Here is a 72,089-nt window from a genome sequence, read left to right on the forward strand (position 1 = left end):
TAATGTTGCTAGAGGGATAATTATTGGCCAGGACACTGGGAAGAACTCCCCTGCTCTTCTTTGAAATAGTGCCATGGGATCTTTTACGTCCACCTGAGAGAGCTGACGTGGCCTCGGTTTAATGTGTCATCCAAAAGATGGCACCTCCAACAGTGTAGCACTCCCTCAGTACTGCACTGGAGTGTCAGCCTTAACAAAATTCATAAACAGCAATGAGATGAACAATCAGTTAATCTGTCTTTGATTGACGGAGTAACATTAACGAGCATGCTGGGAGTGCTGTCTGATCTTTGAACAGTGTCATGGGATCTTTAACCTCCACCTGCAGATGGGACCTCAGTTTAACATCTCAGTTGAAGTTGTGCATGTGGGACTATGCAACACTCCCTCAATACTGCAGTGGGATTATGAACTGAGACTGTCACCTTGGCTCAGTGGTAACACTCTTGAATCAGAAGTTTAGAGCTGGATTTGAGTAATTAATCTATGCTGCAGTATTGAGGGAGTGATGCATTGTCAGAGGTGCTGCCTTTCAGATAAGAACATAAGAAATAGGAGCAGCAGTAGGTCATTCGGCCCCTCGAGCCTGCTCCGCCATTCAATAAGATCATGGCTGATCTGATCTTGGCCTCAACTCCATTTTCCTGCCTGCTTCCCATATTCCTTGATTCCCTTAAAAACCAAAACTCTATTGATCTATGATGAAGCATTAAACCTGTTCCAATGGCTCTGATGAATGTTAAAGACCGCATTGCACTATTCAAAGAGCAAAGGGGTTTCCTGGTTGCCCAGCCAACATTCCCTCCTCAACTAACAACTCCAAAAAACAGATTAACTACTGCTTGTGCGACCTTGCTTGGTGCAAACTGGCTTTCTTATGTGATTGCTGTTATATATGCATACTATAGATATACTCTCTGTGTAGTCACTGTGTAGTTGCATTAAGAGGGAGACTTGTTTACTGGTGGTACCATCAACAAGGTTCACACTGTATACACTATGCTGGCACCACCAGAGGGCGCAACTGGTGGAGGCCCAGGGGTCACCTGTACACCACAGGTACCCAGGTATAAAAGGGAGTCCATCATGTGGTATCCTCACTCTGGAGTTATATTAAACGGACTAAGGTCACTACAGTTCAAGGGCAGTACTTTACGTCATGGAGTCATTATCAGAGCATCTAAAGACATAACAATTGCAAAGCTTTAGGTCAAAAAGTAAATCACATAAAGTGTTTTGAACCATTCTGAGCTGTGGCTCAGTTGCTAGCACTCTTACCTCTGAGCCAAAAGGTTGTGGGTGCAAGTATCACTCCAAGAGACTTGAGCACAAAAATCTAGGCACAAGTGCTGACTTTCGGACGAGATGTTAAACCAAGACCCCGTCTGCTCTCTCACATGGTTGTAAAATATTTATTGGTTGAAGGATAAACATTGCCCAGGATACTGGGAACAATACCCCTGATCTTCTTCGAAATTATGCTATGGAATCTTTTACATCCACCTGAGAGGGCAGAAGGGGCCTCGGTAAACATCTCGTCTCTCAGGTGAACATAAAAAATCCCATTGAAGAAGAGCAGGGGAGTTCTCCCTGCTGTCCTGGCCAATTTTATCCCTCAACCAACATTACTAAGAAAAGAGAAAGACTTGCATTTATATAGAGCCTTTCATGACCACCGGACATCTCAAAGTGTTTGCAGCCAATGAAGTACATTTGGAGTGGAGTCAGTTGTAATGTGGGAAACGTGGCATCCAATTTGTGCACAGCAAGCTCCCACAAACAGCAATGTGATAATGACCTGATAATCTGTTTTGTAATGGTGATTGAGGACTATTGGCCAGGACAACAGGGATAACTCCCCTGCTCTTCTTCGAAATAATGCCATGGGATCTTTTACGTCCACCTGAGAGAGCAGACGGGGCCTCGGTTGCATATGGTAGACTTCAAAGAAACCCTAAAGCATCGGAAGGGAAGAACAGAAGCTGAAAGACTGCATCTCCGACACTGCAGCACTGCCTCAGCGCTGCACCGGAGTGTCAGCCTAGATTTATGTGCTCAATCCCCAGACTGATTCCCGGGATGGCATGACTGACATATGAAGAATGACTGGATCGACTAGGCTTGTATTCACTGGAATTTAGAAGAATGAGAGGGGATCTCATAGAAACATATACAATTCTGATGGGATTGGACAGGTTAGATGCAGGAAGAATGTTCCCGATGTTGGGAAAGTCCAGAACCAGGGGTCACAGTCTAAGGACAAGGGGTAAGCCATTTAGGACTGAGATGAGGAGAAACTTCTTCACTCAGAGAGTTGTTAACCTGTGGAATTCTCAACACAGAAATTTGTTGATGCCAGTTTGTTAGATATATTCAAAAGGGAGCTAGATGTGGGCCTTACGGCTAAAGGGATCAAGGGGTATGGAAAGCAAGAATGGGGTAGTGAAGTTGCATGATCAGATTGAATGGTGGTGCAGGCTCAAAGGGCCGAATAGCCTGCTCCTGCACCTATTTTCTATGTTTCTATGATTCTCTGGAATGGGACCTGAACCCACATGCTTCTGACTCAAGAGACGAGTGTGCTACCCACTGAGCCAGGGCTGACACTAAAAAAAGACTAGAGGATTGCATTGTTGTTTGTGGGAGCTTGCTGTATTCAATTGGCTGGAAAGCGTTTCGGGGCGTCATGAGAGGCGCTATATAAATGCAAGTCTTTCTTTCTATATAAATGCAAGTTTGTTCTTTCTGAGATGATGTGCTCAAGAGGTGCAGCTGGGCGGGGAATCAAGTTTCCCTTGCACAGAGACCCTGTTACCCCCCCAACCCCTGTACACTGGCACTGGGTGAACTGGGTGCACTGGCACTGGGTACACTGGCACTGGGGGCATTGGCATTGGGTGAACCGGCACTGGGGGAACTGGGTGCACTGGCACTGGGGGTACTTGGTACACTGGCACTGGGTGCACTGGCACTGAGGGCACTGGGTACACTGGCACGGGGTGAACTGGCACCGGGGGCACTGGCACTGGGTGAACTGGCACTGGGACTGGGTGAACTGGCACTGGGGGCACTGGCACTGGGGGGGGGGCACTGGGACTGGGTGAACTGGCACTGGGTGAACTGGCACCGGGTGAACTGGCACCGGGGGGCACTGGGTGAACTGGCACCAGGGGCACTGGCACCGGGGGGCACTGGGTGAACTGGCACCGGGGGGCACTGGGTCTGGGTGAACTGGGACTGGGTGAACTGGCACCGGGGGGGGGCACTGGGACTGGGTGAACTGGCACCGGGTGAACTGGCACCGGGGGGCACTGGGTGAACTGGGTCTGGGTGAACTGGGACTGGGTGAACTGGCACCGGGGGGGGCACTGGGACTGGGTGAACTGGCACCGGGTGAACTGGCACCAGGTGAACTGGCACCGGGGGGCACTGGGTGAACTGGGACTGGGGGCACTGGCACTGGGTGAACTGGCACCGGGGGGGGGCACTGGGACTGGGTGAACTGGCACTGGGTGAACTGGCACCGGGTGAACTAGCACCGGGGGACACTGGGTGAACTGGCACCGGGGGCACTGGGTGAACTGGGACTGGGTGAACTGGCACTGGGTGAACTGGCACCGGGTGAACTAGCACCGGGGGACACTGGGTGAACTGGCACCGGGGGCACTGGGTGAACTGGGACTGGGTGAACTGGCACTGGGTGAACTGGCACCGGGTGAACTAGCACCGGGGGACACTGGGTGAACTGGCACCGGGGGCACTGGGTGAACTGGGACTGGGTGAACTGGCACTGGGTGAACTAGCACCGGGGGACACTGGGTGAACTGGCACCGGGGGCACTGGGTGAACTGGGACTGGGTGAACTGGCACTGGGTGAACTGGCACCAGGTGAACTGGCACCGGGGGGCACTGGGTGAACTGGGACTGGGTGAACTGGCACTGGGTGAACTAGCACCGGGGGACACTGGGTGAACTGGCACCGGGGGACACTGGGTGAACTAGCACCGGGGGACACTGGGTGAACTAGCACCGGGGGACACTGGGTGAACTAGCACCGGGGGACACTGGGTGAACTGGCACCGGGGGCACTGGGTGAACTGGGACTGGGTGAACTGGCACTGGGTGAACTGGCACCAGGTGAACTGGCACCGGGGGGCACTGGGTGAACTGGGACTGGGGGCACTGGCACTGGGTGAACACATGGTCAGGGACTGGCCATCACTGGGCTGCACCCACACCAGGCAATTGGCCCCGCCCAGTGAGGCCACATGCGGGGTGGGCGGGGCCCGGTCCGGCCCGGCTCCCCCCCCCCCCGCCCCGCCCCCCCCGAAGACGTCATCCGCACCTTTACGTGCCCGTGACGTCGAGTCACCGCGGGCGTGAGGCCGAACGTGAAGTGCGCGGTGGCTCGGCCGGAGCGCGGGGGGTGTGTGTGTGTGAGAGAGAGAAGCGAGCCCGAGCCCCGAGCCCGCAGCGCCCGGCACAGCCAGCGGCCTGTCTCCGCGGCCCGTCGATTGTTTTGCCGTGGGTCAGTCGGTCCGGCGCTCACTCGCTCCCCTCCCCCTCCCTCCCCCTCCCTCCCCCCCCAGTCACCATGGCTGCTCGCTTCGTTCGTCCGGTTTTGGGTCCGTGTGGCAGTGAGTGCCTGACATTCGGTTCCGGCTGTCTGTGTTACATACATTACTTGTCATTTATTCTGCCGTTCTAGTCTACCGCATGTACTGCAATTTATAATGTGCAACACAATGCAATCTGCGATGCAATCTATATTGCATGTATTGCTAGTAATTTATTCTGATGCTATAGGGTTTCTTTGAAGTCTACATATACAGTGCACTCTCTAATCTGCAATACAATGCAATGTATATCACATATATTTCTTGTATCGAACCTTTGTCAGCCCACACTTGGAGTACTTGCAGAACTAGTCGCCTTATTATAAAAAAGGATATAGAGGCACTGGAGAGGGCGCAGAGAAGATTTACAAGAATGATTGATAACAAGAACTGTGAGGGTATACTTATTAGGAAAGGATGAACAGGCTGGGTCTCTTTTTTTTCTTTTGAAAAGAGCAGGCTGAGGGGGAGACTGAATAGAGGTCTTTAAAATTATGAAAGATTTTGACAGAGTAGACACCGAGCGAGTGTTTCCACTTGTGGGGAAAGAGCATAACTAGAGGCCATCACTATAAAGATAGTCACCAAGAAACCCAATGGGGAATTCAGAAGAAATGTCTTTACCACCAGAGAGTGGTGAGAATGTGGAACTCACTACCACAGGGAGTGGTTGAAGTGAATAGTTAAGGGGAGGTTAGACAAGCATATGAGGGAGAAGGGAATCGAGGGTTATGCTGATAGTTAGATGAGGAAAGACGGGAGGAGGCTCGAGTGGAGCATAAACACCACATGGACTGGTTGGGCTGAATGGCCTGTTTCTGTGCCATATATCCTATGTAATCTTGTGCAATATAATGCTATTTATAATACAACCTAGTATATACAATTAAAATAATTTAAAATACAACCTGGACTCAAAGGGTTAAATTACCAAAGGAGATTACAAAAACCTAGGGTTGTATTCCCTCAGATTTAAAATATTAAAAGGGTGATCTGATGAAGTTTTCAGGATATTAAAGGGAACAGATAGGGCAGATAGAGAAACTATTTCTGCTGGTTGGGGATTCTAGGACCATGGAGCATAGTCTAAAAATTAGAGCCAGACCTTTCAGGAGTGAAATTTGGAAACACTTACACACAAAGGGTGGTAGCAGTTTAGAACTCTCTTCTAGCATCAAATAGCTGCTTGCAGATCAATTGTTAATTTTAAATCTGAGATTGAAAGATTTTTGTTAACCAAAAGTATTAAGGAATATGGGCCAAAGGTGGGTATATTGAGTTAGGTCGCAGATCAGCCAAGATCTCATTAAATGGTAGATCAGGCTCGGTGCTAAATGGTGTACACCCCTTAAATAGATATTTTTATCATACAATATCATCTATAATATTGACTATAGTCTATAATATACAAGGCAACACAATCCTAGAATATCTCAGCACAGAAAGAGGCCATTTGGCCCATTGTGCCTAAGCCAGCTCTTGAAAGAGTGATCCAATTTTGTCCCACTCTCCAGCTTTTTCCTCATAACCCTGAAAATTAACTGTCTTCAAGTACATGTCCAATTGCCTTTTGAAAATTCCTCTGGAATCCGATTCCATCATCCTTCAGGTAGCGCGCTCCAGATATTAACAACACTCTGTGAAAAAGATTCTGGAGGAAACTTGCCAAAGGAAACTGTTTCTCCCTACTTACTCTATTAAAACCCCATATAATTTTGAATACCTCTATTAGGTCTTAACCTTCTCTGCTTTCAGGAGAACACTCCCAGCTTCTGCAATCTCTCCACAGAACTGAACCCCCTCATCCATTGTATCATCCTAGTAAACCTCCGCTGCACTCTCTCCAGGGTCTTGACATCCTTCCTAAAGTGTGGCGCCCAGCATTATACACAATACTCCAGCTGAGGCATAACCAGAGATCTGTAAAGGTTTAGCATGACTTCCTTGGTTTTATATTCAATGCCCCTATTTACAAAGCCACGAATTCCAGATGCTTTCTTAACCACCTTGTCAAATTGCCCGACCACCTTTAAAGGTTTGTTAATCTGCACTGACAGATCCCTCTGCTCTTGGACCCCCCCTCAAAATAGATGTTGATTATCCCTATCTTCATAACCTCCTCCAGCCCTACAACTCTCCCAGATCTCTGCCCTCCTCCATTTCTGGTCTCTTGAGCATCCCCGATTTTAATCACTCCACCATTGGCGGCCGTACCTTCAGCTGCTAAGCTCTGGAATTCCCTCTAAAACCTCTCTGCATCTCACTCCTTTTTAAGACGCTCCTTAAAACCTACTCTTGTCCTAATATCTCCTTACGTGACTAGGTGCTCCTGCGAAGCGTCGTGGGGCGTTCTACATTAAAGGCGCTATACAAGTGCAAATTGTTGCCATACATCCTCTCCCTGTTGTTTCCTCCCAAAGTGCATCACTTCACACTTACTTGGATTAAATTGCACCTGCCATGTGTCTGTCCATTTTACCACTCTGCCTCTACCCCTTCTGGGCTTCGATAAGCAGCCTCTTGTGTTGTTTCCTCTCAGGATTTCTTTCGACGTCTGCAGACTCGTGCCTGGCGAGCACGGAGCTGCTTCAGAAGCGCAGCGAGCTGTTTGATGAGGAGAAAGCCAGGCAGCGAACCTTGGTCCCGCGGATTGAGAAAATCGAAGTTAAAAACATAGGAAAGCCCACTTCTGGTGCGGTGTTCATCATGAACAAGGACCTGTCAACTCCCTATAACTGTGCCAAGCGTAAGTAGGTGGTCGTAATGTCTGCACACTTACAGGTTTGTAGAGCTGTTGCCCAGAGGAGCTGGCATGGCTCCTATCCTGGGCTGACGTCTGACACGTGGCCAATGCCAGCGAGTTGCTAAAAACAGCACTGGGCCCTGACTCCGTTCGGTGTGTCGAGGAGGCTCGAGTACGTGGGGCGATCCTGTCCAAACTGACCCCTGTCTGGACGGAATTCCTCATCGGCGCCAAGCCTCGAAACCTCCCTCGGGTGTCGGCGCCTCACTGCTTGAGCTTCCTCCGGGAAATCCCCTCCGTGCCTTTCAGTTTTACACGGAGAGGGTTCCTGTACAGGCTGCTCTTGCACACTCCACTTTGCCATCCTTGTCTGCCGTCCGGACACACCATCTTGCCATCCGGGGGAGGCGGGGGACCCCAATGGAGTGCCCTCTACGCGGGAGTCCTCCCTTTATTGGGGACTTGGCCTGGAGGGTGTTGCACGGGGCAGTCCCGTGCGAGGAGTATTCGGAATAAGGTGGACGAATTAACTGCGCAGACAGCAGTTAACGGATATGATGTAATTGGCATCAAGGAGACATGGCTCCAGGGTGACCAAGGCTGGGAACTCAACATCCAGGGGTATTCAACATTTAGTAAGGATAGGCAGAGAGGAAAAGGAGGTGGGGTGGCGTTGCTGGTTAAAGAGGAAATTAATGCAATAGTAAGGAGGGACATTAGCTTGGATGATGTGGAATCGGTATGGGTGGAGCTGCGGAATACCAACGGGCAGAAAACGCTGGTGGGAGTTGTGTACAGACCACCAAACAGTAGTAGTGAGGTTGGGGACAGCATCAAACAAGAAATAAGGGATGCGTGCAATAAATGTACAGAAGTTATCATGGGCGACTTTAATCTACATATTGATTGGGCTAACCAAACTAGTAGCAATGCGGTGGAGGAGGATTTCCTGGAGTGTATTCGGGATGGTTTTCTCGACCAATATGTCGAGGAACCAACGAGAGAGCTGGCCATCCTAGACTGAGTGATGTGTAATGAGAAGGGACTAATTAGCAATCTTGTGTGCGAGGCCCCTTGGGGAAGAGTGACCATAATATGGTAGAATTCTTTATTAAGATGGAGAGTGACACAGTTAATTCGGAAACTAGGGTCCTGAACTTAAGGAAAGGTAACTTCGATGGTATGAGACGTGAATTGGCTAGAATAGACTGGCAAAGGATACTTAAAGGTTTGATGGTGGATAAGCAATAGCAAACATTCAAAGATCACATGGATGAACTTCAGCAATTGTACATCCCTGTCTGGAGTAAAAATAAAACGGGGGAGGTGGCTCAACTGTGGCTAACAAGAGAAATTAAGGATCGTGTTAAAACCAAGGAAGAGGCAAAAAATTGGCTAGAAAAAGCAACAAACCTGAGAACTGGGAGAAATTTAGAATTCAACAGAGGAGGACTAAGGGTTTAATTAAGAGGGGGAAAATTGAGTACGAGAGGAAGCTTGCAGGGAACATAAAAACTGACTGCAAAAGCTTCTATAAATATGTGGAGAAAAAGATTAGTGAAGACAAATGTAGGTCACTTGCAGTCGGATTCAGTGAATTTATAATGGGGAACAAAAAAATGGCAGACCAATTGAACAAATACTTCAGTTCTGTCTTCACGAAGGAAGACACGAATAACCTTCCGAATGTACTAGGGGACAGTGGGTCTAGTGAGAAGGAGGAACTGAAGGATATCCTTATTAGGTGGGAAATTATGTTAGGGAAATTGATGGGATTGAAGGCTGATAAATCCCCCGGGCCTGATAGTCTACATTCCAGAGTACTTAAGGAAGTGGCCCTAGAAATAGTGAATGCATTGGTGATCATTTTCCAACAGTCTATCGACTCTGGATCATAGAAACATAGAAAATAGGTGCAGGAGTAGGCCATTCGGCCCTTCGAGCCTGCACCACCATTCAATAAGATCATGGCTGATCATTCACCTCAGTACCCCTTTCCTGCTTTCTCTCCAAACCCCTTGATCCCTTTAGCCGTAAGCACCACATCTAACTCCCTTTTGAATATATCTAACGAACTGGCCTCAACAACTTTCTGTGGTAGAGAATTCCACAGGTTCACAATTCTCTGAGTGAAGAAATTTCTCCTCATCTCAGTCCTAAATGGCTTACTCCTTATCCTTAGACTGTGACCCCTGGTTCTGGACTTCCCCAACATCGGGAACATTCTTCCTGCATCTAACCTGTTCAATCCTGTCAGAATTTTATATGTTTCTATGAGATCCCCTCTCATTCTTCTAAATTCCAGTGAATATAAGCCTAGTTGATCCAGTCTTTCTTCATATGTCAGTCCTGCCATCCCAGGAATCAGTCTGGTGAACCTTCGCTGCACTCCCTCAATAGAAAGAATGTCCTTCCTCAGATTAGTTCCTATGTACTAGAGGATAGCTAATGTAACACCACTTTTTAAAAAAGGAGGGAGAGAAAAAACAGGTCATTATAGACCGGTTAGCCTGACATCAGTAGTGGAAAAAATGTTGGAATCAATCATTAAGGATGAAATAGCAGTGCATTTGGAAAGCAGTGATAGGATCGGTCGGTCCAAGTCAGCATGGCTTTATGAAGGGGAAATCATGCTTGACAAATCTTCTGGAATTTTTTGAGGATGTAACTAGTAGAGTGGACAAGGGAGAACCAGTGGATGTGGTGTATTTGGATTTTCAAAAGGCTTTTGACAAGGTCCCGCACAAGAGATTGGTGTGCAAAATTAAAGCGCATGGTATTGGGGGTAATGTACTGACGTGGACAGAGAACTGGTTGACAGACAGGAAGCAGAGAGTCGGGATAAACGGGTCCTTTTCAGAATGGCAGGCAGTTACCAGTGGGGTGCCGCAGGGCTCAGTGCTGGGATCCCAGCTCTTTACAATATACATTAACGATTTAGATGAAGGAATTGAGTGTAATATCTCCAAGTTTGCAGATGACACTAAGCTGGCTGGCGGTGTGAGCTATGAGGAGGACGCTAAGAGCCTGCAGGGTGACTTGGACAGGTTAGGTGAGTGGGCAAATGCATGGCAGATGCAGTATAATGTGGATAAATGTGAGGTTATCCATTGTGGGGGCAAAAACACGAAGGCAGAATATTATCTGAATGGCGGCAGATTAGGAAAAGGGGAGGTGCAACGAGACCTGGGTGTCATGGTTCACCAGTCATTGAAAGTTGACATGCTGGTACAACAGGCAGTGAAGAAGGCAAATGGTATGTTGGTCTTCATAGCTAGGGGATTTGAGTATAGGAGCAGGGAGGTCTTACTGCAGTTGTACAGGGCCTTAGTGTGGCCTCACCTGGAATATTGTGTTCAGTTTTGGTCTCCTAATCTGAGGAAGGATGTTCTTGCTATTGAGGGAGTGCAGCAAAGGTTCACCAGACTAATTCCAGGGATGGCTGGACCTGTCATATGAGGAGAGACTATATCAACTGGGCCTTTATTCACTGGAGTTTAGAAGGATGAGGGGGGATCTCATAGAAACCCAGTATAAGATTCTGACGGGACTGGACAGATTAGATGTGGGAAGAATGTTCTCGATGTTGTGGAGGTCTGGAAGCAGGGGACATAGTCTTAGGATAAGGGGTATGCCATTTAGAACTGAGATGAGGAGAAACTTCTTCACTCAGAGAGTTGTTAACCTGTGGAATTCCTACCGCAGAGAGTTGTCGATGTCAGTTCATTGGATATATTCAAGAGGGAGTTAGATATGGCCCTTACGGCTAAAGGGATCAAGGGGTATGGAGAGAAAGCAGGAAAGGGGTACTGAGGGAGTGATCAACCATGATCTTATTGAATGGCGGTGCAGGCTCGAAGTGCCGAATGGCCTACTCCTGCATCTATTTTCTATGTATGTCCCATGCAATCGGTTTTTAAGTCAGTTCATGGACTCCCAGGCCGCTTGCAATTTCTGCGGTCTGGAAGAGTCCGTGCTCCATGTTGAATGTGTGAGGTTGCAGCCCCTGTTCCAATATTTGAAGGGGCGGTTCCTCAAATTCTGTTTGCATTTCAGTCCCACGCTCCTGATCTTTGGGCATCCTGTGCGGAAGGGAGCGGGGTCGGAAGGCCTCCTCGTCGGACTGCTCCTGGGCACGGCCAAGGGGCTATCAACCGGTCCAGGCAGCGAGGGTCGTTCAGCCCGACTGCCTGCCTCTCTTCCGCGGCTACATTCGAACCAGGGTGTCCCTGGAGATGGAGCATGCAGTGTCCACCGGTACGCTCGCGGCCTTCGCGAGAGGTGGGCGCTGGAGGGACTGGAGTGCGTCATCACCCCTGGCAACCACATTTTAATTTGATTAAAGGTTTTCGTTACAGTTTTAAATTGTTAATTTGTAGGTTCTAGTGCCCTTGTCACTAGGGGGCATCAACAAAATAGTTGTAGAGCTCTTGAGTTGGGAGTGGGTTAGCCAGTCACGTGATGTTCACAGGACTCAATAAAACCCCAGCCAGTTGGGTTCAGGGGATCCACGATGGGGCAGGTGGTTGTGAGCCTGGTAATGTGTAGTGTGATTGTTCAACCTATCCTAATAAGTCAACTAGTTCTTAACAGCAATGTGTTGCTATGAATTCTTAAGCAAAGAACCTATGAAGCAAATACATTACAGCGGTTTTTAAATCCGTAAGCAGTTCAAGTTTTGGGGGTGCCCGTCTCACTCTGGAGCGTCTAAATTATTAAATAGAAAAGTCACTCGGTCATTCCAGGTTGCAGATTGGGCAGAGCAAGGCCATGAAAGGATAAGAATTTTAAATTGGAGGCATTGGGGGACTAAGAGTCATCGTAGGTCAGCGAGGAGAGGTGTGATGGGTGAGCTGGACTTGGCGTGGGATAGAGTATGAGCAGGAGAGGTTTGGATGAACTGAAGTATAGAGAGGATGAAGGACGAGAGGCCGGGAGAGAGCATTGGAATAGTCGAGTCTGAAGACGATGAAGGCACGGGTGAGAGTTTTAGCAGCAGATGGGCCGAGGTGGAAGGAGGCGGTCTTTATGATGGAGTGGATCTGTGGTCATAAGCTCATCTCGCTGTCAAAATAGGACAGCGAGGTTGCAAACTGTCTGGTTGAACCTGAGACATTGGCTGAGGAGGGGGATAGAATCAGTGGCAAGAGAATGAGGATTGTGGTGGGGGCTGAAGACAAAGGCTTCGGTCTTAATGTTTGATTGGAGTCAATTGTGGCTCATCTCAAACTGGATAACTAGTCTGACAGTACAGAGGCAGTGGAGGGGTTCAGAGAAGTGATGGAGAAGTAGGGCTGAGTGTTGTCAGCGACCATGTTGAAAGAATGAAAGATTTTCTTTTATAGAACGCCTTTCACGATCACAGAATGTCCCAAATTGCTTTACTTTTTGACGGGTAGTCACTGTTGTAATGTAGGGAATGTTGAAGCTCGCCCCATGTCTACTGATGGTGTCGCCACGGGGCAGTATCTAGATGAGGAAGTGGAGGGGACCAAGTATAGATTCTTGAGAGACACCAGAGGTCACAGTGTGGGGGGAGTGGGTAGAAAGCCGTTGTCGGAAAGTCCGGCTTTGATGAGGGAGAGCGGATCCAAGCACGAGCAGTCCCACCGCGCTGGGCAATGGGGGAGAGGTGTTGGAGGAGGAGGATATTGACCGTGTCAAAGGCTGCAGAGAGATGGGAGGTAAAATGTACCATTTGTCAGATTCACAGAGGCTGTCATTTGTGACTTTGATTAGGGCGGTTTCAGTGCTATGGCAGGGGGTGGAAACTTGATTGGAAAGATTCCAATAAAGGATGGACACAGTTTTGGAGGTGATGACACATTCAAGGACTCTGGAGAGGAAAGGAAGGTTGGCGATAGGGTGATAGTTTGCAAGGATAGAGGTGACTGTAAGTTTATGCTTGCGGTTTGTTGCGGGGGAGGGGGGAGGGCGTGGGGCGTGGACGGTCAGCTGTTTTGCTCTGTCTGCGCCCTTTCCGGCTTCGCTGTATTCATGGAGGGGGTTGAAGCTGAGAACAGATTGTGCAGCATCTGAAATGGGAAGGTCAGAGGACAGGGGTCAGAGTGAAAACCTGGCAAAAAAGAGGAGGAGGGGAGGGTGGGGGGTCACTCCCATAGTATTAACCTGTCTCCATTTCAGATGCTGGCAGACCCCTTCCCCGCTCCTGTCCATTTCTTTTCCTGATTTTGTTTGAAACCAGAGCTATATGTGCTTTCTGCATAGAGATTGATGCATTGCCTCTCCTTAGTTGTCTGCTGTATGTCCGGTCCTTGAACTTGCTTTGAAGCAGTGATGCTTAGAATAACGGGCTGCCCATTTAAAACTGAGATGAGGAGAAATTTCTCCTCGGGGGCGGGGGGGGGGGGGTTGTGAATCTATGGATTTCGCTGCCTCAGAGAGCTGTGGAAGCTGGACATTGAATAAATTTGACAGAAATACAGTTTTTTAAACAATAAGGGATTATGGGGAGTGGGCGGGGAAGTAGAGCTGAGTCCATGATCAGATCAGCCATGACCTTATTGAATGGCGGAGCAGGCTCGAGGGGTCCGTATGGCCTACTCCTCCTATTTATTATGTTCTTATGCTTACAGTGCTCCCGCCCCCCCACCCCCCCCCTCCCACCTCCACCTATGCTGTGCTCGCTGACTTACATTGGCTCCCATTCCGGGAACACCTTGATTTTAAAGTTCTCATCCCTTGTGTTCAAATTCCTCCACGGCCTTGCCCTTTCATAATCTCCTCCAGCCCTACAACCCTCCGAGATCTTTGCGCTCCTCCAATTCTGGCCTGTTGCGCATCTCTGATTTTCATTGTTCCATTGGTGGCCATTCCTTCAGCTGCCTGGGCCCTTAAAACCTAGCTTGTCACCTGTCCTGATATATCCTTGGGTGGATCGGTGCCAAATTTTGTCTGAGAGCGCTCCTGTGAAGCACCTTGGAATGTTTTACTATGTTACAGGAGCTGTATAAATGCAAGTTGTAGTTTGTGAAACTGATCTTCCATGCCTAGAAATGTGAGCTTCAGTCTGTCATCTGACTGCTTCTTGTCCCTGTGCACAGATATCAGTGAATGGTGTGTAAGGCGTTCCATACTTGCACTTGTGGATGGGGAAATCTGGGATATGTATAAACCCTTCAACAAATCCTGTGACATCCAGTTCCTCACTTTTAAGGATGAGGATCCAGAAGAAGTTAATAAGGTAAAGACTCTACTCTTCTGTTGCGTTGGGCAGTGAAGGGAAAGGGGAGAAGGAACAGAATTCTTCGCAACTTGAGTGATTTAGTTAAGTCTGAAACAAGGGTCTTAAAATCTGAACAAAGCAAACTACAAAGGTATGAGGGGCGAGTTGGCCAAGGTAGATTGGGAATCTAGATTAAAAGATATGACCGTAGATAAGCAATGGCAAACATTTAAAGAAATAATTCATAGTGTTTTGAGGATGTAACTAGCAGGGTAGATCAAGGGGAACCAGTGGATGTAGTATATTTGGATTTCCAAAAGGCATTCAATAAGGTGCCACTTAAAAAGTTGCTATGCAAGATAAGGGCTCTTAGGGTTGGGGGTAATATATTACCATTGACAGAGGATTGGTTAACGGACAGAAAACAGAGAGAGTAGGGATAAACGCTTGGTAGACTGTAACTAGTGGGGTGTCACAGGGATTGGTGCTGGGGCCTCAGCTATTTACAATCTATATTAATGACTTAGATGAAGAGACCGACTGCAATGTATCCAAGTTTACTGACGATACAAAACTAGTTGGGAAAGTAAGCTGTGAGGAGGACACACACAGCCTGCAAAAATATATAGACAGGTTAAGTGAGTGGGCAATAAGGTGACAGATGGAGTATAATGTGAGGAAATGTGAAGTTATTCACTTTGGTAGGAAAAATAGAAGAACAGAATATTTTTTAAATGGTGCGAAACTATTAAATGTTGGTGTTCTGAGAGGTTTAGGCGTCCCTGTACAGAAACCATAAAGTTAGCATGTAGGTACAGCAAGCAATTGGGAAGGCAAATGGCATATTGGCCTTTATTGCAAGAGGGTTGGAGTACAAGAGTAAGGAAGTCTATCTACATTTGGTGAGACCACATCTGAAATACTGTGCACAGTTTTGGTCTCCTTATCTGAGAAAGGACATACATGCCTTTGAGGCAGTGCAGCGAAGATTCACATGATTGATCCCTGGGATTAGAGGGTTGTCCTATGAGAAGAGATTGAGTAGATTGGGCTGATACTCTGAAGTGTAGAAGAATGAGAAATAAGATTCTGAGGGGGATTGAGAGGATAGATGCTGAGAGGTTGTTACCCCTGGTTGGAGAGTCTAGAACTAGGGGACATAGTCTCCGGATAAGGGGTTGGCCATTTAAGACTGAGATGAGGAGGAATTTCTTTACTCGGGGTTGTGAATCTTTGGAATCCTCTACTCCAGAGGGCTGTGGTTGCTGAATCGTTAAGTATACTTAAGGAAGGCTAAGATAGATAGATTTTGGACTCTAGGGGAATCAAGGGTTATGGGGATCGGGCGGGAATGCGTTGAGGTCGAAGATCAGCCATGGTCTTATTGAATGGCAGAACAGGCTCGAGGGGCCGTATGGCCTAATCCTGCTCCTAATTCTTATGTTCTTAAATTTACAACGAATATGCATTCCCTTAATGAATAAAAAAATTCACAGGAAAATGATTCAACCACGGCTAACGCAAAGTTAAAGATTGTATTAGTTTAAAAGAAGAGGTTTCTAATGTTGCCTAAAAGAGTAGTAAGCCTGAGGATTGGGAGAATTTTACCAAGTAAACTAGCAAGGGTCAAAAACATATTGTAAAAGCTTCTATAGGTATATAAGGCAGAAATTAGCGAAAGTAAGCGTGGGTCCCTTACAGGCAGAGACAGAAGAAATTATAATGGGGAATAAGGAAATGGCAGAGACATTAAACAAATACTTGTATCTGTCTTCATGGAAGAAGTAGCAGAAAACATTACAGAAATAGTGGGGAACCAAGGATCGAGTGAGAATGAGGAACTTAAAGAAATTAGAATAGGGTATTAGTAAAGAAGTAGTACTGAAGAAATTAATGGAACTAAAAGCTGACAAATCCCCTGGATCCGATGGACTACATCCTTGGGCTTTATAAGAGGTGGCTACAGAGATAGTGGATGCATTGGTTTTGATTTTCCAGAATTCCCTAGATTCTAGAATGGTTCCCGCAAATTGGAAGGTACAAACGCAACCCCGCTATTCAAGAAAGGAAAGAGAGAGAAAAGAGGGGACTAATGACCAGTGAGCTCGACGTCCGGAGTAGGAAAAATGCTAGAATCTATTATTAGGGACATGGTAACAAGGCATTTTTTACATAACACATCAGATATACGGCACAGAAACAGGCCATTCGACCCAACCAGTCCATGTCTGTGTTAATGCTCCACTCGAGCCTCCTCCCGTCTTTCCTCATCTAAATCTATCGGCATAACCCTCTTCCCTTCTCCCTCGTATGCTTGTCTAAGCTCCCCTTAATGCATCTATACTATTCGCTTCAACCACTCCCTGCGGTAGTGAGTTCCACATTCTCACCACTCTTTGGGGAAATAAGTTTCTCCTGAATTCCCCATTGGATTTCTTGGTGGCGATCTTATATTGCTGGCTTCTAGTTTTGCTCTACCCCACAAGTGGAAACATTCTCTCTGTATCCATCTTTGAAAACCTTTCATAATTTTAAAGCCCTCTATTAGGTCACCCCTCAGCCATCTTTTTTCAAGAGAAGAGACCCAGCCTGTTCATCCTTTCCTCATAGGTATACCTTCGCATTTCTTGATCCGATTGAGTGGCGGAATAGGAGCAGGCTCGAGGGACCAAATGGCCTACATCTGCTCCTATTATGTTCTTACCATAACCCTTCATAATCTTGTAGGTTTCTATCAAGTCGCTCCTCAACCTCCATAGCAAAAGGAGCCCTAACTTCCCAAGTTTCTCTTCATAGCTGTAACTCTTCATCCCTTCTGATGTAAGCTGAGTGGACCTAGTGAAATACAAGGTCGACGCTTAGCCTTGATACCCCTCTGGACGGACTAAGTGAAATACAAAGTCGACGCCCTGACTGGTAGAGATGACAGACTTTGATTGGAGGTTCAAAACGGTCTTTATTCACAGGCCTGGGGAGAACCTTCTGAGACCGTTCTCAGATCCAACTCCACCGAGATGTTAGCAAATTTCATATTTATACATTTAACAGTCCAACGCTTCCATAGTCTATCCTGCGTGACACCTTACGCTATTCCCTGTATTCGCGGTTAATCTTGTTTCTTCTTGTAAGCTTATTTTCAGCTCCTTCTGTCATTGGGGCCTTCCTCTTATCTATTCTTGCAACTTCGTTGCTGTAACAATCGTTCTTTGTTTTTGCCAGATGGCCTTGTCCGATAGCATGTTTTCTTAAAGTAACATGCTCATGTTAATTCTATAAGGAAAGCATATCGTGGTTAATTTTATCAGACTTTAGTTGTAAGTCATTTACCGGGGTTAATTTTTATCAGACTTCAGCTGTAAGCCATGTTGCAATCCACACAGTGCATCCTTCACCGTTTAATTGTGCAGACCGGTGCCTTGTCCGAGCAAGTCCTCTTAATCATGGATCGATTCACTACCTCTTGTCCCGTTTCACCAAGCACACTGGTGATATACTATAGCTCAACATATTTATACACAAATTCAAGTGCGACATAAATTTGGTTATTTCATCTTCCAATTTTAATGTTATGCCCCCTTGTTCTGAACTCCCCCACCAGAGGAAATAGTTTCTTTCTATCTACCCTATCAACTCCTTTAATCATCTTAAACAACATTCCTGGGATGAGACGATTGTCCTATGAGGAGAAATTGAGTAGACTAGGCCTATAATTCCCTCGTGTTTAGAAGAATGAGAGGTGATCTCATTGGAACATATAAAATTCTTACAGGGTAGATGAAGGGAGGATGTTTCCTCTGGCTGGGGAGTCTAGAACCAGGGGTCACTGTCTCAGAATTAGGGGTCGGTCATTTAGAAACTGAAATGAGTAAACATTTCTTCACTCAGAGGGTTGTGAATCTTTGGAATTCTCTACCCCAGAGGGCTGTGGATGCTCAGTCGTTGAGTATATTCAAGACAGAGATCGCTAGTTTTTTGGACACTAAGGGAACCAAGGGATATGGGAATCAGGGAGGAAAGTGGAGTTGAGTTAGAAGATCAGCCATGGACGAGAAGGCTCGAAGGGCCTACCTCCTATTTCTTATGCTCATTGTTCCTCTCTTTAACCCAGGGACCCAAGCCAACTATAGCAGGTTTACAGCCGATCTGATCAGCTAGCTCGACGGGCAGAGATTGAACCTGGAATCTCCCGGGCGCAATTCCATGATTCTGCCTTTTCCGAATGATGGAGCCATCAGGGAATGTTTTATTCTGCTGAAATCAATTGCCCGGGGTGGGGGTGGTTGGAAAACCAATTTGTTCAGCTGTAATTTCTACATGTGTTGTGACAGGTTATGACTATGGAGATGATAGTCGTTTCCCGCTATGCCCATCTCCATAACGAACCTGTCAGCTGTAATCCGCTTTCTTCAGAGAGAGAAAGGAAGTTTAATAAAAGAAGGCAGCAGAAATGTTCTGCTGTGAGTTGCTGTTAATTCAGCACATCAAATAACTCTCACTGCTGCCAACACCAGGAACAGACCAGTAAAGGCCTAAATGCTGTCTCCATTGACAACCCAAGCTGGGAAGGACAAATCTACATTTTGTTTTTCCACAGTTGAGGTGAACCAAATATAAAAAAAGTTCACATGCCCATTATACTTTGCTGAAATCATTTTGATAACCGTGCACTTGACTAACCCGCTAAAATGTTTCCTCTGGCCGAGTCACACATGCTGATCACCGCACTCCCACTCTGCATCCTTGCGATTGGTAACCGTTTTACATTCCGACAAATGATTTCTTCCAGAGTAACCTTTCTATTTGTTCATTGCTCATTTCCCCCTCCATTCTGGTTATATATGTTCCGGTACATTTACTTGTCAGCTATGACTCAGTGGGTGGCACTCTCTTGCCTCTGAGTCAGAAGGTTGTGGATTCAAGTCCCACTCCAGAGACTTGAGCACATAAATCTAGGCTGGCACTCCCAGTGCAGTGCTGAGGGAGAGCTGCACTGTCGGAGGTGCCGTCTTTCGGATGAGACATTAAACCGAGGGCCCGTCTGCTCTCTCAGGAAGATGTAAAAGATCCCATGGCACTATTTCGAAGAAGAGCAAAGGGAGTTATCTCCGGTGTCCTGGGCCAATATCTATCCCTCAGTCACCATCACAAAAAACAGATTATATGGTCATTATCATATTGCTGTTTGTGGGAGCTTGCTGTGCGCAAATTGGCTGCCGCATATCCCACATTACAGCAGTGACTACGCTCCAAAAGTACTATACGTTGGCTCTAAAGCACTTTGAGACGTCCGGTGGTTCTAAAAGGCGCTATATAAATCCAAGTCTTTCTTTTATGTGTCTGCAGTGATTACTGTCGTGAACTTTTCTCTCTCTCGTTCATCCCGAGCACTGAATGTGGCATCTTCCTCCTCTTTCCCTAGTTTTTCACACCGTTCCCGTTTTTGTAACTTATTTCTTCTGAAGATGCTAAAATTGGGGAACCCCACCTTCCCTACAGTCTTTTAAAACGTAAGCTTGTTGATAAGAACATAGGAAATAGGAGCAGGAGTCGGCCATACGGCCCATTGAGCCTGCTCCGCCATTCAATAAGATCATGGCTGATCTTCTACCTCAACTCCACTATCCCGCCCGATCCCATATCCCTCGATTCACTTAGTGCCCAAAGATCTATCTATCTCAGTCTTGAATATACTCAACAATTCAGCATCCCACAGCCCTCTGGGGTAGAGCAATTTAAAGATTCACAACACTCTAGGTGAAGAAATTTCTGCTAATCTCTACAGAATCATAGAATCATAGAAAAATTACAAAACAGAAGGCAATTTGGCCCATCGTGTCTGTGCCGGTTGAAAACGAGCTGCCCAGCCTAATCCGACCTTCCAGCACTAGGTCCGTAGCCCTGCAGGTCATGGCTCTTTAAGTGCACATCCAAGTACTTTAAGTGTGATCTGGGTTTCTGCCTCTACCACCCTTTCAGTCAGTGAGTTGCAGACCCCCCATCACCCTCTGGGTGAATTTTTTACCCCTCATCTCCACTCTAATCCTTCCACCAACTACTTTAAATCTATACTCCCTGGTTATTGACCCCTCTGCTATAGGAAATAGGTCCTTCTTATCCACTCTATCTAGGCCCCTCATAATTTTATACACCTCAATAAGGTCTCCCCTCAGCCTCCTCTGTTCCAAAGAAAACAACCCCTGCCTATCTTATCTTTCCTCAGAGCTAAAATTTTCCAGTCCTGGCAACATCCTCGTAAATCTCCCCTGTACCCCCTCTAGTGTAATCACATCTTTCCTGTAATGTGGTGATCAGAACCGTACGCAGTACTCTATCCGTGGCCTAGCTCGTGTTTTGTACAGTTCAAGCATAACTTCCCTGCTCTTGTATTCTGTGCTAATTTTGTATGCCATTTTAACTACCTTGTCGACCTGTCCTACTTTTAAGGATCTGTGGACATACACTCCTTTTGTTCCTCCACACCTCTCAGTATCCTCCCATTTATTGTGTATTCCCTTGCCTTGTTGCACCTCCCCAAATGCATTACCTCACACTTCTATACCCCCAGTTCTAGTCTCTCCAGCCAGGGGAAACAGCCCGTCAGCATCTACCCTGTCCAACCCTTACAGAATCTTGTGTTTCAATGAGATCACCTCTCAGCCTTCTAAACTCCAGAGCATATTGGCCCCAATCTACTCAATCTCTCCTCATAGGAAAACTTGTCAATTGGGTTATCTCTTCTCCCACCCCCACTCCTCTCTGTCTTCACCTTTTGAGGAACATAAGAACATAAGAATTAGGAACAGGAGTAGGCCATCTAGCTCCTCGAGCCTGCTCCGCCACTCAACAAGATCATGGCTGATCTGGCCGTGGACTCAGCTCCACTTACCCGCCCGCTCCCCGTAACCCTTAATTCCCTTATTGGTTAAAAATCTATCTATCTGTGATTTGAATACATTCAATGAGCTAGCCTCAACTGCTTCCTTGGGCAGAGAATTCCACAGATTCACAACCCTCTGGGAGAAGAAATTCCTTCTCAACTCGGTTTTAAATTGGCTCTCCCGTATTTTGAGGCTGTGCCCCCTAGTTCTAGTCTCCCCGACCAGTGGAAACAACCTCTCTGCCTCTATCTTGTCTATCCCTTTCATTATTTTAAATGTTTCAATAAGATCACCCCTCATCCTTCTGAACTCCAACGAGTAAAGACCCAGTCTACTCAATCTATCATCATAAGGTAACCCCTTCATCTCCGGAAACAGCCTAGTGAATCGTCTCTGTACCCCCTCCAAAGCTAGTATATCCTTCCTTAAGTAAGGTGACCAAAACTGCACGCAGTACTCCAGGTACGGCCTCACCAATAGCCTATACAGTTACAGCAGGACCTCCCTGCTTTTGTACTCCATCCCTCTCGCAGTGAAGGCCAACATTCCATTCGCCTTCCTGATTACCTGCTGCACCTGCAAACTAACATTTTGGGATTCATGCACAAGGACCCCCAGGTCCCTCTGCACCGCAGCATGTTGTAATTTCTCCCCATTCAAATAATATTCCCTTTTACTGTTTTTTTCCCCAAGGTGGATGACCTCACATTTTCCGACATTGTATTCCAGGAGGAAACCTCCTGATTATCAGAGAAAGAGAAAATAAAGCCTTGCATTTATTTCGTGCCTTACCGTGCTGTCGAAATGTCTCGCTCAATTGTATTTCGAGCTGCAGTTATTGGAGGGCGAGGATGAAAGCTACACTGTGCCTGCAAGCTCCCAGAAACTAGGATGAGGTGCTTGTCCAGTTAAACTGTCCATGCTGCTCCTTGTGCAGCGGCTTTAGCTGGGACTGGAGGGCAAGCAGCCAAAATGTGGGGTCAGGGAGAGATTCCAACAAGTACGGCGCACACAAGAAAATGGGATGGAGGGGATTGAAGGGATCTGAGAAGCCTATTTCATTTATTTATGGGGGGGAGGGTAGTGAGCATTATATGAGCTCCTACCACCCTCGACCCAGTCTTGTGGTGCTTGTGAAGATGTCATCTAACGCTCGTTCTGTATTTTTTGTAACAGGCTTATTGGCGCTCATGTGCGATGATGATGGGGTACATCCTTGAAACAGTGTTTAAAGACGAGTACAGCGTTGAGCTGGTCAGAGCACCTGAAGTACCAGGTACTGTGTATCTTTTTAAGGAAACGGAGTAAAATCCCGTTTTACTTCCCGTGCAGTGGCTTGATTAATCCAACTGTCAATCAACCATCCTCTTGGCTCCCCGAGAATGGTGAGAATGTGGAACTTTCTACCACATGGAGGACTTGGGACAAATAGCACAAACTCATTTAAGGGGAAGGTAGGTAAACACATGACGGCGAAAGAAATACAAGGGTATGCTGATGGGATGAGAGGAGATGAATAAAGGTGGGAGGAGGCTCGTGTGGAGCATAAACACCGACATGGACCAGTTGGGCCCAATGGCCTGTTTCTGTGCTGGATGTTCTATGTACTTCTACGATGGGCCAATAGGTCATCATCATCATGGGCAGTCCCTCGGAATCGAGGAGACTTGTTTCCACTCTAAAAATGAGTTCTCAGGTGACTGCACAGCCCAATATGAGAACCACAGTCCCCGTCACAAGTGGGACAGACAGTGGTTGAGGGAAAGGGTGGGTGGGACTGGTTTGCCGCACGCTCCTTCCGCTGCCTGCGCTTGATTTGTGCATGCTCTCGGCGATGAGACTCAAGGTGCTCGGCGCCCTCCCGGATGCTCTTCCTCCACTGATGCGACACCGAGCTGCAGAACAGGGAGCTGCCTTATTTGATCCCTGAGTTGCTGGGATGATCGTGGGAGCAGTACAACGGGTCTCAAAGTCCCTGGGTTATCCTGGGGGAAAATCAGCGTGGGCTTTTGACCACTACCCACTGGAAACTGCCTTCCAGTCACAAAAACACCCATCAACCATTACCCTTTGCTTCCTGCCTCCGAGCCAATTTTGGATCCAACTGGCTACTTTGCCCTGGATCCGATGGGCTTTTACTTTCGTGACCAGCCTGCCATGTGGGACCTTATCAAAACCCTTGCTAAAATGCATATATACTACATCAAACGCACTACCCTCATCGACCCTCTCAAAAAATACAATCGAGTTAGTCAGACATGACCTTCCCTTGACAAATTCATGCCGACTATCCTTGATTAATCTGAGTCTTTCTAAATGAAGATTTATCCTGTCCCTCACAATTTTTTCCAATAATTTTCCCACCACTGAGATTAGGCTGACTGGCCTGTAATTACTCGGTCTATCCCTTTCTCCTTTTTTAAACAAAGGTACCACATTAGCAGCCCTCCAGTCCTCTGGCACCACACTTGTAGCCAGAGAGGACTGGAAAATGATGGTCAGAGTCTCTGCTATTTCCTCTCTCGCTTCTGATTACAGTCTGGGATACATTTCATACAGGCCTGGGAATTTATCCACTTTCAAAGATGCTAAACCCCTTAATACTTCGTCTTTCACTATGTTTCTCGTCCTCCCTGATTACAATATCTGCATCATCTGATGCAAAGTATTCATAAAGAACCTCACCCACGTCTTCCACCTCCATACACGGGTTACCTTTATGGTCCCTAATAAACCCTACTCTTTCTTTCGTTATCCTCTTAATGTATTTATCTTTGGGTTTTCCATGATTTTATTTGCCAATATTTTTTCATGCACTCTTTTTGCTTTCCTAATTTTGTTTTTAATTTCACCCCTACACTTTCTAATATTGAGCCCTCGGTATCTGTCATAAGCGTTCCGTTTTTTCTTCATCCTACCCTGTATGCCCCTTGACATCCAGGGAGCTCTAGATTTGTTAGTCCCACCCTTTTTCTTTAAGGGAACATCCTTGTTCTGAACTCTCACTACCTCTTCCTTGAATGCCTTCTGTTGCTCTGACACTGATTTACCTTCAAGTCGCAGTTTCCAGTCCCCTTTGGCTAAATCACATCTCAGCTTAGTAAGCATAAGAATTAGGAACAGGAGTAGGCCATCTAGCCCCTCGAGCCTGCTCTGCCACCCAGTTTAATGTCAACTAAGTCCAGAACCGCCCTTTCCCGTGTTGGGCTTGCTACGTACTGGCTAAAAAAGTTCTCAATGCATTTTAAGAATTCTGCTCCCTCTTATACCTTTTACGCTAATTCTATTCCAGTTAATATTAGGGTACTTGAAATCCGCTACTATTACTGCCCTATTGTTTTTGTGTATCTCAGAAATTTGCCCACCTATTTGCTCTTCTATCTTCCTCTGACTGTTTGGGGGTCTATAGTACACTCCCATCGGTGTGAATGCCCCTTTTTTGTTCTTCAGTTCAACCTATATGGCCTCATTTGATGATCCTGCTAACATATCATCCCTCCTCACCTTTAATCAATATTGCGACCCCCTCCCCCTCCTTTTTTTATTCCCCTCTCTATCTTGTCTGAAAATCCTGTAACCAGGAATATTGAGCTGCCATTCCTGCACTTTCAGTCATGTCTCAGTAATAGCTATAATATCATGCTCTCACAGATGTGTGGCTTTGGCATGTCTCGCTGTGGGCGATGCTTGTGGCCTTTACTCAGAACCCTATTCCAGTTCCCACCGCCCCGTAGTACTTGGGAGTCCCCAATATGAATGCAGTGGAGCTAAGCAGGTAAGGGTTCAAGTAATTGTTATTGAGTTCAATGGGCTGATACTCTCTGGAGTTTAAAAGAATGAGAGGTTATGCTCTTTTCTCTGGCTGGAGAGACTAGAACTAGGGGGCATAGTCTCAGGATAAGGGGTCGGCTATTTAAGACTGAGATGAGAAATTGCTTCACTCAGAAGGTTGTGAATCTGTGGAATTATCTACCCCGGAGGGCTGTGGCTGCTAAGTTGTTGAGTATATTTAAGACTGAGATCGATAGATTTTTGGACTCGTGGGGAATTCAGGGATATGGGGACCGGCTGGGAAAGTGGAGTTGAGGTCAATGATCAGCCATGATCTTATTGAATGGCGGAGCAGGCTTGAGGGGCTGGATGGCCTACTCCTGCTCCTAATTCTTCTGTTCTTATGTACCTGAAAAAGGCACTCATCTCATCCTCAGTAATGACGTGTTTTCCATTTTGAGATTGTTGCAGCGTAAGATTTCCTTTCTCTTGTAGTAATTTCTGGAGCTTTTTGTTACGATGTGGTACTGGATGGACGGCTGGATGACTGGACACCCTCTGTGGTAAGTGTACTGATGTTGGTCCAACCCTCTTGCTTAGGTCTGAGCAGCAATCCTCTGACTTTATTTTGTAAGGTCCCCCCCACCCCACCCCTTGTAGGTCTCACTTCGCGCTACGCCTCGCAGAGTGTGTGTGAATATTAAGTGTTTGTATCCAAACCAAAAACCCTGAGTGCTGTAAATTGGACTTAAGTTTAGGTACCAGCTGATCTCCTGTAGCATTGCTCGTGATAAGCCAGATGATGGATGGCTGTATAACAACAGGAATGTTATATAATTTAACGCACGTGTTATTCTGCTGCGAAGATAGTGTGTCTAAGTGGCTTCTCCCTTTAAGGGCACATAATGTCATGTAAATAAGCACAAACCCAAGATCAGTTCGAGGTTAATTGCTGCAGCAAATAAGCACAAGCCCGGGGTCAGTTAGAGGTTAATTGCCGCTGGTGGGGTAAGTTTGCAGGTTGCCAGGGTCTTGTGAATTTACAGCTTTAGTATAACCCGTATCTGGTCTCGCTGCGAAATGATTGTCTTTATAAAAACATAAGATTGAAATATATATGCTTGATACTTTGAAACCTGTAACCTGCTCTAGATTTGACACTTCCAGTGCACTCCTGGCCGGCCTCCCATGTTCTACCATCTGTAAACATGAGATCATCCAAAACTCTGCTATCCATGTCCTAACTCACACCAAGTCCCACTTGCCCATCACCCCTGTGCTCGCTGACCTACATTGGCTCCCGGTTAAGCAACGCCTCGATTTCAAAATTCTCATCCTTGTTTTGAAATCCCTCAATAGCCTCGTCCCTCCCTATCTCTGTAATCTCCTTCAGCCCCACAACACCCCGAGATGTCTGCGCTCCTCTAATTGTGTCCTCCTGAGCATCCCTGATTATAATCACTCAACCATTGGCGGCCGTGCCTTCAGCTGCAAAGACCCTGAAGTTCTGGAATTCGCTGCCTAAACCTCTCCGCCCCTCTACAGCTCTCTCCTCCTTTAAGACTCTTCTTAAACCTCCCTCTTTGACCAAGCTGTTGGGCATCAGCCTTACTATCTCCTCATGTGGCTCAAGTCCCATTTTGTTTTGCAATGCTCCTGTGCAGCGCCTTGGGGCACTTTACTACGTTAAAGGGGCTATATAAACCCCTTCTGTGCATGTGCGCGGTTTGGCCCCGCCCCTTTTGGCGCATGCACACTGTCACCGAGGTTCGGCCGCGCATGCCGGTACCTTACAGCATGGACCACGCTTTCCTCAGCTCTGTGGGTCAAGGGCTGGGAGAAGATTGGATCGAAAAAGGAGGGGGATGGTGCAGGGGGGAGGAGCAAAGAGAAGAGAGATGGGAGAGGGGGGTCGAGGGATCAGAGGAGAAGTGGGTGGGGAGCGAGGGAGGGGGACAGATCGGAGCGAGGGAGGGGGACAGATCGGAGACATCGGGGAGATTGGAGAGAGAGGGGAAGAGATCAGGTGGGGGGGTGGGGAGAGAAAGAGATCGGGGGGGGGGGGGGAAGGGGAAGAGATCGGGGGGGGAAGGGGAAGGGAGAGAGATCAGAGAGAGGGGGAAGGATGGAGGGGGAAGGATGGAAGGATGGAGGGGGAAGGATAGAGGGAGAGGGGAAGGAGGGGGAGGGGAAGGGGGAAGGGGAGAGAGGGAGAAAGAGAAAAGGGGGGAGGGAGAGAGGGAAAGGGGAGGGGAGAGCTTGGAGAGAGCAGGGAGGGAGCGATTGGAGCGGCGGGGGCTGGTGTTTAATGTCAGAAATTGCGGGAGGGAGGGGAGGTGAGGGGCTTGGGGCCTGAGTAGGTTGGGGGTGGGGATGTGGAGCAGGTCAGCAACTTGGGCTGGGGGGGAGGAGGTCATAAACTTGGAGGGTGGAGCAGGAACTTGTTTGGGGGGTGGGAGATCTTAACCCACGAGAGTGAGCCCTGGCTGTTCCAAGTGAGCTCTGTTCCGTCTGGAGTCAGCAGTCAGAATGGCTTAAATTACACTTTGCAAAATCACTGATTACGTAGGGAGGGCGGTTCGAAAAACACACTCCAGGGAATCCTCCAAGGGAACCAATCAACAGTCCGGTCATGTGATCAAGGGGGCCCAATCCAGGCTTTAGGTGTTGCAAACTAATGCATCTCTATGTAAATACCAGCTGTTGTTGCATGTGCACAGACAGAGATAGGCTTGCATGGAGCAAATTGAATCATGAAATGTTCACCACGGCTGAGAAGAGATATCTAAGCACAGACTGGGGATTGAGCTGGGATCTTGCTGGTCTCTATTTCCTGCGTTTTGTAAGGGCAGATCACAGAGTGTTGCACGGCAGGAAGGTAGCTGACAGCTGACCGACCTTCTCCTTCTGGCCATGAGATAAAGGACTTGATCTGTTTGCACCGTAGACCCTGGGAAGTGTGTGCCACAGGTCAAGTAAAGGAGCTAGTGACCTTGCCACTTGTACATAATATAGATGATCTAGTGGAGCCCAGCAGGACCAGTGTGCGCCTGAAGTGGCAACAGAGTAGGCTATGGCGGCTGTTCTCCCCGAAATGTGTGGGGACATTGCTGTCCAGTGTTTCCTGTAATTATATTTTGGTGTGCGTTCCCTTTAACTGGCTGCGTGGTCCATTCAGATACTCGTGCGCGTGCACAAAGGTTTCTCCCATGTCAAAGCCGGTGAGCAGCCTGTGCGGCACCTCCGGATCGCTGCACGGCCACACAGCTTAACGGGGACGTTGCTCTCCCTTGCCAGGCACGGTTTGAGCAAGTAGTGTTAAAAGCATCTTTGGTTTTTCGCCCTTGTTGATCAGAAGGCTGCATTTTCCCGGGTGCTGTTTGTTATTTTCTCCACATGGTGTCGCCCTCGTCACACTTGAGAAGTGTGACCATCGCCGTATTGATCCCTCGCAGATGGCTGTAAATCTCTCTCCCCGGCTGTGAGAATAAGCAGAAGCCTCCCTGACCATTGCACTACTTGTGATTCATTGCCCGAGGGCAGAGTGGAGACTCTGCTCACTGCGGGCTGCAAGCTTAACGTTTAATGCCTTTATTTCAAATGGTGATCTCGGCAAGAGCCAGAGTGCAGATCTCTGTAAAATGACTGAGAGCTCGGGTCGTGCCTGGAGAAACTTGCAAGGAGTGAAGCTCCAAGGCAGCTGCAGTATTCCATTTGTTTACAGGCCGGCTTTCTCTGGAGCATTTATCCTCCCATTTTCATACCTGGGTGGAGTAATGTTCAGACAACGGGTGTGAGGGACATTTTATGGCGAAAGAACTGGCGATGCCACAACTTTCTACACGGTGTTTGATGGCAATGTGTTTTGCCACAGGCAGGGACTTGCATCTTCTGAAGGAAAAATGGAAAATATTTGCCGCCGAGGGTTCTGAGGAGGGACAGAGGGACAGAGGGACAGAGGGACAGAGGGACAGAGGGACAGAGGGACAGAGGGACAGAGAAGTTTTGGGTTGCACTAGTGAAGAGTCAGGCTGGGCAGCGTGGCCTCTTTCTGTGCTGCAAACTTCCCTGGTCTTGTAGTTCCCTTGTTCTCAGTGTCTAGGGTACAGTCTCCACCACCGGCGGGTTCGGTTGTGTTGAGTGCGCGATAGCGCAGCAATCAGGAGGTCCCGCTGGAAGATGCTGTGCATGCTGGGCCGCGCAACAAATTTAAAGGGACCGCGCACCTAAAACCAAAATTGGAGGAAGCGTCGGCTGTTAGGCTCCGATTTATTTCCGTGCTTAAACTGTGTGTTCTCAGCCGTGTGCTCCTGCCTGTCTTCCAGGAGAACTTGCACTCGCTCACTAAAGAGGCTCACCGGCTTATTCATAAAGACCTGCCCTTTGAATCGTTGGAGGTGGCACCCAAGGTCGCAGTGGAAATGTTTCAGGAGAATAAGTAAGTGTGAGGATGTCTCATCGGCCGCTCCTGGAGAGCTCCAACTGACCCGGTCAGCTGCTGCTTTGCTTATAGGCAATCGGCACAATGCTGTCTGTGTGCTCTTGGTGTTACTGCTTACCACCGGCCCCTGATTCCTTCCCTTGACTTTTTTTCTACAGTGGAGGATGGAGACAAAGACTTGTATTTATATAGCGCCTTTCACAACCTCAGGACATCCCAAGGCGCTTTACAGCCAATGAAGTGCTTTTAAAGTTGATAACTCCCCTGCTCTTCTTTGAAATAGTGCCATGGGATCTTTTATGTCCCCCCGAGAGAGCAGGCGGGGCCTCGGTTTAACGTCTCATCTGAAAGACGGCACCTCCAACAGTGCAGCACTCCCTCCGCAAGGCCCTGGAGTGTCGGCCTAGATTTATGTGCTCAAATCTCTGGAGTGGGACTTGAACCCACAACCTTCTGACTCATAGGCGAGAGCGTGCTGCCCACGGCTAACACCTATCGGCACTGGCTGTTGCTGGGATACCGTTCCACAAGTTCCAACCGCCCTCTAGTACCTTGCCTCAGTGATCATTCTTAGCGTGTGAACCTTGGTGGGCTATTCGATCATGCAGTTCATCACAGAAGCTGTTCAGTTCGCAAGCTGGCTCAGTCCCCTCCTTCCCCCCCCACACCCCCCCCCCCCCGAAGTATTCTTGCCCCTTGAGATAGACACTTCGGCAGTGCCTGGCATTGTGGTTCAGAGGGGCACTATCTGTCACCTAATGCATGTGTCCTGTTTCAGGGGTCGGCACGAGAGAATCAGTTAAACGACGATTGGTCATCTGAGGTGCATCTTAATGTATTCATGCCTGCAATGGTTCTTATTTAAGTTCATGGAATGCGGCATGATTGATGCGTGTGCGTGTCTGTGTTTGCTCTTGACAATGGATGTGTGGGTGATTGGTGTGTGTGAGTATATTTCTGTGTGTGCACTTGTCAATGAATATGCAGTGTTTGATTTCTGTGTGCTGACGGTGAATTTATGGGTCTGATTGTGTGTGTATTTGACAATGCGCATGATTGTGATGGATGTGTGTGGGTGTATATGCATCGGCAATCAGTGTATAGCGCCCTTAACCTGTCTGGACCTCTTCACAGACACAAGCTGGCTGCGATTGAGGAGCACGCTTCCCTCCATCCCAATAAGCTCGTGAAGCTGTACAGGTGAGAGCTGCCTCAATTACACGGAGATACTGTCAAACTCGGTGCAGTGAGCAATCTGTTTCAACACACATGGGATGCGTAGCGAGTGAGAAAACAATTTTCTGCAGTATTATCCCGACAATCTCAGTAAAATGTTAAGTGAGCACGAGGGGTTCTTTCGTAGCAACCCTGAACTTTGAAGAGCACCCAGTGATACACATTCTACCCTTCTGAACTTAGAGGTTGTATCTGGAGCCTACATTTGGAGCTGTATTAGACTCTGCTAGGTGGTGAGCAGCATGACCTGGTTAATTATGAGCATCACACAGAGATTGTTTCCCCCGGGCCGGTCAGTCTAGAACCAAGGGTCACAGTCTCAGGATAAGGGGTCAGTCATTTAGGACTGAGATGAGGAAAAATGTCTTCACTGGGGGGGAGGTTGTGAATCTTTGGCATTCTTGAGTATATTCGCTAGAATTTTGGACAGTAATGGAATCCAGGGATAGGGCGAGAAGGTAGAGTTGATGTAGTAGATTAGCCATGATATTGAATGGCTGGGCAGGCTCGAGGGGCTGTATGGCCTACTCCTGCTCCTATTTCTTATGTTCTTGATTAAAACACACATTTGGAATTGAATTTTTTTTTTCCCCCCCCTAATAAAGGAAGTGAAAGGCGCAAACAAAAAAACTCCTTGTATTTCCACAGGTCCCCTCAACCCAAAGACATCCTGTATCCCTCCTCCTCTCCTCTTCCTCTGCACCTAATGTGACCTGAGAGAGCTTAGTGCTATCAATCAGTGACAATAGTGGGGAATGGCTCCATTCCCCTGCACTGACATTCATCAGCTTGAGGAGAACCCCTAGAAATAAGTATTATGTGCTTCATTTAAAAAAAAATCATTCTTGGGATATGGGCGTTGCTACCAAGGCCCCAAGCATTTATTATCCATCTCTAGTTGCCCTGTGGAGATGGTGGTGAGCCGCCTTGGACTAGTGCAGTCCGTGGGGGTGAAGCTGGGAGGTGCTGTCGAAGTTGTTGCAATGCATCCCCTAGATAGTAGACACTGCAACTATGGCGTGCCAGGGGCGGGGTGGATGTTTAAGATCAAGTGGACTGGATGGTGTCGAGCTTGTTGAGTATTGTTGGAGCTGCACTCATCCAAGCAAATGGAGAGTATTCCATCACACACCCGACTTGTGCCTTGTGATTCCTTATCCCTTAGACTCATGAGTAACGTGGTTCATTATTTTAGTGTCTTATAGTTATTTAGCATTTTGTTTAAACTACAGTAAGTCCTGGTGTTGAACTGCTCGGTAGGCTATTGCTATGGGGACAGCCAGAACCATTGAACTGGGTGATGCAATGCAGTGTGATTTCAGTAAGGTGCAACAACAACAACAACATTTATATGTATTTATATCGCGCCTTTAACGTGAAGCATCCCAAGGAGCTTCACAGGAGTATTGTGAGATTAAAAAAATGTGAGCCACGTAAGTAGAAATGATGGCAGATGACCAAAAGCTTGGTCAAAGAGGTAGGTTTGAAGGAGGGAAGAGAGGCGGAGAGGTTTAGGCAGGGAGTTGCCGAGTTTGGGGCCTAAGCAACAGAAGGCACGGCCACCAATGGCTGAGCGATTATAATTGGGGATGCTCGAGGGCAGAATTAGAGGAGTGCAGATATTGCCGGGGGGGGGGGGGGGGGCGGGGTGAGAGTGGCGGAGAAATGGGCTGGAGGAGATTACAGAGATAGGGAGGGGCGAGGCCATGGAGGGATTTGAAAATCAGGATGAGAATTTTGAAATTGAGGTGTTGCTTAACGGTGGATATGTGAAAGTTTAATCTTGTCTTCACCTGACCATGATCTGAAAAACAGCCAGCAGAACAATTCTAGGTTGTGTAACTGGTGTGACGATTTGATTGAATCACATTCGGGTGAAATAGTGGGAGTGATTTGACGTAACGAATTAAACGTATCGACCAATAATATAGAGCTTTGGCTTAAAAGAACATTTTGCTCATAGCACATTGGTAGCAGTGCACTACGTAAGCCTGGTAACAGCACTGCAATGTTACTTTGAATGGCGTGAATCTCGCTATTTGTTCTTGCCCTTGTCTTTTGAGCGTGAACAGAATGTCCACAGTATAAGTGCGAGCCTCTCGATCACTGCCTGTCTCTGTAGGTGCGGTGAGTTTGTAGATGTCAGCAACGGGCCACACATTTCCAGGACCAGTGTCTGCTCACAGTACGAGATCACTGCCGCCCACAACCTGAACACAACCCAGTCCGGGCTGGTGCGTCGATTCCAGGGCATCTCTCTGCCCCTTCACCTGAAGGTAAGCTGGAATAAATGTGGATTAGGTATCTGAATCAGTCTTTAAATTCCTCGAGAGATCTGTACAAGAGATGTCTAAGATACTGCTTGGGCTTGACAGGGTAGATGCAGAGAGGATGTTTCCCCTCATGGGGTAATCTAGAATTAGGGGCATAGTTTCAGAGTAAGGGGTCACCCATTTAAAACGGTAGTGAGGAGGAATTTAATCTCTTTGGAATTCTCTACCCCAGAGAGCGGTGGAGGCTGGGTCATTGAATATATTTAAGGTGGAGATAGATAGATTTTTGAATGATTAAGAGAGTCGAGGGTTATAAGGAGCAGGCAGGGAAGTGGAGTTGAGGCCAAGATCAGATCAGCCATGACCTTATTAAATGACAGAGCAGGCTCGAGGGGTCGAATAGCCGCCTACTGCTCCTAGTTCTTATGTTCTAAAGGTATTGACTCTTCCCGGGTACAATTTCCAGGCTTGTTGCCCATCTGCTGGGGTGGCCATTCTTCATGCGAGGGTCAGCAAGGCTATTTGTCTGTGGGCAAGGATCACAGTGGCATTTGTAACATTGGCTGCCGATTGATTCGTCTTGAGGTTGTGAATGATGCCAGTTCTTATCTTATTTCTTCCGAAGACCTTATGGTTCATCCTTGCATCATACGAAGGATTCAGATCGTAATTTAATCCTTCGAGAATGGGCTCTTGCTCCTCTTCAGTTCCTTCCAATGTAATAACCCACTTTTTTCCCATCTCTTTCCATAGACCCTTTACTCTGTGTGGGGTCGATTAAGGCAGAGATCCCAAAAATTGGTGAGTTGAAGTTCAGTTAATGGTGGATTTAGCTTCTCATAGTTGATGTGTTTTTTTTAAAACCAGACTGTTCGCAAACTAGGTTTCATATTTGACCCTGAAATGAGCTTCCGGCCACACATCCGCAGCATAACTAAAACTGTCCATTTCCACCTCCGTAACATCGCCTGTCTCTGCCCTTGCCTCAGCTCATCCGCTGCTGAAACCCTCATCCATGCCTTTGTTACCTCTAGACTTGACTTGCCTATTCCATCATCATCATAGGCAGTACCTCGGAGTTGAGGATGACTTGCTTCCACTCTAAAAATGAGTTCTCAGGTGACTGTACAATCCAATGCGGGACCTACAGTCTCTGTCACAGGTGGGCAGACAGTGGTTGAAGGAAAGGGTGGGTGGGAAGGCTGGGTTGACGCACGCTCCTTCCGCTGTCTACACTTGGTTCTGCTTATTCTCGGCGATGGGACTCGAGGTGCTCAGCGCCCTCCTGGATGCTCTTCCTCCATTTTGGGCGGTCGTGGAGTTCAGGGTCAAATCTGCCTTTGTTACCTCTAGACTTGACTATTCCAAAAGCACTCCTGGCTGGCCTCCCACATTCTACCCTACGTAAACTTGAGGTGTTCCAAAACTCGGCAGCACATGTCCTAACTCGCACCAAGTCCCGCTCACCCATCACCCACCCCTGTGCTCGCTGACCTACATTGTCTCCCGGTTAAGCAAGACCTCGATTTCTCAATTCTCATCCTTGTTTTCAAATCCCTCCATGGCCTCGCCCCTTCTCTATCTCTGTAATCTCCTCCAGCCTCACAACGCCCCCCTGAGATGTCTGCGCTCCTCAAATTCTGCCCTCTTGAGCATCCCTGATTACAATCGCTCAACCATTGACGGCCGTGCCTTCTGTTGCCTGGGCCCCAAACTCTGGAACTCCCTCCCTAAACCTCTCTGCTTCTCTACCTCTCTTTCCTCCTTTAAGATGCTCCTTAAAACCTACCTCTTTGGCCAAGCTTTTGGTCACCTGCCCTAATTTCCTCTTATGTGGCTTGGTGTCAAATGTATTTGTTTTGTCTTATAACACTCCTGTGAAGCGCCTTGGGACATTTTACTACGTTAAAGGCGCTATATAAATACAGGTGGTTGTTGTTGGAGACCGGTTTGTTTTGTGCACAACGGCAGTGCTATTTGATGTACTATTGAGAATAAAATACAATCTTTGCATTTCCCTGTTCTTGCTGTTCTGCAGGTTACAGAACACAAAGGCCATGCAGAGACAGTGGAAGCAACACATCGTGAGCAGATTGTGGAGAGAGACGGAGCCGGAGAAATTAATCCGCTTTTATAAAAATAAAATTGTAATATAAGTAAATGGACACATTATGTACGCAGTAAAATGTAAAATATTCTCTGTGTTGAGCTTGTTGTGTTGAAGAGGGTTGTATTCAGCGAGTTATGATCTGGAATGCACTGCCTGAAAGGGCGGTGGGAGCAGATTCAATGGTAACTTCCAAAAGCGAATTGGATAAATACTTGAAAAGGGAAAATTTGCAGGGCTACAGGGAAAGGGCGATGGAGTGGGACCAATTTGATAGATCGTTCAAAGAGCCGTCACGGACACGATGGGCCGAATGGCCTCCAGCGTAAGGATCGGTACAAGAACTTAATGTCTGGCTTAGCCAGGATTTCCCTCTATTCTCCTTCTTTATTAGTGGCCTTTGGCAGGGTTACAGATCCACAGGGCTAGCAGGCCTCAGATACCCTGTCCTGAAAACTCACCGGCCGGGAGTGCAGAATCTCCGGCTGTGCACTTCAGGAGCGCCAGGGTAGAAAATCCAGTTAGTGAGTGATAACCAGCTGCTCAAACTAGGAGACATCACAGCCAAGTCTGAGGCGTGGGGGCAACCTCAACTAGCCCTGTGCCAATCTGATCGAGGCAAAGGGAGGTGGCAGAATGAGGTCAGGACTTGCCTCTCCTTGTATTTCCACCTATTCATAATTTTTAGGTACTTATGACAAATTAATTTCATCCCCAGTATTTCGATAAAATCAAAGTTTTTTTTTTAAAAAGAAAAAAAATTGCTATTCCTGCATCATGGAAAGATGTGAGGTGCTATAATCTATATGCGCACTAAGTGGTTGCAGCAGTATAGGGACAGTTTCTGCACTCGGGTCAAGTGACTGAGTGAACTGTGAGCTGCCAGCTTGCCTCAGTGGGGTTAAGTTGCATTTCAGCACACTATCTTTCCAGTGCAGTAAGCGGGGAGCACCACAGAGCCCGAGGTGATGACACATTAAGCAGGCATCCTATTCACCTGTTTTGCTGATTTTAGGTGGATGTTAAAGGTCCCACAACACGATTTGAACAAGAACTCCCTGGGCAACATTCCTCCCATCAGCCAACATCTCCACCGAGATATTAACTAGTTGTCCATCTGGTTACTGAATTTACAGCGCAGAAACAGGCCGTGTGGCCCAACAGGACAATGTTGCCGTTTCTGCTCCACACGAGCCTCCTCCCACCCCTCTTCATCTCACCCCATCAACATATCCTATTCCTTTCTCCCTCGGGTTTATCTAGCTTTCCCTTAAAGGCGTTATGCTATTTGGCTCAACTGCTCCCCCTCCCCCAGGAATCCACCTTCTGTGCTGCTGCTGTGTCTCTGTAAACACACGGAAAATTAACTTGGGACATTTGCTATCACTTGAAATGTCATGGTTTTATGATCTTTTAATGCCCCCTACCATTTCCTTATTTTACCCGATTGCTGCGACGATATAGAAATGCGTGACATTTATTTTAATATTCCCTGCTATGCTAACTTCATGCTCAATTATTGGTTCCCCTGACTAGTTCCTTGACCACCTTTGCCTTGTTTTTAATATTAATTTTCTTCTACCATGCTGCCTGTTCCGACATTACAACAGTGACCACACTTCAAAAAGTACTTCATTGGCTGTAAAGTGCTTTGGGACATCCTGGGATCATGTAAGGTGCTATATAAATGCAAGTCTTGTACTGTCGGAGCAATCTTTTTGAGCTCGATCCCTGCTCTATTTCCATTGTTGCCTGTATTCATTCGTTTATCTCCGTTCCGCTTCTTCCCTAGTGATATGTATCTGTCCTATACTCTAGATCTTACTGTATTCATAACCATGATCCACTTTTCCTCTCTAACAGGGCTGCCCAGTCAGTTTCCTTAGGTCACCTCTCTTCCCTATCACAAGCTACTTTCTAAAGTTGGAATGCTTCTACTCTGCTCATTCTCTTTATCACCATATCTTGGGCACTGCTTCCACGCTGTTATCTGACTCTCAGCTTCTCAACCACCCCTTCAGGTCCAATAACACCACTGCTTACACAGCAGTGCCATTGACTTAAGTATTCACCCTTTATAGATTTACTTTATAGAAATTTACAGCACAGAAGAGTCCAGTTAGTCTATCATGGCGACCTTGCTCTTTGCTAGCACAATCTATTTCTGGCAAATCAAAGTCACCCATAACAACTATTATTTCCTGTGCACACTTCCCTTACTTGACGACACAGTTCTTGGTCTCATCCCTCCTCTTGACCCAATGGTCTGTAGCAGACGGCCATGGTTAGTATCCGTTCCCTCATGTCTCTCACCCTTATGCCAGGAGGTCCCAACTTATCTGCTCCCACCCCAGGAAGGGCACCTTTGCTATAATCAAACATTCTCATTCATGTAAAACTTTGGCTACAGCTGAAGTTGCCTGTGCTGACTGTTTGCCCAATCCTGAGCCATATAATACAGCAGGCCACAAATTCAGTTCCTGGTGTCTGCTGTGAGTTGATCTTAGTCAGAGTGCTGGTGAAGAGTGCTAGAGCTAGCCTCTGTCCTGTTGGAGCTAGAAAGGGGACAGAAGATATCGGCCAGGGTTCCTCCTACAGATCAGTGATTCCCCACTGGCAAGGGCGTTGGGTGAGCTAGCCTGCTGACACTCACTGCCTATAACCCCAGAAACAGAAAAGCTAGCTAAGTGAGGCACTGCAGGGCAGATAGTACCTGAGGAACTGCGCAACACCACAGCAAAAGTCACAGGAAATCGACATCAAATGTGAAAGGATGAGGAAAGCTGGGCTTGATGGTGGAACTAACGAGTGAAAATAAGACTTCAAAACTTTCAGTTTCAAACTGAGTTCTTGCAAAATATTTTGTAGATTGAATGGGGGCTGAAATTCGACCTGGGCGAGGATGCAAAATGGGTGGGATCGCATCTGCCAACCGACTCAATACGGCCTGCCCGATGTTCAGTTGAGACGTGGTGTACCACTGCCAGCAGATGTGACACCGCCCGTTTTAAATCCCTCCCCCAGTGCCATTTTACCCCCAGTGAGTCTCAGTACCGTGCATGTAAATTACGTACATTTGGTAAAGGTTGTACAGCTGTGGGTGGTCTATGCGTGTCCCTATTGTGCATTCCACTCTCTATTGTGTTTGCCAGAACAGTCTTGGGACAATTGTCTTGCATTTCAGCCAAGCTGCTGTTGGTGTCTCTAAATTGGGTTGGTTGCTGTGTGGCTTCTGGCTGAGCTTAACTGCTGTGGTTATCTGATGCACCCTTGCCCTTCTCTGAATACTAAGGGAATCGAGGGGTAGTGCAGGAAAGTGGAGTTGACGTGGAAGATCAGCCATGATCTTATTGAATGGCGGCACAGGCTCGAGGGGCTGAATGGCTGACTCTAGCTCCTATTTCTTATGTTCTTAAAAGAGTCTTCTCCCTTGAAAGCATTGACTATTGGAGCAGTTGCATAGGTTCTGGAAGACCTCCCGTATCTCACCCCATTATTCACGCTCTTTCATTAGAAAGCTGAGCCCAATTCTGTCCTCATCCAACCTCCATAAGTAGGGAGGAATTTCCCAGGGGGCATGTGTTGTGGTGGGTTGGATGGGTAAATATTATTTTTTGACGTGCCTTTCCCAAATGTTGGATCTGTCAGCACTGAGCAGAACTAACACGCAGCGGTGACTGAGGAAATCCAGGTCATTATGACCTTGTTAATAGAGGATTAAGAACTATTTACAGCTCACCTTCAGAGTTTACCAGTCACCCACGGGGTTCACACTGCTCGGGGATCACGTCAGGGAAGCAAGCTAGGAGTTGAATGGCCATGGAATCATCTCATTACTTGAAGGCTGCCAATGTGCTATAAAAGTTCCCATCTCACAGCTGTTCACTTTCCAAAGTTCAAAAGCTGTTGATTGCTGCATTCTCAGACAGAGTGAGCTTTGCGCAGGTTGCAAGTGTTTGGAGCAAAAACTCTTTTATCACTTCATTGGAACAACCTCTCTCACCATTGACAGGTCGCTTCTGTCATCTCAATTTCACCTGCCATCTATTACATTAGCATCGGTGCCCTTGAAACTATCTCACCTTGGTCCTCAGAATCCCACCACGATCAGCCCCAACACCAGCATCACCAGGCACATCAGCAGCACCAACCTTCTCCGCAATCAACTAAAGCTGCACAGGACACAAGGCATAAGGATTGCGGGGGTTACCGTTATGTTTCACCATTCACTGCAACTCACAACAACTAAAACTTGTATTTATATACTAAGCCATTTCCAAAGGTTCACACAAGTCTGTCCAAGAATGCAAAATGTTGAAAATAAATATTTCAATGTTTTGACAGCACATTAACAGAACCTTCACATGAACATTGGCCAAAAGACCCAAGTGCCTACCCTTGTGTATTGTTAGTTGGTATGATTGGACTAGGATGAAGGTGAGTGTGAGGGGTAGCTAATGAGATGCAAGGTCAGTTGGTGTGAGTAAGGATGTGCTGGAGGGGGGTAGGGAAGGGAGAGTGATGGGGATGCGATGAGAGGCACAGCAGGATGAGGTTGAGGCTTTGCAGTAACGTTTTGTGATGTAGTGAGATCATTGAAAGGTTTGTGGCACTGCAGCCTGGTCCTCCTGATCACATCCCTGCTTGTGCCCTCCTGTGAAATGTGCAACCAGGCTGCGTTGGTGTCCTGGGGAGGTCTTTTCCATCCATTGGAAGGAAAGAGAGCCTCCCTGTATGCTGTGACTCCCTCCATAAGCATATAGAGGGAGCGATGGGAGAGCCTGGGTGCAGCCCTGTGCCTCTGTGCAGTGTTTGCAGCACCTCAGTGCTGTAGAACACTGACAGTGCAAATGTAAAAATAAATTTGTGCATGGTCCCTTTAAGGAAACCGGTTGATTTCATGTCATCAAATTATGTCATCAGACTCGCTTCCTTCAATTGGCCAGCAAAACAAGCCCAATCAGGGAAAAATTATTTTGGATAGCGGGCTGGAGCCGCAGTAAGGCCAGAATCCTCCTCCGACTTTGCTCTCCCTGAACCCGCCGAGCGAGGGGAAATTGCGACCGCAGTCACTCAAAGCTGGTTTCACTGGATAGTGACCAAGCGTAGGAATGTTGCTAATTACAGCTCTCACCCCCACGTAAGAACATAAGAAATAGTATCAGGAGTAGGCCATTTGGCCCCTCGAGCCTGCTCCGCCATTCAATAAGATCATGGCTGATCTTCTACCTCAACTCCACCTTCCTACACTATCCCCATGCCCTTGATTCCCTTAATATCTAAAATATCACTCTCTGACTTGAATATGCTTAATGAGCATCCACAGCTGTCTGGGGTAGAGAATTCCAAAGATTCACAACCCTCTGAGTGAAGAAATTCCTCCTCATCTACGTCCTAAATGGCCGACACCTTATTCTGTGACCCCCTGGTTCTAGACTCCCCTGCCAGGGGAAAAGCCCTCCCTGCATCTACACTGTCTACATAAGAACATAAGACTTAGGAACAGGAGTAGGCCATCTAGCCCCTCGAGCCTGCTCTGCCATTCAACAAGATCATGGCAGATCTGGCCGTGGACTCAGCTCCACTTATCCGCCCGCTTCCCATAACCCTTAATTCCCTTATTGGTCAAGCCCTGTAAGAATTTTATGTGCTTCAATGCGATCACCTCTCATTCTTCTAACTTCTAGGGAATGGAGGTCTACTCAATCGCTCCTCATAGGACAATCCCCCCATGCCAGGAATCAGTCTGGTGAACCTTCGTTGCACTCCCTCTATGGCAAGTATATCCTTCCTTAGGTAAGGAGACCAAAACCGTACACAAATACTCCAGGTGTGGTCTCACCAGGGCCCGATATAATTGCACTAAGACATCTTTACTCTTATACTCAATCCCTTTGTAATAAGCCTGAGATGCTGAGCCAAGTAGCAACTATAATGCCCCAAGTCGAGTTGTGATCACAAACAGGAACTTTCCAAATTTATTTCTCCCACTTTTGCACAGAAGTGTTCAGGTCAGTTGTGGTGCCTTGATTGCTCCCCAAGATTAGTCAGGCAGAGATTGGAAATGGAACTTGACAGTATCTTTGGCTTCATGTTGGAATGCCCGGCTGAGCAATGCCTCTGGCCCATGAGTCATCAGGCAGCTGGTCTGCTTTTAAAGAACATTTCAATGGCTGTCACCCATATTGGAATGGATGCAGCAACACTCTGTGGCTCTCGAGCTTATTTCTGAACTGGGCACGTGCGATATGGGGAGTATTGAATACAGAACTCAACATTCCAGGGGTTCAGTACTGGGCCAAGTGTTGACTCATAATCACTTTCCAATATCACAATATGCTTCAAGATGATAATTGAGAAGGAAATAAGTATGACGCAAACCAGGGTAATAGATTGGAGAAAAGCTCATTTTGAGGGGCTGAGAATAGAACTTGAGAAAATAAAATGGGCAACACGATTGGCAAAATACAATGTCATCATCATAGGCGGTCCCTCGTATCGAGGATGACTTGCTTCCACGCTAAAAAGGCATGAGTTCACAGTTGTTTCAATGAAGGACCTACTATTCCAGGTTCCGAACTGCATGTTGAAGGGTGGAAGATGCCTGCGCGTGGATTTTTTTAACGTGTGGTGGCCGTTGCACACCAGCCACCACACGGGCTTGAGTTAGATCTTGATTCAGTGGCAAGGATTAACCAAGATGACTGGAGACCAACTCTGCTGCACGGACCTAGTGCGCACCCAATCGCAGTGTGGGCTGGGCCCGTGCTGTCCCTGGGCCCTCGCCTCTTCTGGCCCCGAACTCACGCATCTCCTGGCCCCGATCACGTCGCTCCACGATCACTTGCCGCTCCTCCGCCCCGACCTCGCTGCTCCTCCACCCCAACCTCGCTGTTCCTGCTGTACCTCCCACGCTCCAATCACCGACCTGGACCTTGATGATGTCCAATCAAGTCGCTCTCTTCACTGCCGTCGCCTCCTGCACCAGCTCGCGCTGTACCTTGCAGTGGTATGCTGCCACGCTGCTCCCAGGCTGCCGCTCACCGCTCCTTTTAAGGTCCCGACCTGCTGATGATGGTCTCTCAAAGTACAAAATACAACGTAGAACAGCAATGGGAAATATTGAAAATGGTGTTCAACAGAGTGCAGGAACAATATATTCCGATAAAAGGCAAGAACATTCATGAGGAATTGTAAGGAAGGACATTAGCCCGGATGATGTGGAAGCGGTATGGGTGGAGCTACAGAATACCAAAGGGCAGAAAACGCTAGTGGGAGTTGTGTACAGGCCACCAAATAGTAGTAGTGAGGTTGGGGACAGCATCAAACAAGAAATAAGGGATGTGTGCAATCAGCAGTAATCATGGGCGACTTTAATCTAAATATTGATTGGGCTAACCTAACTGGTAGCAATGCGGTGGAGGAGGATTTCCTGGAGTGTATTAGGGATGGTTTTCTAGACCAATATGTCGAGGAACCAACCAGAGAGCTGGCCATCCTAGACTGGGTGATGTGTAATGAGAAGGGACTAATTAGTAATCTTGTTGTGCGAGGCCCCTTGGGGAAGAGTGACCATAACATGGTAGAATTCTTTATTAAGATGGAGAGTGACACAGTTAATTCAGAAACTAGGGTCCTGAATTTAAGGAAAGCTAACTTTGACGGTATAAGGCGTGAATTGGCTAGATTAGACTGGAAAATTATACTTAAAGGGTTGACGGTGGATAGGCAATGGCAAACCTTTAAAGATCACATGGACGAACCTCAACAATTGTACATCCCTGTCTGGAGTAAAAATAAAACCGGGAAGGTGGCTCAACTGTGGCTAACAAGGGAAATTAAGGATAGTGTTAAATCCAAGGAAGAGGCATACAAATTAGCCAGAAAAAGCAGCAAACCGGAGGACTGGGAGAAATTTAGAATTCAGCAGAGGAGGACAAAGGGTTTAATTAAGAGGGGGAAAATAGAGTACGAGAGGAAGCTTGCCGGAAACATAAAAACTGACTGCAAAAGCTTCGATAGATAGGTGAAGAGAAAAAGATTAGTGATGACAAACGTAGGTCCCTTGCAGTCGGATTCGGGTGAATTTATAATGGGGAACAAAGAAATGGCAGACCAATTGAACAAGTACTTTGGTTCTGTCTTCACAAAGGAAGATACAAATAACCTTCCGGATGTACTAGGGGACCAAGGGTCTAGTGAGAAGGAGGAACTGAAGGATATCCTTACTAGACGGGAAATTGTGTTAGGGAAATTAATGGGATTGAAGGCCGATAAATCCCCAGGGCCTGATAGTCTATATCCCAGAGTACTTAAGGAAGTGGCCCTAGAAATAGTGGATGCATTGGTGATCATTTTCCAACAGTCTATCGTCTCTGGATCAGTTCCTATGGACTGGAGGGTTGCTAATGTAACACCACTTTTTAAAAAAGGAGGGAGAGAGAAAATGGGTAATTATAGACAGGTTAGCCTGACATCAGTGGTGGGTAAAATGTTGGAATCAATCATTAAAGATGAAATAGCAGCACATTTGGAAAGCAGTGATAGGATTGGTCCAAGTCAGCATGGATTTATGAAAGGGAAATCATGCTTGACAAATCTTCTGGAATTTTTTGAGGATGTAACTAGTAGAGTGGACAAGAGAGAACCAGTGGATGTGGTGTATTTGGACTTTCAAAAGGCTTTTGACAAGGTCCCACACAAGAGATTGGTGTGCAAAATCAAAGCACATGGTATTGGGGGTAATGTACTGACGTGGATAGAGAACTGGTTGGCAGACAGGAAGCAGAGAGTCGGGATAAACGGGTCCTTTTCAGAATGACAGGGAGTGCCGCAGGGCTCAGTGCTGGGATCCCAGCTCTTTTCAATATATATTAATGATTTAGATGATGGAATTGAGTGTAATATCTCCAAGTTTGCAGATAACACTAAACTGGGTGGCGGTGTGAGCTGTGAGGAGGACGCTAAGAGGCTGCAGGGTGACTTGGACAGGTTAGGCGAGTGGGCAAATACATGGCAGGTGCAGTATAATGTGGATAAATGTGAGGTTATCCACTTTGGGGGCAAAAACACAAAGACAGAATATTATCTGAATGGTGGCAGATTAGGAAAAGGGGAGGTGCAGCGAGACCTGGGTGTCATGGTTCATCAGTCATTGAAAGTTGGCATGCAGGTACAGCAGGCGGTGAAGAAGGCAAATGGTATGTTGGCCTTCATAACAAGGGCGTTTGTGTATAGGAGCAGGGAAGTCTTACTGCGGTTGTACAGGGCCTTGGGTGAGGCCCCACGTGGAATATTGTGTTCAGTTTTGGTGTCCTAATCTGAGGATGGACATTCTTGCTATTGAGGGAGAGCAGCAAAGGTTCACCAGACTGATGCCCGGGATGGCAGGACTGACGTATGAGGAGAGACTGGATCAACTGGGCCTTTATACACTGGAATTTAGAAGGATGAGAGGGTATCTCATAGAAACGTATAAGATTCTGACGGGACTGGACAGGTTAGATGCGGGCAGAATGTTCCCGATGTTGGGGAAGTCCAGAACCAGGGGACACAGTCTTAGGATAAGGGGCAGGCCATTTAGAACTGAGATGAGGAGAAACTTCTTCACTCAGAGAATTGTTAATCTGTGGAATTCCCTGCCACAGAGAGTTGTTGATGCCAGTTCATTGGATATATTCAAGAGGGAGTTAGATATGGCCCTTACGGCTAAAGGGATCAAGGGGTATGGAGAGATAGCAGGAAAGGGGTCCTGAAGGAATGATCAGCCATGATCTTATTGAATGGTGGTGCAGGCTCGAAGGGCCGAATGGCCTACTCCTGCACCTATTTTCTATGTTTCTATGTTACTATTACAGGAGGACATTAATAAACTTGCAGAATGGGCATATAATTGGCAAATGAAGTTCAACATAGATAAATGTGAGGTATTACATTTAGATAGGAAGAATAGGGAGGTAACTTATTACTTGGAGGGTGCGAGTCGCGGTCGGGTAGAGGAACAAAGGGATCTCAGAGTACAAATTCACAAACCACTAAACGCTGCGACACAGGTTAGCAAGGCCATAGAAAAAGCAAACCAAGCACTAGGGTTTATTTCTAGAGGTATAAAATTGAAAAGTAGTGCAGTAATGCTGAACCTGTATCGAACCTCGGTTAGACCACATTTAGAGTACTGCGTACAGTTCTGGTCGCCATATTATAAAAAGGATATAGAGACACTGGAGCGGGTGCAGAGAAGATTTACAAGGATAATACCAGAAATACGAGGGTACACATATCAGGAAAGGATGAACAGGCTGGGTCTCTTTTCTCTTGAAAAGAGAAGGCTGAGGAGTGACCTAATAGAGGGCTTTAAAATGATGAAAGGTTTTGATAGAGTGGATACAGAGAGAATGTTTCCACTTGTGAGGAAGAGCATAACTAGAGGCCATCAATATCAGATAGTCACCAAGAAATCCAACAGGAAATCAATCACAATCAAATCCTTTACCCAGAGAGTGGTGAGAATGTGGAACTGGCTACCACAGGGAGTGGTTGAGGCGAATAGTATCGATGCATTTAAGGGGAGGCTAGACAAGCATATGAGGGAAAAGGGAATAGAGGGTTATGCTGATAGAGTTCGATGAGGAAAGATGGGAGGAGGCTTGAGTGGAACATAAACGCCGGCATGGACTGGTTGGGCCGAATGGCTGTATATTCTGTGTAATCTTATGTATGAATTCCACTTTATACAGCCAGTCCCACCCACCCTTTCCCTCAACGACTATCTGTCCCACCTGTGACAGGGATTGTGGTTCTCGTATTGGACTGTTCAGCTACCTGAAAACTCATTTTTAGAGTGGAAGGAAGTCTTCCTCGATTCCGAGGGACTGCCTATGAGTGAGGGGGATACAGCCCTTCCAGCAGGTGGGCAGGGACTGTCTGTCCCTGTTGTTAGGTCACATTTTAGTAGAACTAGTCTGGACAGGACACAGACCGAGGCTGGATTTGGGCTGAGGCCCTCGAGCTGAGAGGGCAGCACGCTAACCTACAGTGGAGGTTCAGAACCTTGACTAACTACTCAGGATGGCTATGCAAAACCAGGATCGGTATTCGAAATGTCAAATCCTCAGCTACTCCCACGCACTATCTGCTGACTTTTGCTTGACGCTTGAAATAGCGTGCATAATAAACTGCATGACACTAAAAGGCGATTTGTTCATTATAGTGAAAATGTCAGTATTGAAGCTTCCACTGCGCAGTCTTCTGATTGCTCATCTCCATCGGTGCATGTGCACAATCATCAAAAGGTTGAGTTCCGATTCTCGTTGAGAGTCCTGAAGGGGGAAGAGGAGAAGTTAATATCCTCATGGAAAAGTTTTTGAAAGCAAGAATGTCTCATTAAATGCTGAATGATTTAGAAATGATACGACGATGTCTCTCCTATTTGGTGACTCCAAAGCACGTTCATTCCAACTGTTTTAACATGATTGAGGAACTGGGGCGAAGAGAGATAAAGGGAGAAGGTCTGTGTGTTGGTGCAGGGACCCACCAAGTTGTAAGGGCGAACAGAGAAAATTAGATAGGGTAGGATGCAGTGGCTAGATGATATTAAATTTGGGTTGAAATGACAGGATTGAGAGGAGAGAAGGAGCTTGGAGGCTTTAACATAAGAACACAAGAACATAAGAATTAGGAACAGGAGTAGGCCATCTAGCCCCTCGAGCCTGCTCCGCCATTCAACAAGATCATGGCTGATCTGGCCGTGGACTCAGCTCCACTTACCCGCCCGCTCCCCGTAACCCTTAATTCCCTTATTGGTTAAAAATCTATCTATCTGTGATTTGAATACATTCAATGAGCTAGCCTCAACTGCTTCCTTGGGCAGAGAATTCCACAGATTCACAACCCTCTGGGAGAAGAAATTCCTTCTCAACTCGGTTTTAAATTGGCTCCCCCGTATTTTGAGGCTGTGTCCCCCTAGTTCTAGTCTCCCCGACCAGTGGAAACAATCTCTCTGCCTCTATTTTGTCTATCCCTTTCATTATTTTAAATGTTTCTATGAGATCACCCCTCATCTTTCTGAACTCCAACGAGTAAAGACCCAGTCTACTCAATCTATCATCATAAGCTAACCTCCTCATCTCCGGAATCAGCCGAGTGAATCGTCTCTGTACCCCCTCCAAAGCGAGTATATCCTTCCTTAAGTAAGGTGACCAAAACTGCACGCAGTACAGCCTCACCAATACCCTGTACAGTTGCAGCAGGACCTCCCTGCTTTTGTACTCCATCCCTCTCGCAATGAAGGCCAACATTCCATTCGCCTTCCTGATTACCTGCTGCACCTGCAAACTAACTTTTTGGGATTCATGCACAAGGACCCCCAGGTCCCTCTGCACCGCAGCATGTTGTAATTTCTCCCCATTCAAATAATATTCCCTTTTACTGTTTTTTTTTCCAAGGTGGATGACCTCACATTTTCCAACATTGTATTCCATCTGCCAAACTTTAGCCCATTCGCTTAACCGATCTAAATCTCTTTGCAGCCTCTCTGTGTCCTCTACACAACCCGTTTTCCCACTAATCTTTGTGTCATCTGCAAATTTTGTTACACTACACTCTGTCCCCTCTTCCAGGTCACCTATGTATATTGTAAACAGTTGTGGTCCCAGCACCGATCCCTGTGGCACACCACTAACCACCGATTGCCTGAAAAGGACCCATTTATCCCGACTCTCTGCTTTCTGTTCGCCAGCCAATTCTCTATCCATGCTAATACATTTCTTCTGACTCCGCGTACCTTTATCTTCTGCAGTAACCTTTTGTGTGGCACCTTATCGAATGCCTTTTGGAAATCTAAATACACCACATCCATCGGTACACCTCTATCCACCATGCTCGTTATATCCTCAAAGAATTCCAGTAAATTAGTTAAACATGATTTCCCCTTCATGAATCCATGTTGCGTCTGCTTGATTGCACTATTCCAATCTAGATGTCCCGCTATTTCTTCCTTAATGATAGCTTCAAGCATTTTCCCCACTACAGATGTTAAACTAACCGGCCTATAGTTACCTGCCTTTTATCTGCCCCCTTTTTTAAACAGAGGCGTTACATTAGCTGCTTTCCAATCCGCTGGTACCTCCCCAGAGTCCAGAGAATTTTGGTAGATGATAACGAATGCATCTGCTATAACTTCCGCCATCTCTTTTAATACCCTGGGATGCATTTCATCAGGACCAGGGAACTTGTCTACCTTGAGTCCCATTAGCCTGTCCAGCACTACCCCCCCTAGTGATAGTGATTGTCTCAAGGTCCTCCCTTCCCACATTCCCGTGACCAGGCTTTGTGGAAGAATGAGTTTGAATCGGTGCGATGAGCTTATCAACGCAGTGAGGATGTAAGCGGTGAAGAGGGAGTAGGTTGGCGTAATCAAAGCTTCGTATGAACAAGAGAGCAAAGTTCAGAGACACACGGTGATGATAATATCGATCAAATGCAGACATAGAGAGTCGCAACGAGGGTGAGAGAGGTCGTCGCATGGAAGGAGAGAAGATCACGTATCAGTCAACCGATTCTTGTGTCCCAGTCCCCAGTGCAAGTAAGCTGTCGGAAGAGGCAGCCCTGAATGGTGCGTGGGCAGAATGAAGTGAATCTAAGAGTTCTAAGTTTCATTGTGGAATCTGAACGTAATGGAAGGATGCTTTGTCAGGAGAAAGGTTGAAAGGTTAACAATTTTTGTTTAGTTATTTGCGAATCTTCCAGCATCTGATGATGCAACATTTATAATCTGTCTCTTAATCCAAGTCATTGAAAGTTGATGAGAGGTAAATTGGGTGGCTCAGTGGGTTACCATGCTATTCTTACTGTGCTGGCCAGGGGTTAAACCTGGGCCTACCTGCTATGAATGGCACAGCTCTACACTGGAAATTGGGGTGAATCCATTGTTTAATGTTTACATACGGTCCCTGGCTGTACTCCGTTGGGCGGGCCACGTCATCCGCATGCCCGACACGAGACTCCTAAAACAAGCGCTCTACTCGGAACTCCGACACGGCAAGTGAGCCCCAGGTGGGCAGAGGAAATGCTTCAAGCCTCCTTGAAAAAGTGTAACATCCTCACCGATACCTGGGAGTCCCTGGACCAAGACCACACAAAGTGGAGGAGAAGCATCTGGGAAGGTGCTGAGCACCTCGAGTCTCTATGCCAAGAGCAAGCTAAAGCCAAGCGTAAACAGTGGAAGGAACGCACACATCAACCCAAGCACGCCACCCACCAGTCCCTCCAACCACCGTCTGCCCCACCTGTGACAGAGACTGTAGGTCCCGCATTGGACTCATCAGCCACATGAGAACTCATCTTTAGTGTGGAAGCAAGTCTTCCTCGACTCCAGGGGACTGTCTAAGAAGAGAAGGCTGTCACAAGGCTGTTGACTGCACAGTTCCCGAGAGCATGCAGAAATCAAGCGCAGACAGCGGAAAGAGCATGCGGCAAACCAGTCCCACCCACCCGTTCCCTCAATGACTGTCTGTCCCACCTGTGACAGAGTCTTTGGCTCTCATATCGGACTGTTCAGCCACCAAAGAACTCACTTCAGGAGTGGAAGCAAGTCTTCCTCGATTCCGAGGGACTGCCTATGATGATGATGCTAGAGGGAGAGGTAATTATAATCCTAGAATGGGATAAATAAGGGAAAGGACCTGGAATGTTTTATTTATATATTCTTTTATTGTAAGCTACAGCAAAACATCTGTCATGTATGTAACCTCTATGTAACACCACTGCAATACTGTATATACTTAAGCAATGCACACCGTGACCACAGGGGGTGAACTTGTGGGAGACACTTCTTACCTGGTCATCCAGGTATATAAAGGGAGGTCCCATGCAGGGTCAACACTTCTTGGTCCTGTGAATAAAGGTTCAGGTCATAGAGTGACCTTGTCCATAGAATGTGCCTCGTGTGGGTTTTGTGCCATTGAGTAAGGACTTTACATTGGCGACGAGAAATGGGAATCAACGACCCACAAGGATGGCCACCGGTAGCACAGATGAACGGTACGGTGTTGGGATGATTTCATTGAGAGGCTCCAGCAAAGCTTTGTCATGAAAGAATGGCTGGGAGACGCAGCATCCGTCAAGCGAAGGGCCCATCTGCTGACCAGCTGTGGACCTAAGACGTATGCGCTCATGAAGGACCAACTAGCACCCGAAAAGCCGGTGGACAAAACATTTGAAGAGCTTAGCAAACTAATCGGTGAGCACCTCAAACCGGCGAGCAGCGTACACATGGCCCGACACAGATTCTATACTCACTGACGTCGTGAAGGACAGAGCATACCGGACTTCGTTGCGGACCTACGGCATTTGGCCAGCCTCTGTAAGTTCACAGATGCCTGCAGGGGGGAGATGTTAAGGGACTTCTTTATTGAGGGCATCGGTCATGCGGGGATTTTCTGAACGTTAATTGAGACCAAGGACTTGACTTTGGAAGCAGCGGCATTGATGGCTCAGACTTTCATGGCGGGGGAGGAGGAAACCAAAATAATATACGCACGTAATTCTGCCTCCAACGCGGCGGGGGATCAGGGAGTCAATATCATAAACACGACTCAGAGCCCCGCAGGCAGGCAATACCCCAGGCAGCAATAGACCCCAGAGCAGGTTTTCAACAGAGACAATGGCAGGCTGAACGGACATTAACACCATCACAGTGGACAATGTGGTCCGGGATGGGACCATTGACACCCACTAACAGTGTACTCAAGAGCAGTCAAAGAGACAATCAGCGAGGAATGCCGGATCATAGCTCCTTTGTTCACAACAATGGGAATCTCACCTCATGCTGGAGGTGCGGGGGCAGACACTCTGTCAGGACTTGCAGGTTTCAACAATTTCTCTGTAGAAATTGCAACCTCAGTAGCCATTTAGCTCGAATGTGCAGGAAGCCTGTTACCAGGCCAATTTACGAGGCTGATGGACCAGAAGATCACCCTTGGGGTAAATCAATGGACGCTGAAGTTCAGCGGGTTCATATGGCAAACATTCACAGCTCGTGTACCAAAACGCCACCAATGATGATGCAGGTTTTATTAAACGGCATCCCTGAATGCATGGAGCTGGACACGGGGGCCAGCCAGTCACTCATGAGTGTTCAACAATTCGAAAAGCTATGGCCACAGAAAGCCAGTAGACCCAAACTCGAACGCATTGAGACACAACTACGGACGTATACCAAAGAAATCATTCCAGTGCTAGGCAGTGCAATGTTGGCGGTCACACACAATGGATCAGTGAACCGGCTGCCGCTCTGGATTGTCCCGGGCAATGGTCCCGCACTGTTGGGAAGGAGCTGGTTAGCTGAGATGAACTGGAAATGGGGGAATGTTCACGCAATGTCATCCGTGGAGCGAAGCTCGTGCTCACAAGTCCTACAACAATTTGAGTCACTATTCCAACCTGGCGTCGGGACTTTCAAAGGTACTAAAGTAGTGATACGCATCAACCCGGACGCTAGACCAGTGCACCACAAAGCCAGAGCGGTGCCGTGTGTGATGCGGGAGAAAATTGAGAGCGAATTGGACCGTTTGCTGAGAGAGGGCATCATCTCGCCCGTTGAATTCAGTGACTGGGTGAGCCCCATTGTTCCCGTCCTGAAAGCGGGTGGTTCTGTCAGGATCTGTGGCGACTACAAGGCCACTATCAACCGAGTGTCACTACAAGACCAATACCCGCTCCCGAGAGCGGAGAACCTTTTTGCCATGCTGGCAGGCGGCAAGCTGTTTACCAAGTTGGACCTCACTTCAGCCTACATGACCCAAGAACTGGCTGACGAATCTAAACTACTGACCACCATCACTACGCACAAGGGACTGTTCGTTTACAACAGGTGCCCGTTTGGCATTCGATCAGCGGCCGCGATTTTTTTCAAAGAAACATGGAAAGCCTGCTTAAATCCATTCCTGGAACAATCATATTTCAGGACGACATCCTCATCATGGGTCGTGACACCGAGGAACATCTCCACAACCTGGAGGAGGTGCTACTCTGACTGGACCAGGTAGGCCTGCAACTCAAGAAGTCCAAGTGTGTGTTTTTGGCTCCTGAGGTTGAGTTCCTGGGCAGGAGGGTTGCTGCAGATGGGATTCGGCCCACCGAATCCAAAACAGAGGCGATTCGACGAGCGCCCAGGCCCAGCAACACATCGGAGTTGCGTTCATTTCTGGGACTCTTGAACTATTTCGGGAACTTTCTGGCGAACTTAAGCACGTTGTTGGAGCCGCAACACATGCTCCTGCGTAAGGATTGTGATTAGTTTTGGGGGGACTGTCAGGAACGGGCTTTCAATCGGGCGCAGAACCTACTTTGTACAAATAAGCTGTTGGCCCTGTACGACCCCTGTAAGAAATTGGTTCTGACATGTGATGCATCGTCCTATGAGGTCGGGTGCGTGTTGCAGCAGAGTAATGCTGAGGGCCAACTACAACCTGTGGCTTATGCTTCCAGGTCACTCTCTCAAGCAGCACGGGGATATGTGATGGTTGAGAAGGAGGCACTCGCATGTATCTATGGTGTAAAAAAAATGCATCAGTACCTTTTTGGCAGGAGGTACGAATTAGAGACGGACCACAAGCCGTTAACATCCCTGTTGTCAGACAGCAAGGCTGTCAATGCCCATGTGTCAGCTCACATACAGCGATGGGCCCTCACGCTGGCTGCTTATGACTACTCCATCCGGCACCGGCCTGACACCGAAAATTGCGCTGACGCACTCAGCAGGCTTCCACTGGCCACCACCGAGAGGACAGCTGAGCAAAGCGCTGAGATGGTCATGGCTGTCGATGCCTTTGACAATGCAGGCTCCCCCATCACAGCCCCCCAGATCAAAATCTGGACAAACAGAGACCCCCTCCTATCTCTGATTAAGAAATGTGTCCTGACTGGGGATTGGGCGCCCGCACACAGAGCATGCCCTGAGGAGGTCAGACCGTTTCACAGGCGGATGGATGAGCTCTCCATCCAAGCTGACTGCCTACTATGGGGCAGCCGGGTAGTCATGTCCCAGAAAGGCAGGGAGACATTCATCAGGGAACTCCACAGCGAGCACCCTGGCATTGTTCTGATGAAGGCCATTGCCCGGTCACATGTTTAGTGGGCGGGAATTGATTCAGATCTGGAACACTGTGTTCGCAGGTGCACGATGTGTGCCCAGCTGGGTAATGCCCCCAGGGAGGCCCCGCTCAGCCCATGGCCCTGGCCCACCAGGCCATGGTCATGTATTCATGTAGACTACGCGGGCCCGTTCATGGGAAAAATGTTTCTCATTGTGGTAGATCGAGTGCATCATTTTGAATTCGTGCACAATATCCACTACTGTGGAGAGTCTACGTGCGGTCTTTGCAACCCACGGCTTGCTGGACATCCTTGATAGCGATAATGGCCCATGTTTCACGAGCTACGAATTCCGGAAGTTCATGTCGGGCAATGACATCAACCATGTCAGGACAGCACCGTTCAAGCTGGCCTCCAATGACCAGGCGGAACGTGCGGTCCAAATCATTAAACAAGGCATGCTCAGGATTCAAGGACCCTCCCTTCAATGCCGCCTATCGCGCCTCTTGCTGGCCTATAGATCCCGACCGCACTCGCTCACGGGGGTCCCGCCCGCTGAGCTACTTATGAAACGAACACTCAAAACTCGGTTGTCCCTCATTCTCCCAGTCCTGACCGACATAGTTGAGGGCAAGCGCCAGTCCCAAAACGAGTACCATGACCGAAACTCAAGGGGGAGATGTATAGAAATAAATGACCCCGTGTTTGTCCTCAATCACACCGTGGGGCTCAAATGGCTTGTGGGTACTGTAACAGACAAAGAGGGGAACAGGGTCATGGTGGTTAAACTTAACAATGGGCAGATATGCCGTAAGCATCTGGACCAAGTAAAAAAAAGGTTCAGCATGGACACTGAGGAACCCGAGGAAGAGCATGTGATGGTGCTCACACCACCGCCAGTGAACGAGCAACAAGAACATTCAGCAGCATGCACAGTCAACTTGTGGGAGACACTCCTTACCTGGTCATCCAGGTATATAAAGGGAGGTCCCGGCAGGGTCATCACTTCTTGGTCCTGTGAATAAAGGTTCAGATCATAGAGTGACCTTGTCCACAGAATGTGCCTCGTGTGGGTTTTGTGCCATTGAGTAAGGACATTACAACATCTTTCTCAAACCTTCAATTATCTAATGTTGTTGAATGGAAGCCATTGAAGATTAGAAAGGCTGCCCTGCAATAAAGTACACCAATGATTAAGAACATTTTTTTACTTCAAATGAAAACAGAGATTGGTGTTAGTCCACAGTTTGTCACTGTTCCAATGAGCGATCCCATCCCAATGGTTAACACTCACTCCCTCCACCACCGGCGCCCCCTGGCTGCAGTGTGCACCATCTACAAGATGCACTGCAGCAACTCGCTAAGGCTTCTTCGGCAGCACCACCCAAACCCACGACCTCTACCACATGGAAGGACAAGGACAGCAGTCACATGGGAACACCACCACCTCCACATTCCCCTCCCAGTCACACAGCATCTTGACTTGGAAATATATCACCAATCCTTCATCGTCGCTGGGTCACAATCCTGGAACTCCCTCTCTGACAGCACTGTGGGAGCACCTTCACCACACGGACTGCAGCGGGTCAAGGCGGCGGCTCACCACCATCTTCTCAAGGGGAAATTAGGGATGGGCAATAAATGCTGACCTCGCCGGCAACGCCCACATCCTGGACTGAATTAAATAAAAACTTTGCGTCTTCTCTTTCAGTTGCTGGCCAACCTGCCCTGCACTTTCCGTTTTTGTCTCAGAGTGCTAGCATTACGAGCTTTCCTTGATGCCTTAGTACGATTGAGCTATGTACACAAGTCAAACTGCACCTCAGGAAGGACCTATTGGCTTTGGAGTGGGTGCAGTGCAGATTCCCCAAAACAATACCGGGGCTAAAAGGGTTAATTTATGAGGACGGGTTGCACAGACTAGGCTTGTGTTCACTTGAGTATAGAAGTTAAGGGGTGATCTAATTGAGGTCTTGAAGGTGAAAGGAATTGACAGGATAGATCCAAGGCTTCTTCAGCAGCACCACCCAAACCCAAGTCGCACACCATCCTGACTTGGAAATATATCGCTGTTCCTTCTGTTTGCTCTGGTGCGGGGAGTCCAGAACAAGGGCGCATAACCTTAAAATTAGAGCTCGGCAGTTCAGGGGTGAGGTCGGGAAGCACTTCTTCACACAAAGGGTAGTGTAAATCTGGAACTCTCCCCCCCAAAAAGCTGTTGAGGCTAGGGGTCAATTGAAAATTTCAAAACTGAAATTTTAGGATTATTGTTAGGCAAGGGTATTAAGGGTCACGGAACCAAGGCAGGTGGATGGAGTTAGGCTACAGATCAGCCAAGATCTAATTGAATGGCGGAACAGACTCAAGGGGCGGAATAGCCTCCCCTGTTCCTATCTTCCTAAATCAATGAGACAGGTCATAATTGCTAATACTCGCACATACTGTCTCTCACAAGAACATAAGAAATAGGAGCAGGAGTAGGCCATACGGCCCCTCGAGCCTGCTCCGCCATTTAGTACGATCATGGCTGATCTGATCATGGACTCAGGTCCACTTCCCTGCTCGCTCCCCATAGCCCGCTATTCCCTTAGCGGTTAAGAAACTGTCTATCTCTGACTTAAAATTATAGTCATCATTGATCTGGATACAGACAGTGGGGGACTAAATCAAAATCAGAAGGAGGCCCCTTGGCTCACTGTGCCTGTGGCAATACTCTGACAGAGCTATCTACTTTGTCTCGTTCTCCAAACTCTTAATTTTATTTCTCAAATATTTACTCACTTCACTTTTAAAATTGATTATGGATTCTGCTTCCACTGCTGTGTCTGGTAGGGCATTTCATGGCCTGGTAAACCCTCTCCTATTTTCCATATGAATGAAGCAAAATTGAGGACTGGATGAGATTTGGTGACTGAGTTCCCTTTGTACGCTGGTTAGCGTGTGCATGCTAACTTTCTGTTCAATTTTAACACATCTGTTGAGCAGTGCCCAATAAAATGTAGCTGTGTTAAAATAACGGAGACGGGAATGTAGCACAGGCATGGTAACAGGCATGTAATCACACTGGAAGCACTGCACCGAGGGAATGAAGCCTCTAGGATTACCGCAGTTCCTCTGGCTGAAGTGAATCCAAGGTAATCAGAATTCGAGCGCAGTTGCTTCGCCCCACCTGGGGCAGGTAATTCCCATTACAGAGGCTGGCTCGTAAGATATCGGGAGTCGGAAATGTGGGGCAATAGGAATAGCTGTCAGCAACCTTTCAACTGAATCAATTGGGACCGTGCTTAATGAATCGTCATGTTGGCAGGGCTTGTAAAGTCAGTCAGCTGTACAGTCTATTTTGCAAGAACATGATTTCTCATTAATGCGACTACTGAGTGCATTGTGCCAGAGGTGGAGACCTTCAGTATGTTTACTGAGAGTGTGTGCAATACGCTTCATTCAAAACGGCCATTGTGTTGCACCTTGTTGGACTAGTTAGGTTTATGAAAAATAATTCTCCTCCTCCCCCCACCTTTAGGTTTTCCCCTCCCGATCTTCTATCATCCATCTTTCAGGGCTAAAAGAGTTAAGTTATGAGGAGAGTTTTCACAGGTTAGGCTTGTATTTCCTTGACTATAGATGATTAAGAGGTGGTCTAATCGAGATGTTTAAAGGATGAGTAAAGGAGCTGATAGGGCAGATGGAGAGAAACCATTTCCTCTGGTTGGGGGTGGGGGGGAGGAGGAGTCCAGGACAAGGGAGCATAATCACAAAATTAGCAGGGATGAAGAGTTACAGCTATGAAGAGAAACTTACAAAGTTATGGCTTCGTTTGCTGAGAAGGTTAAGGAGCGACTTGATAGAGGCCTACAAGATGATGAAGGGCTACGGTAAGAACATAAGAAATAGGAGCAGGAGTAGGACATTTGGCCCCATGAGCCTGCACCGCCATTGAATAAGATAATGGCTGATCTTCTACCTCACTTTCCTGCCCTACTCCTTTGTCATGTATTCAACTGTCATTGTAACCCATGTGTAAACTGACCTAAGTTGTACACCGTGAGAACACTGACCACTAGATGGTGAACTTGTGGGAGACACTCCTAACCTGGACTTTCAGGTATGAAAGGGCAAGCTCCACCCACCTTCATCACTTCAGTACTGGCTAATAAAGGTTACTGGTCACAGAGTGACCTTCTCTCAAGGTCTGTATAGTAAGGACATATTATTGGCGACGAGAAACTGGGATTTAAACCATGCGAGCATGGCCACTAGCAGCACAGACGAGAGGTACTGTGTTGGTGATGATTGGGACGATTTTATTGAGAGACTACAGCAAAGTTTTGTCACTAAGGAATGGCTGGGACAGGATTTGGCCGACAAACGCAGGGCTCATCTCCTGACGGTTTGTGGATCCAGGGCGTACTCCCTGATGAAGGACCTTCTAGCGCCAGAGAAGCCGGCGGACAAGACTTTTGAAGAGCTCAGTAAGTTAATCGGGGAACACTTTAAACCGGCGAGCAGCACGCACATGGCGAGACACCGGTTTTACAAGCACCGGTGGCGAGAAGGGCAAAGCGTTCCAGACTTCGTGGCAGACCTCCGGCGACTGGCGAGCCTATGTAAGTTCCCAGATACATGCAGAGCGGAGATGCTGCGAGACTTTTTTATTGAGGGCATCGGGCACGCTGGGGTTTTCAGGAAACTGATTGAGACCAAAGACTTGACCCGACGGCTTTGATGGTCCAGACATTTATCTCAGGGGAGGAAGAGACCAGAATGATGTATGACAAAAATCTTGTCTCAAATGCAACAAATGGACAGGGAGCCAACATTATTAACGCGGCACACAGTTCTCCAAGCAGACAGGGGCAATCGGACATGCCCGAGCATGTAGTCGAACACAAAGGGGGAATTCAACAGAGACAATGGCTAGCTGAATGGTGATTCATGCCATCGCAATGGACAATGCGGTCAGTAATGGGGCCATCAATACCTGTCAATGGTGCGCTTAAGGACAGTTACAGAGACAGTCAGAGACGATCGACTGGTAATGGACCTTTTGTTTCCAACAACGGCTCATGTTGGAGGTGTGGAACATAAGAACATAAGAACATAAGAATTTGGAACAGGAGTAGGCCATTTAGCCCCTCAAGCCTGCTCCGCCATTCAACAAGATCATGGCTGATCTGGCCGTGGACCTCAGCTCCACTTTCCCGTCCGCTCCCCATAACCCTTCATTCCCTTATTGGTTAAAAATCTATCTATCTGTGATTTGAATACATTCAATGAGCTAGCCTCAATTGCTTCCTTGGGCAGAGAATTCCACAGATTCACAACCCTCTGGGAGAAGAAATTCCTTCTCAGCTCGGTTTTAAATTGGCTCCCCCGTATTTTGAGGCTGTGCCCCCTAGTTCTAGTCTCCCCGACCAGTGGAAACAATCTCTCCGCCTCTATCTTGTCTATCCTTTTCATTATTTTGAATGTTTCTATAAGATCACCCCTCATCCTTCTGAACTCCAACGAGTGAAGACCCAGTCTACTCAATCTGTCATCATAAGGTAACCCCCTCATCTCCGGAATCAGCCTAGTGAATCGTCTCTGTACCCCCTCCAAGGCTAGTATATCCTTCCTTAAGTAAGGTGACAAAAACTGCACGCAGTACTCCAGGTGCGGCCTCACCAATATCCTATACAGTTGCAGAAGGACCTCCCTGCTTTTGTACTCCATCCCTCTCGCAATGAAGGCCAACATTCCATTCGCCTTCCTGATTACCTGCTGCACCTGCAAACTAACTTTTTGGGATTCATGCACAAGGACCCCCAGGTCCCTCTGCACCGCAGCATGTTGTAATTTCTCCCCATTCAAATAATATTCCCTTTTACTGTTTTTCTTTCCAAGGTGGATGACCTCACATTTTCCGACATTGTATTTCATCTGCCAAACCTTAGCCCATTCGCTTAACCTATCTAAATCTCTTTGCAGCCTCTCTGTGTCCTCTACACAACCCGCTTTCCCACTAATCTTTGTGTCATCTGCAAATTTTGTTACACTACACTCTGTCCCCTCTTCCAGATCATCTATGTAAATTGTAAACAGGTGTGGTCCCAGCACCGATCCCTGTGGCACACCACTAACCACCGATTTCCAACCCGAAAAGGACCCATTTATCCCGACTCTCTGCTTTCTGTTTGCCAGCCAATTCTCGATCCATGCTAATACATTTCCTCTGACTCCGCGTACCTTTATCTTCTGCAGTAACCTTTTGTGTGGCACCTTATCGAATGCCTTTTGGAAATCTAAATACACCACATCCATCGGTACACCTCGATTCACCATACTCGTTATATCCTCAAAGAATTCCAGTAAATTAGTTAAACATGATTTCCCCTTCATGAATCCATGTTGCGTCTGCTTGATTGCACTATTCCTATCTATATGTCCCGCTATTTCTTCCTTAATGATAGCTTCAAGCATTTTAACAGATGTTAAACTAACCGGCCTATAGTTACCTGCCTTTTGTCTGCCCCCTTTTTTAAACAGAGGCGTTACATTCGCTGCTTTCCAAACACCCAGCCAGAGCTTGCAGGTATTAGCAATATACCTGCAGAAACTGCAACGTCAGCGGTCACTTGGCGGGAATGTGCAGGAAGCCTGCAGCCAGGTTGGTGTACGAGGAGGACGGGCCTGATGTAAGCCCTACGAGCCCAAATGGACACTGGGGGAAATCGCTGGAAGCTGAAGTTCAGTGAGTTCATGTGGAGCACGTATATAGTTCATACACCAGGACACCACCGATAATGACGATCAATGGCATCCCAGTATCAATGGAGCTAGACACGGGGGCCAGCCAGTCCCTGATGTGTATCAAACAGTTCGACAAGTTGTGGGCATCCAACGCCAGGAGGCCAAAATTATTGCCAATTGATGCATAGCTACGGACATATACAAAGGAGATCATTCCGGTGCTAGACAGTGCCATGGTAGCCGTGACCCACAAAGGTTCGGAGAACAGGTTGCCACTCTGGATTGTCCCAGGGGACGGTCCCGCACTACTGGGGAGGAGTTGGCTTGCTGTCATGAACTGGAAATGGGGCGATGTCAATGCAATTTCTTCTGTGGAGTGAATATCATGCTCACAGGTCCTGGACAAATTTGACTCACTATTTCATCCCGGCATTGGCACTTTCATGGGGACCAAGATAGTGATTCACATAAACCCGGACGCCAGGCCAGTACACCACAAGGCCAGAGCGGTGCCGTACGTGATGCGGGAAAAGATAGAAGGCGAATCGGACCGCCTGCTGAGGGAAGGCATCATCTCGCCAGTCGAATTCAGTGACTGGGTGAGCCCGATTGTGCCGGTGCTCAAGGCGGATGGGTCGGTCAGGATATGTGGTGATTACAAGGCCACCATCAATTGGGTGTCACTCCAAGACCAGTACCCGCTACCGAGAGCGGAGGACCTCTTTGCGACGCTATCCGATGGCAAACATTTTTCAAAATTGGACCTGACCTCAGCTTACATGTCCCAGGAGCTGGCGAGTGAGTCGAAGAAGCTGACCATCATCACGACACACAAGGGATTGTTTGAGTACAACAGATGTCCATTTGGGATTCGCTCGGCCGCCGTGATCTTTCAACGAAATATGGAAAGCCTCCTAAAGTCAATTCCAAGACGACATCCTCATCGCGGGTTGTGATACTGAAGAATACCTCCGCAACCTGGAGGAGGTGCTACGCAGACTGGACCGGGTAGGTCTGCGACTGAAAAAGGCGAAGTGCGTCTTCCTAGCTCCAGAGGTAGAATTCCTGGGGATGAGGGTAGCAGCAGACGGGATCAGACCTACTGCGTCCAAAATAAAAGCGATCCAGAGAGCACCCAGACCCCGTAACACGACGGATCTGCGTTGGTTCCTGGGGCTCCGGAACTATTTTGGTAACTTTCTTCCCAAATTGAGCACGCTGTTAGAGCCGCTACACGTGCTCCTACGCAAAGGTCGTGAATAGGTCAGGGGGGACAGCCAGGAAAGGGCTTTTGATAGAGCACGAAATTTGTTATGCTCCAACAATCTGTTAACGCTATATGACTCATGTAAGAAACTTGTTTTAACGTGCGATGCGTCGTCCTGTGGGGTCGGGTGTGTGTTGCAGCATGTTAATGCCAAGGGTCAGTTACAGCCGGTAGCTTATGCGTCCAGGAGTCTGTCCCGGGCAGAAAGGGGCTACGGGATAGTAGAAAAGGAAGCGCTTGCATGTGTATATGCTGTAAAAAGAATGCACCAGTACCTGTTTGGCAGGAAATTTGAGCTACAGACAGATCACAAACCCCTAATGTCCCTTTTGGCCGACAACAAGGCCATAAATGCAAATGCATCGGCCCACATACAGAGGTGGGCACTCACGTTAGCCGCCTATGGCTATACAATTCGGCACAGACCGGGCACTTAAAACTGCGCCGATGCACTCAGCAGGCTCCCACTAGCCACCACCGAGGGGGCAACCGAGCATGCTGCTGAGATGGTCATGGCTGTTGAAGCTTTCGAAAGCGAAAGCTCACCCGTGACAGCCCGTCAGATTAAAGTCTGCACAAATAGAGACCCGCTACTCTCTTTAGTCAAGAAATATGTCCTGAATGGAGACTGGGTAGCCACGTACGGGGCATGCCCTGAGGAATTCAAACCATTTCTCAGGTGCAAGGATGAACTTTTGATTCAAGCCGATTGCCTACTATGGAGAAACCGAGTAGTCATGCCCCAGATGGACAGAGAAGCGTTCATCAGAGAACTCCACAATGAGCACCCGGGCATTGTCATGATGAAGGCAATTGCCAGGTCACACGTTTGGTGGCCAGGGATAGATGCAGACCTGGAACTTTGTGTTCGCAGGTGCAACACATGTGCCCAGCTGGGCAATGCGCCCAGGGAAGCCCCCCTTAGCCCCTGGTCCTGGCTCGCCAAGCCATAGTCACGCATCCATGTGGACTATGCAGGTCCTTTGATGGGAAAAATGTTTTTGCTTGCAGTAGACGCCTACTCCAAATGGATCGAGTGTGACATTTTCAATTCAAGTACATCCTCTGCCACGGTAGAAAGTCTACGGGCAATGTTCGCCGCCCACGGTCTACCGGACGTCTTGGTCAGCGACAATGGCCCATGCTTTACTAGCACTGAATTCCAGGACTTCATGGCAGGAAATGGTATCAACCATGTCAGAACGGCACCGTTCAAGCCGGCCTCAAACGGCCAGGCGGAACGAGCAGTGCGAATAATCAAACAGGGGATGCTCAGAATCGAAGGGGGTTCCCTACAAAGCCGCTTATCACGCCTCCTGTTGGCCTACAGATCCCGATCACACTCGCTCACAGAGGTCCCACCCGCAGAGCTGCTAACGAAAAGGACGCTCAAAACCAGGTTATCCCTTATACATCCCACCATAAAATAAATTGTTGAGAGCAGGCGCCAGTCACAATGTGACTCCCATGACGGGAATGCGAGGGCGCGATGTATTGAAATCAATGACCCTGTCTTTGTCCTCAACTACACTGCAGGGCCCAAATGGCTTGCAGGCACTGTGATTGCCAAAGAGGGGAATAGGATTCTGGTAGTTAAACTTACCAATGGACAAATCTGCCGCAAACATGTGGATCAAACAAAAAGGAGATTCAGCAACCCCATAGAAGAAGCAGAGGAAGAACCCGATGTAGAGTTTACTCCACCACAGGTGACCGAACACCAGAACCAAAGGGAGGAGAGCCCAGTCACTGTGGGCAGTCCGGACAGGCCTGAGGCACCGCAAACAGCAGACACTCAGGCCAGCGTCCAACAACCGGAGCCCCAACTCAGGCGCTCTACAAGGGAGCGTAAACCACCAGAGAAACTTAACCTGTGATCCCAATAAGACTTTGGGGGGGAGGTGATGTCATTTATTCAACTGTCATTGTAACCCATGTATAAACTGACCTAAGTTGTACACCGTGAGAACATTGACCACGAGGTGGTGAACTTATGGGAGACACTCCTAACCTGGACTTTCAGGTATAAAAGGGGAAGCTCCACCCACCTTCATCACTTCAGTACTGGCTAATAAAGGTTACTGGTCACAGAGTGACCTTCTCTCACAGTGGGCCTCGTGTGCATTTATACTGCATAGTAAGGACGTATTACCCTTGATTCTCTTAATGTCAAAAAATCTATTGATCTCTGTCTCAACGACTGACCATTTTCAGCCCTCTGGGGTAGAGAATTCCAAAGATTCACAACCTTTTGAGTGAAGAAATTCCTCCTCATCTCTGTCTTAAATGCCCGAACCTTTATTCTGAGACTGTGACCCTTGGGTTTAGGCTCCCCAGCCCAGGGAAACATCCTCCCAAGCCCCTTTAAGAATTTTAGACAATGATAGCAGCTCTTGTTTTTTTCTAAACTCCAGGGAATACAGACCGAGTCTATTCAATCTCCTCTCAGTGGACAAGCCCCCACTCCCAGGAATGGGTTTCAGTAAGGTGAGTAAGATAAATTGTTTTGGGTCAAAGGTCAGTACGACGTGGTGAAAATTCTGAGATAATCACGGAAATAATGGAAGGGAAGGGCTTTACACAGAAGTGGGTGGGGTATATTGAACTTCCTGTCACAAATTGTTGTTCAAAAGCAGAGGCCATAAACTGTTCCAAATGGGGAAGTAAGTAGTTAGCTATTTGAAAAAGAATAATATCAAAGTGTATGTAGAACTAAGCAGGAGTAGACTAAGTGGCTCATTAAAGGATTAGAAACAGAGAAACATAGAAACAGAGAAAATAGGTGCAGGAGTAGGCCATTCGGCCCTTCTAGCCTGCACCGCCATTCAATGAGTTCATGGCTGAACATGCAACTTCAGTACCCCATTCCTGCTTTCTCGCCATACCCCTTGATCCCCTTAGTAGTAAGGACTACATCTAACTCCTTTTTGAATATATTTAGTGAATTGGCCTCAACAACTTTCTGTGGTAGAGAATTCCACAGGTTCACCACTCTCTGGGTGAAGAAGTTCCTCCTCATCTCGGTCTTAAATGGCTTACCCCTTATCCTTAGACTGTGGCCCCTGGTTCTGGACTTCCCCAACATTGGGACCATTCTTCCTGCATCTAACCTGTCTAAACCCATCAGAATTTTAAACGTTTCTATGAGGTCCCCTCTCATTCTTCTGAACTCCAGTGAATACAAGCCCAGTTGATCCAGTCTTTCTTGATAGGTCAGTCCCGCCATCCCTGGAATCAGTCTGATGAACCTTCGCTGCACTCCCTCAATAGCAAGAATGTCCTTCCTTAGGTTAGGAGACCAAAACTGTACACAATACTCCAGGTGTGGCCTCACCAATGCCCTGTACAACTGTAGCAACACCTCCCTGCCCCTGTACTCAAATCCCCTCGCTATGAAGGCCAACATGCCATTTGGTTTCTTAACCGCCTGCTGCACCTGCATGCCAACCTTCAATGACTGATGTACCATGACACCCAGGTCTCATTGCACCTCCCCTTTTCCTAATCTGTCACCATTCAGATAATAGTCTGTCTCTCTGTTTTTACCACAAAAGTGGATAACCTCACATTTATCCACATTATATTTCATCTGCCATGCATTTGCCCACTCACCTAACCTATCCAAGTCGCTCTGCAGCCTCATAGCATCATCCTCGCAGCTCACACTGCCACCTAACTTAGTGTCATCCGCAAATTTGGAGATACTACATTTAATCCCCTCGTCTAAATCATTAATGTACAGTGTAAACAGCTGGGGCCCCAGCACAGAACCTTGCAGTACCCCGCTAGTCACCGCCTGCCATTCTGAAAAGTACCCATTTACTCCTACTCTTTGCTTCCTGTCTGACAACCAGTTCTCAATCCATGTCAGCACACTACCCCCAATCCCATGTGCTTTAACTTTGCACATTAATCTCTTGTGTGGGACCTTGTCGAAAGCCTTCTGAAAGTCCAAATATACCACATCAACTGGTTCTCCCTTGTCCACTCTACTGGAAACATCCTCAAAAAATTTTAGAAGATTTGTCAAGCATGATTTCCCTTTCACAAATCCATGCTGACTTGGACCTATCATGTCACCTCTTTCCAAATGCGCTGCTATGACATCCTTAATAATTGATTCCATCATCTTACCCACTACCGATGTCAGGCTGACCGGTCTATAATTCCCTGTTTTCTCTCTCCCTCCTTTTTTAAAAAGTGGGGTTACATTGGCTACCCTCCACTCAATAGGAACTGATCCAGAGTCAATGTAATTTTGGAAAATGACTGTCAATGCATCCGCTATTTCCAAGGCCACCTCCTTAAGTACTCTGGGATGCAGTCCATCAGGCCCTGGGGATTTATCAGCCTTCAATCCTATTAATTTCCCCAACACAATTTCCCGACTAATAAGGATTTCCCTCAGTTCCTCCTCCTTACTAGACCTTCTGACCCCTCTTATATCTGGAAGGTTGTTAGTGTCCTCCTTAGTGAATACCGAACCAAAGTACTTGTTCAATTGGTCCGCCATTTCTTTGTTCCTCGTTATGACTTCCCCTGATTCTGACTGCAGGGGACCTACGTTTGTCTTTACTAACCTTTTTCTCTTTACATATCTATAGAAACTTTTGCAATCCGTCTTAATGTTCCCTGCAAGCTTCTTCTCGTACTCCATTTTCCCTGCCCTAATCAAACCCTTTGTCCTCCTCTGCTGAATTCTAAATTTCTCTGGGTTCACTGCTATTTCTGGCCAATTTGTATGCCACTTCCTTGGCTTTAATACTATCCCTGATTTCCCTTGATAGCCACGGTTGAGCCACCTTCCCTTTTTTATTTTTACGACAGACAGGAATGTACAATTGTTGTAGTTCTTCCATGCGGTCTCTAAATGTCTGCCATTGCCCATCCACAGTCAACCTCTTAAGTATCATTCGCCAATCTATCCTAGCCAATTCACGCCTCATACCTTCAAAGTTATCCTTCTTTAAGTTCTGGACCATAGTCTCTGAATTAACTGTTTCATTCTCCATCCTAATGCAGAATTCCACCATATTATGGTCACTCTTCCCCAAGGGGCCTCGCACAACGGGATTGCTAATTAATCCTCTCTCGTTACACAACACCCAGTCTAAGATGGCCTACCCCCTGGTTGGTTCCTCGACATATTGGTCTAGAAAACCATCCCTTATGCACTCCAGAAAATCCTCCTCCACTGTATTGCTACCAGTTTGGTTAGCCCAATCTATGTGCATATTAAAGTCACCCATTATAACTGCTGCACCCTTATTGCATGCACCCCTAATTTCCTGTTTGATGCCCTCCCCAACATCACTACTACTATTTGGAGGTCTGTACACAACTCCCACTATTGTTTTTTGCCCTTTTGTGTTCTGCAGCTCTACCCATATAGATTCCACATCATCCAAGCTAATGTCCATTCTAACTATTGCATTAATCTCCTCTTTAACCAGCAATGCTACCCCATCTCCTTTTCCTTTTATTCTATCCTTCCTGAATGTTGAATACCCCTGGATGTTGAGTTCCCAGCCCTGATCATCCTGGAGCCACGTCTCCGTAATCCCAATCACATCATATTTGTTAACATCTAATTGCACAGTTAATTCATCCACCTTATTACGGATACTCCTTGCATTAAGACACAAAGCCTTCAGGCTTGTTTTTTTAACACCCTTTGTCCTTTTAGAATTTTGCTGTACAGTGGCCCTTTTTGTTTTTTGTCTTGGGTTTCTCTGCCCTCCATTTTTCCTCATCTCCTTTCTGTCTTTTGCTTTTGTCTCCTTTTTGTTTCCCTCTGTCTCCCTGCATTGTTTCCCATCCCCCTGCCATATTAGTTTAACTCCTCCCCAACAGTACTAGCAAACACTCTCCCTCGGACATTGATTCCGGTCCTGCCCAGGTGCAGACCGTCCGGTTTGTACTGGTCTCACCTCCCCCAGAACCGGTTCCAATGCCCCAGGAATTTGAATCCCTCCCTGCTGCACCACTGCTCAAGCCACGTATTCATCTACGCTATCCTGCGATTCCTACTCTGACTAGCACGTGGCACTGGTAGCAATCCTGAGATTACTACTTTTGAGGTCCTACGTTTTAATTTAGCTCCTAGCTCCTTAAATTCGTTTCGTAGGACCTTATCCTTTTTTTTACCTATATCGTTGGTACCAATGTGCACCACGACAACTGGCTGTTCTCCCTCCCTTTTTTGAATGTCCCGCACCCGCTCCGAGACATCCTTGACCCTTGCACCGGGGAGGCAACATACCATCCTGGAGTCTCGGTTGCGGCCGCAGAAACGCCTATCTATTCCCCTTACAATCGAATCCCCTATCACTATCGCTCTCCCACTCTTTTTCCTGCCCTCCTGTGCAGCAGAGCCAGCCACGGTGCCATGAACTTGGCTGCTGCTGTCCTCCCCTGATGAGTCATCCCCCTCAACAATACCCAAAGCAGTGTATCTGTTTTGCAGGGAGATGACCACAGGGGACCCCTGCACTACCTTCCTTGCACTGCTCTTTCTGATGGTCTTCCAGTCCCTAGCTGGCTGTGGACCCTTCACCTGCGGTAAGACCAACTCGCAACACGTGATACTCACGTCATTCTCAGCATCGTGGATGCTCCAGAGTGAATCCACCCTCAGCTCCAACTCCGCAACGCGGACCATCAGGAGCTGGAGGCGGATACACTTCCCGCACACGTCGTCGTCAGGGACACTGGAGTCGTCCCTGAGTTCCCACATGGTACAGGAGGAGCATAACACCCGACCGAGCTCTCCTGCCATGACTTAACCCTTAGATAGGCAACAACAATGCTAAAGTTTACTCACTGTTATAGAAGAGAAGAAAGAAAAACTACTCACCAATCACCAGCCAATCACTTACCCCCTTGGCTGTGACGTCTCCTTTCTGTTTCTTTCTACTTCTTTTTTGCCTTCTCCCTGTAGCTGCACAAGTCACGCCTCTCGCTGCCGCTGGGCCTTTTATAGGCCTCCGACCCCGGACTCGCGCCTCACCAACTGCCAATTAAGATGATTCAAGTCGTTGATAGGGTAGCTCGAGAGAAATTATTTCCTCTGGTGGGAGAATCCAGAACAAGGGGGCATAATCTTCAACTTAGAGCTCGGCCGTTCAGGGGTGATGTCCGGAATCACTTCTTCATACAAAGGGCAGTGGGAATCTGGAAATCGCCCCCAGAAATCTGTTGAGGCCGAGGGTCAAATGAAAATTTAAAGATTGATAGATTTTTGTTCGGCAGAGGTATTAAATGATACGGAATCAAGGCGGGGAGATGGAGTTAAGGTACAGATGAGCAGTGACCTTATTGAATGGGAGAACAGGCTTGAGGGGCTGAATGGCCTGCTCCTTTTTGGGGAGAGAGTTCTAGATTTCCACTACCCCTTGCATGAAGAAGTGCTTCCTGACATAAGAAAGAGGAGCAGGAGTAGGCCATACGGCCCCTCGAGCCTGCTCCACCATTCAATAAGATCATGGCTGATCTGATCATGGACTCAGCTCCACTTCCCTGTCCGTTCCCCATAATCCTTTGCTCCTTTGTCGCTCAAAAATCTGGCTCTCTCCGCCTTAAATATATTCAATGACCCAGCCTCCACAGCTCTCTGGGGCAGAGAATTCCACAGATTTACAACCCTCTGAGAGAAGAAATTCCTCCTCATCTCAGTTTTAAATGGGCAGCCCTATGAGTGGAAACATCCTCTCTGTATCCACCTTGTCGAGCCCCCTCATTATCTTATAAGTTTCAATAAGATCACCTCTCATTCTTCTGAACTCCAATGTGTATCGGCCCAACCTACTCAATCTATCCTCGTAAGTCAACCATCTCATCTCCGGAATCAACCTAGTGAACCTTCTCTGAACAGCCTCCAATGCAAGTATATCCTTCCTTAAATACAGAGACCAAAACTGTACGCAGTACTCCAGGTGCGGCCTTACTAATACCCTGTACAGTTGTAGCAGGACTTCTCTGCTTTTATACTCTATCCCCCTTGCATCACCCCTGAACGGCCTGGCTCTAATTTTAAGGTGCTAAACTGAGCCTCGATCTGCCCGCTGAAGTAGACGGAAAAGGTCCAACGGCAATATTTGAAGAAGTCCTGCTTCCTCCCTCACTCAGCACCACCAAGAAGAAGATTAACTGGCTCATTGGCTGTGAGGTGCCTTGGGATACCCTGAAAATGAGATTAGCTGATAGCTGTATATAAGTGCAAGTTATTTCTTTATTTCTGCTTCAGAATGTAAGTTACACAAAGTCAAAAAACCAAAATCTTTTTGTTAATCACCCTTCTAGTCACGTTTCTGAGCCTGCTTTTCAGGGGGGCGGGGTAGTTTGTGTTCAATCGGAGGAGGAATGTCGCTGCTAGGAACGGAATACTGTTCCCATTTTAGGCATCCAGTATTAGGCACTCACTGATCAGGTATATCACAGTTAGATGCAGAGTAAAGCTCCTTCTACTTGGATCCAACAATGTGTCTTGGTCACAACCTCAGAAGAGTGCCCCCTACTGCACCAGTGTGACATTTCCATTTCTCACACCAACCATCCCGATGTCTGATACCCAATTGTCAAGTTAATTCCAAATTAGGGGCAGTTTTCTGACATGGTTCAAAACCCACTAACAACTGGATTGAAACTACCCCAAGTCCTTTCACATAGGGCTTTTATAACAGCAGACGGAAGAGAAAATTTGCGCACGACCAGGTCCCACGGCCAGCAATGTGACAATTGTGGGAGCACAGACCCGCATTTCTGAACTCTTTGTATCGGCGCGGTCTGGAGATCGAAAGGGTTAAAAGTTGGAAGATTCACGATTGGATGGAAAGAGCCTGCTGGACGGTCTGGTGCCTTTTAGCCATTGTCTCTATGTCTGTATTTGAGTGTACCTTGTTACTATTTGATGACATCTGTATGTGAAGTAATCTGGTTTGTGGAAAGCAATTCAGAAAGCAGTTAGCTGTGGATTGTCTAAATGCAAAGAAATAAGAGTTAAAAGGCTTTTTAGGTATAAAGGGATGGAACTGGCTTTTGTCTCACACACACACGGACACCAGTGACACTGGAATCTCGAAAGGTGTATCACTTCTTGGAGAGCTGCCTTTGCAAGCAGAGAGTTTGTTTAGTTTGAATGTCTGAATAAAAGTCTCGATCCGGCCTTTGCTACAACTGAGTGTGTGCGTGTAATTCGACGTTTAAAGCAACAAAGCGAAAAAGAGCAAGACAGCTGTTTATAACAACAATGACCAGATAATACGTTTATTTTAGCGATGTTCGTTGAGGGATAACTATTTGCCAGGACACCAGGGAGAACTTACGCTGCTCTTCTTCCAACTAGGGCCACGAGACTGTTTAGGTCCACCTGAGAGGGCAGAGAAGGCCTCGTTTAACCAAATCATGGCGTCTCTGCCAGTGTAGTGCTCCCTCAGTACTGGGAATGTCAGCCGAGGTTATGTGCTGAGGTCTCTGCGGTGGGACTTGAACCCACAACCTTCTGACTTAGAGGCAAGAGTGCTACCCACTGAGCCACGGCTGAAATTGGAATCCATCAGACAGCACAGACCCCCAGCATGTTCAAGTAGATCTGTTTTTTGACCTGCTCCAAAATGGTGGCCGGCCAATCTCGATGGGAACAAGATGGTCCATGGTGCGCCGCGATTTCCGGCCCGCCACTGTCTCATTCTCAGTGAAAATGGGGACGTAAATCAGCTCCTCCATCTCTCCAGATGAGAAATGATTATTTTTGTCTATCAGGGTAATTTGAACATTGATGGAAAGGCACGTAATCTGTATTTTCGTGAGCGCTTGCGTGCTGTTTAACTCTGATTTATAGCGTGTAATTTGAGAAAATAGGATAATTTTCATCATTTTGCATGCTGCACACAGCATAAAGGTTTTGAGCCAAATCTCGATATAAATGATGACAGAATTCCAGATAGTTTCTGAGTAGAGCCCATATCTGGTTATTGTTGTGTACATAAATAAACAGACTAACTGAAACAGGAGAAATGTAACTTAACTGTGTCTTTATAGCAACTCCCAAAATGGTGTCCCAAACCAGCATGAACCAGAATGATTACAACAATTGTGAATAGCTCCCGCAGGATCCTAATGCCTGTCTAGTGTCCTGTAACAAACAAATAGAGTCTGAACACAACATATTTCCTCCCTTCTGAAAACACAGTCTATGAACAGACAAAGTCTTTGAGACAGCCAGGCCGTGTTCTGATACACTGAGACCGGCGTGGAGCTTGCTGTGTTTGATCGAGGTTTTCGGTTGGGAAACAGAACGATGCCTCTGTTCCATCCTGCTGGTCTGTTGGTCTGTGAGTTGGGATCAGTTTACGAGCGTTCCATCGAGTTCCGTCATTGAGCTCGTTGGTGTGAGGGCTGAACTTTCGCCCGGTCTGTTTTGGAGGCGAAAGTGAAGATGCGAGCTTATGATTACAGTTTGGGCATTTAACTCCGACCCAATCTCCGGTCTTCAGTTGGGGCTTTTGAGCGCGTCGTTTTGTTTCAGTGTACGACTTTGCTTTTCGTTGGAATTCCAAAATCTGGGATGTGAGTGTTGTTATCTTCACGCTAGGTTTGGCTGGGGGTTTGAGAATGTCCAGTAGCCAGCGAAGATTCTGCTCAATCATGAGCTCAGCGGGTGTCTTCCCCATTAGCGAGTGCTTTGTCGAACGGTATGTGTGGAGAATGGCTTCGTCGAATGTTTGGCCTGCTGCGAGGTTGGCTTTCAAA

General features: G+C 47.4%; 1 protein-coding gene across 1 annotated transcript; it reads left to right on the forward strand.

Moving 5' to 3' along the window:
* The first annotated feature begins 4,350 nt into the window (after positions 1-4,350).
* Positions 4,351-35,341, forward strand: mrpl39 (mitochondrial ribosomal protein L39). Its single transcript, XM_070893224.1, has 10 exons — positions 4,351-4,637; positions 7,156-7,362; positions 14,424-14,563; positions 22,600-22,699; positions 25,690-25,757; positions 29,520-29,632; positions 30,770-30,835; positions 32,994-33,147; positions 33,898-33,945; positions 35,183-35,341. Exons 1-10 carry the CDS (start codon positions 4,595-4,597, stop codon positions 35,279-35,281), a joined length of 1,038 nt encoding a protein of 345 aa, XP_070749325.1. The 5' UTR covers positions 4,351-4,594; the 3' UTR covers positions 35,282-35,341.
* The last annotated feature ends 36,748 nt before the right edge of the window (positions 35,342-72,089 follow it).

This window comes from Pristiophorus japonicus, chromosome 11 (assembly GCF_044704955.1).
Source record: "Pristiophorus japonicus isolate sPriJap1 chromosome 11, sPriJap1.hap1, whole genome shotgun sequence".
In the NCBI taxonomy this organism is placed as follows: Eukaryota; Metazoa; Chordata; class Chondrichthyes; family Pristiophoridae; genus Pristiophorus; species Pristiophorus japonicus.

Bases quoted from the DNA above. Each gene is read 5' to 3' on its own strand.
- mrpl39 (XM_070893224.1), top strand. From the start codon at position 4,595: ATGGCTGCTCGCTTCGTTCGTCCGGTTTTGGGTCCGTGTGGCA. The intron at 7,363-14,423 runs GTAAGTAGGTGG...CCCTGTGCACAG, and splicing joins TCCCTATAACTGTGCCAAGC to ATATCAGTGAATGGTGTGTA. The intron at 25,758-29,519 runs GTAAGTGTACTG...CCTGTCTTCCAG, and splicing joins ATGACTGGACACCCTCTGTG to GAGAACTTGCACTCGCTCAC.